The 72,089-nt window shown below is 44.3% G+C and overlaps 5 protein-coding genes and 1 pseudogene across 5 annotated transcripts; 1 reads left to right on the forward strand and 5 right to left on the reverse strand.

The window, feature by feature from the left end:
- The first annotated feature begins 3,878 nt into the window (after nt 1-3,878).
- LOC129113308 (uncharacterized) lies at nt 3,879-14,089 on the forward strand. The gene is made up of 9 exons (XM_054625528.1): nt 3,879-4,045; nt 4,928-5,225; nt 5,398-5,460; nt 8,836-8,883; nt 9,254-9,282; nt 11,979-12,047; nt 12,607-12,666; nt 13,378-13,485; nt 13,690-14,089. Exons 2-9 carry the CDS (start codon nt 4,928-4,930, stop codon nt 13,939-13,941), a joined length of 927 nt encoding a protein of 308 aa, XP_054481503.1. The 5' UTR covers nt 3,879-4,045; the 3' UTR covers nt 13,942-14,089.
- A 1,554-nt stretch (nt 14,090-15,643) lies between these two features.
- Nucleotides 15,644-38,840, reverse strand: LOC129113309 (nuclear pore complex protein Nup98-Nup96-like). The gene is given in 37 exon segments (XM_054625529.1): nt 15,644-17,163; nt 17,166-17,240; nt 18,159-18,270; nt 18,889-19,043; nt 19,694-19,934; nt 20,644-20,869; nt 21,345-21,487; nt 21,601-21,741; nt 22,085-22,242; nt 22,323-22,613; nt 23,859-24,121; nt 24,897-25,078; nt 25,820-25,965; nt 26,004-26,066; nt 26,353-26,485; nt 26,576-26,803; nt 28,110-28,271; nt 28,382-28,559; nt 28,683-28,821; nt 28,926-29,039; nt 29,440-29,539; nt 29,851-30,034; nt 30,677-30,793; nt 31,062-31,249; nt 31,747-31,880; nt 32,108-32,251; nt 32,595-32,687; nt 32,791-32,923; nt 33,490-33,627; nt 34,000-34,169; nt 34,277-34,460; nt 35,081-35,188; nt 35,436-35,587; nt 35,907-36,092; nt 36,181-36,276; nt 37,139-37,248; nt 38,677-38,840. Coding segments are annotated over 36 exon segments (5,478 nt in total). The 5' UTR covers nt 37,218-37,248; nt 38,677-38,840; the 3' UTR covers nt 15,644-17,041.
- Nucleotides 38,841-45,027: 6,187 nt separating this feature from the next.
- Nucleotides 45,028-45,999, reverse strand: LOC129113812 (odorant receptor 131-2-like). The gene has a single exon (XM_054626289.1). The coding sequence runs from the start codon at nt 45,997-45,999 to the stop codon at nt 45,028-45,030; it is 972 nt and encodes a 323-aa protein (XP_054482264.1).
- Nucleotides 46,000-53,062: 7,063 nt separating this feature from the next.
- LOC129113813 (odorant receptor 131-2-like) lies at nt 53,063-54,034 on the reverse strand. The gene has a single exon (XM_054626291.1). It carries the CDS (start codon nt 54,032-54,034, stop codon nt 53,063-53,065), a length of 972 nt encoding a protein of 323 aa, XP_054482266.1.
- A 4,864-nt stretch (nt 54,035-58,898) lies between these two features.
- On the reverse strand, nt 58,899-59,875 carry LOC129113814 (odorant receptor 131-2-like; annotated as a pseudogene).
- Nucleotides 59,876-67,451: 7,576 nt separating this feature from the next.
- On the reverse strand, nt 67,452-68,426 carry LOC129113815 (odorant receptor 131-2-like). Its single transcript, XM_054626292.1, has one exon. The coding sequence runs from the start codon at nt 68,424-68,426 to the stop codon at nt 67,452-67,454; it is 975 nt and encodes a 324-aa protein (XP_054482267.1).
- Nucleotides 68,427-72,089: the final 3,663 nt, after the last annotated feature.

A 72,089-nucleotide genomic window follows, 5' to 3' on the forward strand; every position in this document is an offset into this window, starting at 1 on the left:
TGCAGTAGTCCAGGCGGGAGATGAGCAGAGCCTGTAGAGCACCTGTGCCGTCTCCTCAGGGAGGAAGGGGCGAATCCTCCTGATGTTGTAGAGGAGGAATCTGCAGGAGCGTGTGACCGATGCAATGTTTGCTGAGAGCGACAGTTGGTCGTCCAGGGTCACACCCAGATTCCTCACAGTCCGAGTTGGCGTCACCACGGCATCATCAATGGTGATGGACAGGTCTCGGTGCGGGCAGCCCTTCCCCGGGAGGAACAGTAGCTCGGTTTTGTCCAGGTTGAGCTTCAGGTGGTGTGTCGCCATCCACTTCGAGATGTATATCCTTGAGATGTGTAAGCCACTCCCCCTAGCAGTTAAGAGGACAATTGACCTATTGAAACTAAAGCACACCTCTCAAAGCAGTTCCTGATTACAGGAATGGCAGAACAACAGAATCAGCATCAAACACTAAGACTTTTAAGCAGGCTTGGTACAGTTAAGAGCAATTTAAGAAAGCAAAAACAATATACTTAGTCTATCCTAGCAGAATCAAGTAGTTCAGTATCCCTCCAGAAGTCAAATACACAGTCAAATACTGTAATATCAAAAGATTCCTTCAGTTTGATGACTAAAGAATAGTGATACAGATCTGTGGAGATTAAAACTAAAAGCAATGAGCTTTAAAACAAAATTACTGCTGAAAAAAATGTCAGCAGTAATTATTTCTTTTGGTGATTTCAATATTTTGTTTTGTGTTTTGATTTTGTTTTCTTGTGTTTCTATGTTATATTTGTTGTTGTGATGAAGTACATGTGATGTAATTGATTATATACTTTGTATGCAAATGCTTTGTGTTGTCTTATTAGTGCATTTATATGTTAATCACTTTAATGTTGCAGCTGGTAAATGTGGGGCTTACTTTTTTACATTTTTTTTTACTTATCTGTTTGTCAGCTTGTAAATTTCACTGGGGATCAATAAAGCTGTTTTAAATCTATAATGCATGCTAATTTATTTGTTGATTGTATTTTGGAGTTGAAGTATAAAGGAGGAGATAATATAAATACAGGGTAGTTCAGTAGTGAAGTACATATTCTTAGTTTCTTTTCACCACTAATAAAAGCTTCAGGAGAGATTATTTGACTGATGAGACGGATAATGTTCAGCACAGTGATGGAATTCATTTCACAGTTGACCAGCTGATATTTCAGAGAGTAGTTTGATGAAATGATACTCCTGAATTAGCTTCTAATTACAGTAATAATACTACAATAACATCAAATATATATGTTACACTGAACTCTGCTTTTAGTCTTGTAGCGTATATTCAACTACTTTAAAAATAAAATATTGCACTTGTAAAACTTTGGGGCACCACCTCCTTACGGAGGAGAATAAAAATAGATTCAATAATTTGGAAACAAATGATTCAGTCTCAATATCTCATCTATTGTTCCCACTTTGAAATAATATAACAGACAACGACTTGGTGATAAAAAGGTAATTTCTTTCTAATACGAATAAATGAATTGATAACAAGATTCATAATTAAACAAGAATACAAATGATGAATGAATTAATTTCAAATAACACAGGCAAATGATTTAGATAGTGAAGGGAAAATGTGATTTCCTTTATAATCCTAACACTAAATCTAAATTATAATTATTCAGAGCTTTTATCCGACATAAACTCTTGATCACATTAGAAGATGTCAGTTTCCTACTTTGTGCCGCGGTGTTTGGGCCGGATATTGACCTGAATAATATGATAACTGAAGCTACTCGTTCATATACTTAAACTGGTCTCGTTCGGCTTATCGATAATAATTAAAGTTGATGTCTCACGAGGTCAACAGACGTACACTAAAACAAAATAAGGCTTGCTTAAAATGATTAACTATAAGATGCTCAAAAGTAGTTGAGAAGAAAGAGCACAAGACAATAACTACGATTCTCAAATAAAATAACGGGAGCGTGTATGGAGCTCCGTAAAACGACAAAGAAAGATTCACCAGTTTTATCCACACAGGATAAATGTCAACTGGCGTGGTGCGGTCGTGATTTACGACACTCCTCCGCAACGATTCCAAGTTTCTTCGTCTCTTAATGTTGGCGTGCTCTTGCTATCTAATCTAACATCTTAAACAAATAAATCACACACTTTCCCCCACTATCAGATTAATAAACCATATCAACTTGTATGGATACAAACATGGAATTTGCGTGACTTACTAGCGTGTAAACATTTCATAACTACCGCTAATATTTACTGTTTCTCTACTTGTTGCACACAACATTCTAATACTTCAGAAAAATATGTCTTATCACCAATGGTCACTGGATGGCACTGTGGTCACATGGTGCGTTAGGTCTTTAAAGGCATGGGGGGCAGACACACTCACCACTTTCAAGAGCAGGCTTAAGACCTTCCTTTTTGATAGCGCTTATAGTTAGGGCTGGTTCAGGTTATAGTTAGGCTGGTTCAGGTTGGCCTTGGTCCAGCCCCTAGATATGCTGCTATATGCCTAGACAGCCGGGGGACTACCTAGGATACGCTGAGCTCCTCTCTCCTCTTCTCTCCCTCCTTCTTTATGTATTAATCTCCTATTTATGCACATTACTGATTTTGCTTCTTCCCCGGAGTTCTTGTGCTTTCTCGCCTCGCAGGTTCCCAGGAATCGGGGTTATATTTGGACTGTCATCGTGCCACCTACTGAGGCCCTGCTGACACCCACTACTACTACCACTATCATTATTAGTCACATTACTATTATTATTGCCTGTACTATTACGCTTATTGACTTGCTTGTACCCTGGAGTCTTTGTGCTTTCTCGCTTCGCAGGCTTCTATAAATCGTGGCTGTACCTGGACCGTGGATGTGCATCCTGCTACGGCCCTGCTGACACCGACTGCTACCACCATTATTATTATTACTAGTCACATTACTATTACTATTACCTGTACCATTAAGCATTTTAGCTTTACTTCCACCCTGAAGCCCTTTTGCTTTCTCGTTCTGCAGGTTTCCATGAATCGTTGTGGTACCTGGACCGACTGACACCCACTGCTACTTCCATTATTATTATTAGTCACATTACTATCCCTATTTTCATGGCTATAATTCTACTGTAATAATTGCTGCTGTTATTATAAGTAGTCTTATTATATGAATCATTTATGTCATATACATTGAATGTGTTGTATCTCTGTTATGCTGTTCATTCTGTACACATGACATCTATTGCATTCTGTCCATCCTGGAGAAGGATCCCTCCTCTGTCGTTCTCCCAGAGGTTTCTTCCTTTTTTCTCCCTGTTAAAGGGGTTTTTAGGGGAGTTTTTCCTGTGCCGATGTGAGGGAAGGACAGAGGATGTCTCATGTGCACAGATTGTAAAGCCCTCTGAGGCAAATTTGTAATTTGTGATTCTGGGCTATACAAAATAAACTGAATTGAATTGAATTGAACATACATACATACATACATACATATACATACACATACATACATACATACATACATACATACATACATACATACATACATACATACATACATACATACATACATACATACATACATACATACATACATACATACATACATACATATATATATATGTGTCCGAGGCTAAACTTCTGACTCTGCATCAGCTCGCTCACCAAAAGAAAATGTGCAGTAAATTAACTCTTTATTCACACAAAGTGAAACTGAAACAGTGAGTCGTGTTCTCGCCTGTGGACTAAACCATTGTTCTCTAAAGGGTGTGTGTGTGTGTGTGTGTGTGTGTGTGTGTGTGTGTGTGTGTGGGTGGGGGGGTTACTGTGAAATTGAAACTGGATGTTGAGGATTAACAGTGAAAATTGGGTAAAAATAAAACCTTTTGATGAAAAGAATCCACATATATTGTCAGATTATTCTGGATGAGGAGGAAGGTAAACTGTGGTTGAAACTCACTTGAGGTTGGTTTCTCCCACTAACAGGTTCAGACTGTCTCTTCCCGCTCTCTTCCTTCAAACTGTTAGCTCAGAGAAACACTGTTAACGGGATAAAGAAAAGGAGAAAGTGAGTATGAATCAGAGGCTCTGCTGCTAAACTTCTTCTGATAAATGAATCTCCTGTGAGATTCCTTAATGACATTCATTGACTAAACTAAATGCTCTGGTGTTTGGATCAAAGGGAAAGGTAACAGATCGAACCTTTAACTGTCCTGTGAAGAGCTTTACTGTACTGCTTTATATACACTTAACAAACTACACAACCTGTTGTTTTACTTGCTTTGTTGAGGAATAGACATTTCATGTTTAAACAGGAGAGTTCTTCTAAATGTTTGTTCCTACTCGTCTCCAGCCGTATGTTGTGTGTTTCTATCTTCCTTTAAATCTCTCTTGTTCTGTTATGAATTCCTTGTATTTGTTCACAAAAAGATGATTTTGATCCGAACAAAGCTTCAGAAATTGGTTTATTTTCAATTGCCTTAAATAATGTGAAGATGTTAAATAGTTGAACAAATATATATATATTGCATCAGTTCACCCATTAACACAAAGTATAATACATTATTGCACATTAATTAAATGTGCACGAATAGATGCACATATACTTGAGCCAATCAGGAGAGAGGATTCTAAACCTAATCAGCAGGAAACACACTTTTATTATCTGTACGTGTGGAAATGTTTTGTTTCATCACGGATGAAGAACAAAGACATTTTAACATTAGACTCTTTGGTGTTTATTGTTCATAAAAGGTGTGTGTTGAGGAAATAAAATCAGTAGTATTACTTATCAAAACTACATTTGTATCTGCAGATAAGAACCAGAAGAACATGAGATTAGAAACAGAAGCTCTCTGTGATATCTAGAATGGTGATCTGTATTTATCTGGTGAAGCCGTCGGTGTGATGGCGTCTCCTTTTGTTTTGTTTATTCCTCCGTGTGTTACAGATGTCGTTGGGGGATTTAGAGAGAAAGTGGAAAACAGCCCTGACCTCCATCCTGGAGGATCTGACCGAGCGAGAACTCAGAAAATTACTGTTCAAGCTGGACAAAATCCCTCGAGGTCAGAGGACGGAGAAGCATCGAGAGGAAATCCCTGAACTGATCATCCAGTACTACGGGACGGAGGGGTCCATCTCCGTCATCGATGCAGAAATGAAGGTTCTACCGAGGAACGACGCCAGAGTCCAGGAGCCGCTGCGCCCGTTTGTGGAGAAACTGAAGAAACGGCAAGAAAAAGTAAAGGGTGAGTTCAGACCACCACGGTATTCATGATGAAAAACAGGAAGTATATGTTCTGTTTACAAAGCAATCAGAACAAACATAAACACGAACACAGAATTGATTTCTAGAGACACAGAGCAGCAAACCTCCATGTGTCTTCATGTTGTTCTAACTTTTTAAAATCTCTTTTTCAGAGACGGTGAAAAAAAAGACATCGGACTCAGGATCAGTGGACAAGAAGACAAAACCTGCAACTGGTAGATCAACACACACACATATATATATATATATATATATATATATATACATATATAAATACATACATATATGATATATATACATATATACATACATATATATGAATATATACATATATACACACATATATAAAACATATATATATATATATACACATATATATACAAATATACAAATATATACACATATACATACATACATATATACATACATACATACATATATAAATACATATATATATAAATACATATTCAATTCAATTCAGTTTATTTTGTATAGCCCAGAATCACAAATTTGCCTCAGAGGGCTTTAAATCTGTACAGACATCCTCTGTCCTTAGACATCCTCCTCTGTCCTTAGACCCTCACATCCTCTGTCCTTAGACCCTCACATCCTCTGTCCTTAGACCCTCACATCCTCTGTCCTTACACCCTCACATCCTCTGTCCTTAGACCCTTCCTCTGTCCTTAGACCCTCACATCCTCTGTCCTTAGACCCTCACATCCTCTGTCCTTAGACCCTCACATCCTCTGTCCTTAGACCCTCACATCCTCTGTCCTTAGACCCTCACATCCTCTGTCCTTAGACCCTCACATCCTCTGTCCTTAGACCCTCACATCCTCTGTCCTTAGACCCTCACATCCTCTGTCCTTAGATCCTCTGTCACATCCTCTGTCATCCTCTGTCCTTACACCCTCACATCCTCTGTCCTTAGACCCTCACATCCTCTGTCCTTATCCTCTGTCCTTAGACCCTCACATCCTCTGTCCTTAGACCCTCCATCCTCTGTCCTTAGACCCTCATCCTGTCCTTACACCCTCACATCCTCTGTCCTTAGACCCTCACATCCTCTGTCCTTACACCCTCACATCCTCTGTCCTTAGACCCTCACATCCTCTGTCCTTAGACCCTCACATCCTCTGTCCTTACACCCTCACATCCTCTGTCCTTAGACCCTCACATCCTCTGTCCTTACACCCTCACATCCTCTGTCCTTACACCCTCTGTCCTTACACCCTCACCTCCTCTGTCCTTAGACCCTCACATCCTCTGTCCTTACACCCTCACATCCTCTGTCCTTACACCCTTACACCCTCACATCCTCTGTCCTTAGACCCTCTGGGAGAACGACAGAGGAGGGATCCTTCTCCCAGGATGGACAGAATGCAATAGATGTCATGTGTACAGAATGAGCAGCATAACAGAGATACAACACATTCAATGTATATGACATAAATGATTCATATAATAAGACTACTTGTAATAACAGCAGCAATTATTACAGTAGAATTATAATTATGAAATAGGGATAGTAATGTGATTAATAATAATAATGGTAGTAGCAGTGGGTGCCAGCAGGGCCGTAGCAGGATGCACATCCACGGTCCAGGTACAGCCACGATTTATAGAAGCCTGCGAAGCGAGAAAGCACAAAGACTCCAGGGTAGAAGCAAGTCAATAAGCGTAATAGTACAGGCAATAATAATAGTAATGTGACTAATAATGATAGTGGTAGTAGTAGTGGGTGTCAGCAGGGCCTCAGTAGGTGGCACGATGACAGTCCAAATATAACCCCGATTCCTGGGAACCTGCGAGGCGAGAAAGCACAAGAACTCCGGGGAAGAAGCAAAATCAGTAATGTGCATAAATAGGAGATTAATACATAAAGATGGAGTGAGAGAAGAGGAGAGAGGAGCTCAGCGTATCCTAGGTAGTCCCCAGGCTGTCTAGGCATATAGCAGCATATCTAGGGGCTGGACCAAGGCCAACCTGAACCAGCCCTAACTATAAGCGCTATCAAAAAGGAAGGTCTTAAGCCTGCTCTTGAAAGTGGTGAGTGTGTCTGCCCCCGGACTGAAACTGGAACCTGGTTCCACAGAAGAGGAGCCTGATAACTGAAGGCTCTGGCTCCCATCCTACTTTTATATACTCTAGGAACCACAAGTAACCCTGCATTGATTGAGCGCAGCTCTCTAGTTGGGTAATATGGAACTATAAGTTCCTAAAGATAAGACGGTGCCTGGCCAGTTAGAGCTTTGTAGGTAAGTAAAAGAATTTTAAATTCTATTCTTGATTTAACAGGGAGCCAGTGCAGAGAAGCTAATACTGGAGTAATATGATCTCTTTTCTTAGTTTTTGTTAGAACACGTGCTGCAGCATTCTGGATCAACTGTAAAGATCTAAGAGACCTATTAGAGCAGCCTGATAATAAGGAGTTACAGTAATCTAGTCTAGAGGTAACAAATGCATGAACTAGTTTTTCTGCATCGCTTTGAGACAGGATTTGCCTGATTTTCGCAATGTTACGTAAATGAAAAAAGGCTGTCCTTGAGATCTGTTTTATATAAGAGTTAAAAGACAGATCCTGATCAAAGATCAAACATATATATATACATATATACATATATAAATACATATACATATATAAATACGTATATAAATACATATATATATATAAATACATATATATAAATATGTATATAAATACATATATATACATATATACGTATATAAATACATATACATATACGTATATAAATACATATATATACATATATACATATATATATATACATATATATATATACATATATAAAGTCATACATATACATATATATATATACATACATATAACATATATACATATATAAAACATATATAAAAGTACATGTATGAATATATATATGTATGAATATACATAAACATATATATATATACATATGTTACACACTGAATGATGACAATTTCCATTCAGTTGCCAGATGAGTTTTTAATTCTGTGAATACAAACAAACTGACAGTCTCGAGTGAACATCTTTCACTGCCGCTATCCTGACTGTCCTTTCTTACGGCTTCACTAACTTGCTTCTCTTAAGAACTACGTCACTGCCATACAAAAGCCGCTACTGCTCCCTATTGGCGAAAGTGATTTTCGCCCTCTGATTACTTAAAGTGAAAGCAGGTTAGTTTAGAAGTAACACTAAGCGTTTTAAATTATAATAACAAGAAAATAATGGAGTGGGGGGACAAGTTAATAACACACACTAATACATTAACAATCCTGCAAATAATTGTAGCCATTCAAATGTCCAGGGTGCCACACCTACATACATACATATAAATATATACATACATACATACAAACATATACATACATACAGACAAATACATATATACTTATAAATATATACATATATACATACATAAATACAGACATCTACATATATACTTATAAATATATACATACATACATACATACATACATACATACATACATACATACATACATACATACATACATACATACATACATACATACATATACTGTATATATTTGGTTGTATATATTCGGTTTGTGTATGTTTTACTTTTCAGGGACGATGAACAAACCTGCATCCACCAAGGAGCGAAAAGCTGCAGCCGGTAGGTCGACACACTGAACCACCGAGGGAATCAAACACTTCTGATGGTGGAGACACTTTTTAAATATATAGAGAGCTGCAGGAATGAGTCACAAAGTCCAGACGAGTCAGCATTCTTTCACTTCCTGTTTCCTGGTCAGTGTCTGAAAGCAGAAACTTTAGCTTTTAGTTCTGATAGAAAATAAGTCAGTAAATGCCCCTCTAGTGAAACTTAAAAAGAGTCTAAATGAGACGTGAAGTCACGTGACTAAATGTCCTCACTAGAATGCTAGTCCTTTAGCTTGGTGGAAGAGACGTGAGGTCATGTGACTAAAGAGATGTTTATGTTTTACCTGAAACCATCAAACGTGTTTGTTTGTTTTCTTTTAAAGGTCAAGTGAAGAGCTGCCAACCTGACAAGGTGAGAAACACAAAGGGTTAATGATAAATACTCACTCTGATACATTGCTGCTCATATTTATCTTATTAGTTATGTTGAATAGGAATACTTTTATTTACACATTTTATTCCTCTTGTATGCAGCGAAAAAGGTGAACAACATGTTGCGTTTTTATTACAAACATCCATCCATCCATTTCCTTCCGCTTATCCGGGGCTGGGTCGCGGGGGCAGCAAGCTAAGGAGGGTCCTCCAGACGTCCTTCTCCCCAGCAACACTTTCCAGCTCCTCCTGGGGAACCCCGAGGCGTTCCCAGGCCAGACGAGATATATAATCTCTCCAGCGTGTTCTGGGTCGACCCCGGGGCCTCTTACCAGTTGGACGTGCCTGGAAAACCTCTAAAGGTTGCCCCAGGAGGCATCCTGATCAAATGCCCGAGCCACCTCAGCTGGCCCCTTTCCACGCGAAGGAGCAGCGGCTCTACTCCGAGCTCCCTCCGGATGTCTGAGCTCCTCAAACTATCTCTAAGGCTGAGCCCAGCCACCCATGAAGGAAGCTCATTTCGGCCGCTTGTATTTGCGATCTCATTCTTTCGGTCACTACCCAAAGCTCATGACCATAGGTGAGGGTTGGAACGTAGATGGACTGGTAAATCGAGAGCTTTGCCTTACGGCTCAGCTCCTTCTTCACCACAACGGTCCGGTACAACGCCCGCATCACTGCTGACGCTGCACCGAACCGTCTGTCCATCTCCCGCTCCATTTTACCCTCACTCGTGAATAAGATCCCGAGATACTTGAACTCCCCCGCTTGGGGCAGTGACTCACTCCCAACCCAGAGGGTGCAATCCACCGTTTTCCAGCAGAGAACCATGGTCTCAGACTTGGAGGTACTGACTCTCATCCCGACCGCTTCACACTCGGCTGTGAACCGCCCCAGTGCGTGCTGAAGGTCACGTTCTGAAGAAGCCAACAGAACCACATCATCTGCAAAAAGCAGGGATGTGATTCTGAGGTCCCCAAACCGGAAACTCTCCTCCCCCCGGCTGCGCCTTGAAATCCTGTCCATGAAAATCACAAACAGGATTGGTGACAATGGGCAGCCCTGGCGGAGGCCAACACGCACTGGGAACAAGCTCGACTTTGTGCCGAGTATCCGGACACAGCTCTCACTTTGGTCATACAAGGACCGAATGGCTCGTAGTAACGAGCCAGGTACCCCATATTCCTGTCCACAAGTCCACAAAACACATGTAGACTGGATGAGCAAACTCCCATGCACCCTCCAACAGACCTGCAAGGGTAAAGAGTTGGTCCGCTGTTCCATGTCCAGGACGGAATCCGCATTGCTCCTCCTGAATCTGAGGTTCGACAATCGGACGGAGCCTCCTTTCCAGCACCCTGGAGTAAACTTTCCCGGGGAGGCTGAGCAGTGTGATACCCCTATAATTGGAGCACACTCTCCGGTCCCCCTTTTTGAAAATGCGAACCACCACCCCGGTCTGCCACACCACAGGCACTGTACCCGACTTCCATGCGACAGTGAAGAGACGTGTCAACCTAGACAGCCCAACAATTTTGTACCCAAATGACACAACTACAAAGTCGATCATAGACCTTTGGCCTAGGGTGTTCTGGTACCAAGTACACTTATGAACCTCCCTATGCTCAAACATGGTGTTTGTTATGGACAGTCCATGACTAGCACAGAAGTCCAACAACAAAGCACCACTCGGGTTCAGATCGGGCAGGCCGTTCCTCCCAATCACACCCATCCGGGTTTCTCAATCGTTACCCACATGAGCGTTGAAGTCTCCCAGAAGAACTATGGAGTCCCCAGTCGGCGCCCTTTCCAGAACACCACCCAAGGACTCCAAGAAGGCCGCGTACTCCGAACTGCCGTTTGGTGCATAGGCACAAACGACAGTCAGAGACTTTCCTCCTGCGATTCCCAGTCACAGGGAGGCGACCCTCTCGTTCTCCGGGGAGAACTCCAGAACAGCGGCGCTCAGCCGGGGGCTTGTGAGTATCCCCACACCCGCCCGGCACCTCTCACCCTGGGCAACTCAGGAAAAGGAAAAAGTCCAGCCCCTCTCCAGGAGTTTGGTTCCAGAACCGGCGCTATGCGTGGAGGTGAGCCCAACTATATCTAGTTGGTAGCGCTCCACCTCCCGCACCAGCTCCGGTTCCTTCCCCGCCAGAGAGGTGACATTCCACGTCCCTAGAGCTAGTCTGTGATGCCGGGGGTCAGCACGCCCAGGTTCCCGCCCCAGCCTGCCGCCCAGCTCACATTGCACCCGACCCCGATGCCTATCCCTGCGGGTGGTGGGCCCACAGGGTGGCGGCAAAATGTAGCTTTTTCGGGCCGGCCACCAGACGCTCGCCGGCGAGCTCCCCTCCCGGGTCTGGCTCCAGGAGGGTGCCCCGGTTTCCCTAGTCCGGGCGAGGTGCCACAACCTTGCATCGTCCAATTCATTGGGGTTTTGTGAATCGCTCTTAGTCTGACCCCTCCCCCGAGACCACTTTGCCTTGGGAGACCCTACCAGGAGCTATTGCCCCCAACAGCACAGCTCTCAGGATCACTGGGGCACACAAACCCCTCCACCACGATAAGGTGGCGATTCATTGGATATGAATATGAGTAATTCAGTGTCTTTAAAAACATATTCTGTCATTAAAGTTATTAAATAAATGTGTTTTAATCTTGTGTTTTGTTCAGATGGATCCTGTTGGAGACGTGGAGACCAAACAGAAGACAGAATCCACCAAAACTACCAAAACCACAAAGGTAGCAGTCGGATCGTCTCTGTTCTAACGAGGCTAAACACCTGTTTAGGCGTCTCATTTCCTACATCAGGATTTCCGTTAACAAACATCATTGTCTTCATCAATAATTGTGAAAGAAACAAACATTTTTTCAGTTAGAATTAAATATTTTGCCACTTTAAATAGTGAAGAAAAAAACTACCTGTACACATTGAAGAATCAAAATAAACGAATATCTCATACGTACCTTCCTAAATATGTAGGTTCTGTTGTCGCCTACGTCCGTCCTCATAATCATGTACGTCCTCTCACTGTCACATACATCTCTTCATCATCGCCTACGTCCGTCCTCATAATAATCATGTACCTCCTCTCGCTGTCGCCTACGTCACTTCATCGCCTCATGATAAACAAATAAATATTATTATTATAGATTCCTAACAAACGGGATACAAACAATTTTCTGAGTTTTTATCTGCTTATCTGTATATGAATATGAGTAATTCAGTGTCTTTAAAAACATATTCTGTCATTAAAGTTATTGAATAAATGACAGTGTTTTAATCTTGTGTTTTGTTCAGATGGATCCTGTTGGAGACGTGAAGACCAAACAGAAGACAGAATCCACCAAAACCACAAAGGTAGCAGTCGGATCGTCTCTGTTCTAACGAGGCTAAACACCTGTTTAGGCGTCTCATTTCCTACAGCAGGATTTCCGTTAACAAACATCATTGTCTTCATCAATAATTGTGAAAGAAACAAAAGATTTTTCAGTTAGAATTAAATATTTTGCCACTTTAAATAGTGAAGAAAAAACGTCCTCTCACTGTCACCTACGTCTCTTCATCATCGCCTACATCCGTCCTCATCCTCGGCTACATCCATCTTCATCACCACCCTTCATCAGTCCTCATAATCATGTACGTCCTCTCGCTGTCTCTTCATCGCCTACATCTCTTCATCATAACCTTCGTCCGTCCTCATAATCATGTACGTCCTCATAGTCATGTACGTCCTTTCACTGTCGCCTACATCTCTTCATCATAACCTTCATCCGTCCTCATAATCATGTACGTCCTCTCACTGTCGCCTACGTCACTTCATCGCCTACATCCATCTTCATCGCCACCTACGTCTGGTCATAATCAACTTTGTCAGGTCATAATTGTCTACTTAATCACCTACGTTTTAATTTTCTTACAGTTATGACGGCAGCCTGTCAGAACTAGATCTGGACCCTGGTTCAGTTTGATTCAGACCTCCTGATCTTGTCTGAACCGAGCGTTCGTCTGTTTGGCGTTGGGAGAAGAAGAATTCTCTCTAACACTGTTTTATTCTTGTGGTTTGTTCAGACGGATCCTGTTGGAACCAAAAAGCCCAAACAGAAGACCGAGCAGAAAGAACCTCTGAATATTTCTTCTCTGTCTCTGAAATCAGCGGAATCGCCTGAAACTTCCAAGGTAGCTGTAGGGACGTCTCTGTTCCACCAAACACATGTTCCAGATGCGTTTGTTTATTTATTTATTCAAATAAACCATAAAAAAAAAAAAAAAAATGATAAAGACACAGACACTCTGAGATGTTACTCTGGTCTTAAATCAGCTGTTTGTCCTCCTTAAATGCCCTCACTACTACGTCAGTCATTATTATCTGTCTTTATTCAGGTTCAAAGTGAAGCCGTCCAGACCGGGAGGATCAAAATAATGGGAATCAAATCGTCCAATACGAGGAACACTCACCTGGAGGTGGAGTTCAACGGCGGGCCGCAGACGTTTTATGTGACAAATCGACTTCTTGCGGACGTGTTCGGCTTCAAAGCGGAGGACGACTTCACAGGAAGATTCTCTCGTGAGACGCCGCTCACAGCAGACGTCCAAATAAAAGGAAATAAAATTACGGAAATTAAGAAGCTGTAGCAAAAATGTACACATATTTGTGTACAGTGGAACGCCGTTGACGGGTGTGGTTGGTGTGTGTAGTTAGGGTGGTGGGGTCTTTATGAGTTACAGGTACTTTTGAATTTACATTTAAGGAAGTACAGTCTTTTTATTTCTTTCATCGCTCCGTCTCAAACTTAGCCTACCTTTGTTTTTAATATGAATAAACAATAACAATTGTCTTGATTGGGGATGTTAAGTCACATGACGTAGTTCCTTCACTCCTACGTCGGCACTCCATGACTGAATGACATTTGAACGATGCCTCCAGTCTGAAGGTTTTTATGTTGTAAATGTTTTGCCTTTTACTGTATTTTCTGTTTGCTTTGCTGATCTCAGGCGCTTCGATCGTTATCCGCTGACATTCGCTCTAAATCTGTATGAAAAATTTTAACGTTTACAAAACCAAGCCAGTCGCCGTGGTTACTTCCTGTCTGAACAGCTCAGTCGGAAGATTTATTTAGTCGGAGTGTTAAATTAACACATCAACCAACGACTTAACCGTTGACATCCCATGTGCACAGATTGTAAAGCCCTCTGAGGCAAATTTGTAATTTGTGATTCTGGGCTATACAAAATAAACTGAATTGAATTGAATTGAATCCCTCGTCCTTAATGATTTCAAGTGACTTTGATCTATTTTTATATACATTGAAGAAAATATCATGAATGAAGCAGCCGGTTCAGTTTAAAGAGGTTCAGTGCTTCAGAGTTTAGTGAAGACATTTAAAACTGGAATCAGACTTATGTAAATATACTCGTTTGTTTGTTTATCCAATAAACAATTTTCTTATACTAATAATTTGTCTTTATTGACTATATTTTTATGTGCAAACACTAATAAACGTCAGAAGTCGTTTTACTGCTGTGAACTCTGAGGAGAAGATTCTGAGACCATCAGGTAAAGTTAACTGAAAGTAAAATGAAAATATTCTGGGGTTGAACATGTGTTGCCATGGAGTCAGAGAGTTGGCCAACATTTATTTACATTTAGTCAAAGTGACTCCATCAACATTTTATCCTGAGAAGCAAAAAGAAAACACGAGAACAAACTGTTTATTTCTACTCGACTTTATTAAAAAATATCATCAACAAAATCATCAGGAAACACACACACAGAGTATCCATCCATGTAAACTACACACACGCACAGTTTCTGTTTGTAACAGGAGAAGAAGCAGACATCATATAGAGCGTCCAGTTTGTTGAGAAACTGATTTTACTTTGAAGAAAAAGAAAAAAGAAAAACATTCTTGGCGAGCGGACATTTAATCTACAACAAAAAGAAAAACGATCGATCAATCAATCAATCGATAAGTGGAGAGTTTCATTCCAAAACACTTTGCATCCAATTTTATTAATAATCAAAGGTGGAGAATAAAAACGACCTGATATTCCCTGTTTGATTTTCCAAAAATATACAATATTTATATAATTACATGCAGTGAAATCTCTGACTGGCAGCTCGTTTTTGGGACGAAACTCTTCACTTCTGACGATCAAACTGAACTGAAGTGCTGATAAAAGAAAAAAATACTTGTTTGTTTGTTGTTCACACACACACACACACACACACACACACACACACACACACACACACACACACACACACACACACACACACACACACACACACACACACACACACACACACACACACACACACACACACACTGATTTACATTCAAACAAAACAGAAATCTACAAAAATAGACCATCAGACATTTTGCATGTTGAGCTTTCCTCAGAATCAAACCCACGTCGTTCACGTGGAACCCGTCTGAACGCCGCCGCCGCTCGCATTCAGATAATCGTCTTTATTCACATATCGACAGATGAACAGATGCTACTGTCACACTATGCTAAGCTAACGGCTGCTTTTTTGTTCACGCATATCATAAAACCAAATCTTTCGAAGAAAAAAAAAAATAATCCTCTTTTGTCGGAGCTAAATCGATAACGCGTCACTTTCTTTGGGGTCAAAGGTCAAACGAGGTCACATTTACACGCTCACATGCATAGTGAAGTGCCGTTACAAAGACGCCACTCCAACAAAATAACTCTGTTAAAGAGGGAAAGAAGTCGGTTTCTGGGGAGAACTTTAAAATAATAAACAACAGAACGTGTGAACGAGTTTACAGCTGAAAGAGAGAACGGATCGTTTTACAGTTGGAACGTTTTAGCTACTTTTTAATTAGATTTTTTTCCCTTTCTGCCGATTGGTTTCCATTCATTTCTGCATAGTATTAAAATCTTTAGCAGACTCTGGAAACTATCGGTACTAGAACATTACAGACGCTTCAATGTTTGTATTGTCTTATTGTTTGGAGACAGAACTCCCTGATGAAAAAGGTTTTCTTCACGTGATGCAGTTTAAACACAGATAGATCTGAAAGTCTGCAGGAAATGATTTCACAACTTCAGTTAAACTTTGACATAAATGAACAGACTTGATAATAAAGATTGATTACAATGCAGCAGGTTTCAAGAGTCTGTGGAGCGACTTTCACACTCAACAGGAATAAACGGAAACCAGTGGAACAGAAGAACTCCCAGTTAGCACCAGAAGATCTTTGTTGTATTCTACGAGGTAAAAGAATCCAGAGGCAGGTGTGAAAAAACAAAGTAGATTTGGTGAAACAAAAACATAATTTTGGTTCCTGTGACCCGGTTGGTTAACGTGGTTTTAAACGGTTAACAGTGACTGAATGAGGAGGAACTTCCGGTCAAGTGCTGTTGTTTCTTATTTTTTAACTCTCCCCTGAAGCGACGCACACACACACACACACACACACACACACACACACAGACAGACGAAGAGGAATGACGTATCGCAGCTTTGTGCCTGTTTTCAAAACAGACGGCGTCCAGAACCGACGAGAACAAACTCCGGAACCGAGTCGTGGAGCGGTTCCCTCCTCGGAAACAAACGACTCAAACTCGTTTCCCGTTTGTGTTTCAGCTCCTTTTATCTTTTTTTTTTTTAATCCTTTTTTTCAGAATTCCATGATGTCTGAGCAGCGGACAGTTCAACACCTTCTTTAAACTTCAATCGGCCCTCCGCTGCTGTTCTGCGCTCTCATTGGCTGACGGTGAGTTGCCGCAGGTACGACTGCGTGAGGCCTCGCAGCTCCTCCAGCGTGTAGTCCTCCGGCATCGGCAGGCGGCTGATGTGCGGCGCCAGCTGGCTGAGCGGCACGCCGAGGAGTCGGAGGCGGCGTCGCCCTGCTGCAGGCTCAGCACCACCCGCAGGATGTTGGCCACGCGCTTCGCCATCTCTGCATGGGGGGAGGGAGAAGGAGGAAGGGGGCGGGGCTTGGTGAGCGAGGGGTTTTCAGCGAACAACAACAGCTGAACGATCTGAGAACGGCAGGAAGTCCAAACTTCCTGTGACTCAATTCTGTCTGAAGAAAATATCTCCGGCTTCAAAAAACACTTCCAGACCTTCTGAGAGCATCGACTCCCCTCAGCCTCCCTCATCGCTTCAGCTATGCTCCTCTAGTCTCTGATCTCTGGTAATGTCACACTGTAAACAACCAACCTGTGCTTAAACCAACAGGAGAGCTAGTAACGTTAGCAGCACCGCTAACGGCCAACAGGAGGAGAGCTAGTAACATCATTCATTAAATCATTAAAGCTAAAATGTAGTGTTGGTGATAAACTAGAATAAATCTAATGAATAGATCTGTTTAAATACATAAAAAAATACAATATTTTATTTCATAATCATTTCAATTGAATGTTTTTAATGTTAAAAAAAAAACCCACTATAAATTACTATAACAAAGTAAAAGTATTATATTTAGTATTTTTGATGGTTTACAGAGTGAAAGGATTTTTAAGGGACGGTGACAAAATGAAAATATTCTGGGGTTGAACATGTGTTGCCATGGAGTCAGAGAGTTGGCCAACATTTATTTACATTTAGTCAAAGTGACTCCATCAGCAGGAAACTATGGCTTTCATTCTGAAGGACAGTTAAAGCTGATGAAGATGATGATGATCGTCAGAGATAATTACATCCTCCTGAAGTGGGAGTCACATATTGTTTCCTGTCTCTCTGTTCATATTTCTATAACACGTTTCCCTTTAAGTGACTGAAGTTCTCTCTATCTCCTTCTTTCTCTCTCTCTCTGTCACCTGACGCTCACCTTCATCTAACGCCAGCCAATCAGAGGCCAGGTGTGTTCTCTTACCTGATTGGGCGAGGCGGTCTCTGGCGGAGCTGCAGGGCAGCAGCTCGATTCTGCTGCACAGAGACGTCACGTCGCCGTAGAGACGCTCCAACTCGTAACCGGCGTTTTCCATCTGGAACACAAAACTACTTTCAGGTACTTGTACTTTAGTACTTTGACTTTAAGCAACCTCGATTTTCACTGTAATATATATGATGAATAATATAATAAATAAAAGTCCTGCACCTCTTTGGAAACAAAACAATCATGGCTGCTTTTTCTGACAGAAAGAAGACTCTTGAAACAATGTTGGATATATCGATTCCATTGTTTTCCAATTTTTGTTAATTAAATTATCAAAGAAATTTAACATCAGTTTTTTTTCTTATTTCTTATTTATAATATTCAATTCAATTCAGTTTATTTTGTAGAGCCCAGAATCACAAATTTGCCTCAGAGGGCTTTACATCCTCTGTCCCGGAACCCTTTATATATGTTTAGCATACTGAGCAGCGTTTGAATTATCTGTTCAATAATATTAATTAAAGCCTGATTAGTACCCACAGCAACACTTCCTGCCTACTTTCACAATAAAAGCCATCTTCTTTATTGATGACACCAGGTACAGGAAGTGACATCGACACTGAAGCACATTGGCTCCTTGTCTTCTTCTTCAGTCTCGTCTCATATTGGACATTAAAAAAACCCTTTCAAAATAAAGTTGATTGCTTGAATCTGAGCGTTTCTGTACCTGCTGGATGTCCTGCAGAGTCTTGATGACGCGGATGTAGTCCAGGTAAACCCTCCCCGCCGTGTCCCAGTCCTGGATGGTGGCGCTGTGTTCAGGGACCGCCAGCCCCTCCAGGAACTCCAGCAGGTAGTCGTGGTTGTCGTTGATGATGCAGTCTACGGGAGGACGGGAGGGACAAGTTTAGAGTCTTGACTTTTAAATTCATTGCTCCCGCCAAAAGATCATTACTGACCCTCTATACAGCTCCAAGACTTTTTGTTTTTATTGTAACGCTGATAACAGTCTGACAGGAAATGAGAAATAAGTACAAATATTGCTATTATGATAATAATATTAATAATGTTTATTTTTCCAAATCATGCATTTGTAGCTGATTTGGACCATTAAAAAATATTATTATTATATAAGCTATAAATTATATAATAATGTAATGTAATGTAATATAATAAATAATGATTAATAATAAATATATTTCTTCCCTAATTCTTTAAATTCTATGTACCATTTAAAAAAATAAATCTGTATAATCTGTCTTTGTTGGACAATTAAAGTTTTATAATTGAAAAAAATGATTTTATTTTTTTATGCAATTGCTGCAAATTGCACCACAATAAGACTTTAAAAATGTAAAATAATAACTTAAAATAAATTTGGCATAAATCCAAATGAAAAACAAACAGAAGCACTTTGTATTTTGACTATTCGTCTGTTTTCTCTTCACTTTGTGTCACTAGAAGTGTTTTATTCTGAACTCATTGAAGGACCTGTCTGTGTGTTTTTCTTAAAGTGACAGTAGCTCACACACCTGAGGCCAGGTGTTGGATGAGCAGCCGGTGACACTGGCTCCAGAACCCGGCCCGGTAAAGGTGCAGCGCCTCCTGCTGGTGGTCGGCGTCGCGGCGTGCTCTGGTGGCCTTGGCCTCGTGGATCCACTGCTCTGGGATCAGCAGCCTCTCCGTCAGGAAGCGCTCCCTCCGCTGAGACTCGTCAGTCTCCTGCAGGCGGCAGTGCAGGGTCAACATCTCCTCACCGCTCGCTCCCGCTGACTGAAGACACACAGAGAGAGGAAACATCAAACACCACAGAAGAAGAAGAAGAAGAAGCAGAAGAAGCAGAAGAAGAAGAAGAAGCAGAGATTTGTCTTTGTCACTACGACTGAAGCTGCTGCAGGAAGAAGCTCAAATAAAAACAGAATTAATCTGACATTAAAGAATAAAGCAACACTTTTCCTTTCAGTCTTCACATATGCTGAGTCAGCAAGTCTTTTATGCAAATTACAATTTACCAAATGTAACAAGGACAAAAGATATTAACTGTATATTAAATGATATATGTGATAGAGATATGCAACGTGACTGTGTGCCCTATTCATGGAAAGTCAATTAAACTGTTGATGGATAAATAAACCAGACAAAAGAGACCTGTCAATCAGTGTGTAGCCCCGCCCTAAAGCATCCCCTGCTTTATGGTCTGTTTGACTCTAAATGGAGCATCATTTACTAAATGAACATCATGCTGTATTGAAGAAGACTTGAAACTAGAGATTGAGACCATAAACTCATGTTTACAATGTTTACTGAGGGAATAAATCAAGAGAGAAGTAGAGTCATTTTCTCATAGACTTCTATACAACCAGAGGAGTCGCCCCCTGGTGGACAGGAGAGAGAATGCAGCTTTAAGAAATTGCCTCCTTTTGTTACATTTTACGTTCCTGGAGTAAAACACAGTGACTATGATAATGATAATAATCTGGACGTACGTGTCGTTGGGGATGTGCAGCAGGATGAAGACGGCCATGTGCCAGAGGCCGGCGCTCTCCAGCTGGGCGGCGTAGCTGGCGTGGAGGAGTCCCTGCCGCGAGGCGCTCAGGTGGCTGTAGTGCAGCGCCTGCAGGACGCCCCACAGGTGCCAGCTGAGCCGGTAGTCCAGACGGTCCCAGGTGAGGGTCAGAGGGTCCAGCAGCTGCTGCAGGCTGTAGTGTCTGAACAGAGACAGGGAAGGAGCGTTAAAGACGTCTGCTTCCTCTACAGCTCTCTAAACTCAGAGGCCTGCTCTGTCCAAACATATGTTGAGCGTCTCTGGAGGAGAAAATGATCCTCATGAGCCTTTTTTTAATACATGTAGAGTCACTTTTGCTTAAATCCGGCACTTCTTAAGTTTATAGTGGTAGAAATGAAATCTAACAAACTACTTCACCCAGATACGTATTTTCACTGCGGTCACAAATGGAGGAAGCACATATTAACGGAACGGCTTAGCAGCAATCTAACAGCACCATAACATTTATACAACCACAATTACACTTATTCTATTTTATAGGGTGAAGTCAAAGACATCAATAGATCAAGATTCACATGTAAAATAATCACATTTTAATTAATTTATTAATCAACATTAAATAAATAAAACAATTTTGTTTAATAAGCGGTTTTCTAAAATCGATGTGGCTGGGTTACCTGTCACTGTAGAGTTTGAGCAGGTGGAAGCAGAGGTCGTGCAGCGATCGTTTAGACTCCTCCTCCTCCTCCATGTCCGGATGCTCCGCCTCCATGTACGGAGGGAGGGGGGCGCAGGCGTATTTACCCCCCTCACATGAGCCCTGCAGGACGGAAACAACCACAACGATGAGTCTGAGAGGGAGGGGAGAGAGAGAAGGAAAGCGGGAGAAGGAGAGAGAGAGAGAGAGAGAGAGAGAGACAGACAGCAGCTTACCTGGAAGGCGGCTTCGTATCTGGCGAGGGCGTCGGCCACGGAGGCGGTGGGCGGCAGCATGAACCAGAGGTGGACGGCTACGCAGCGCTTCCAGTCCAGCTCGGAGCAAACGTTCACCACGGATTCAGACGACTGCCACACCTGCAGGGTTCAGACAGGAAACGCATCACGATACAGGAAACGCATCACGATACAGGCTCTTCAGCGATGAAGCTTCACGCTATAGCATATGTTCACACACACGCTGTCTGCCCATGCCAGATGTGAACAGATTTGTTTGACAAATGTCTCTTTTGAAATTATTCCAAGAAGCTTTTTTACCAAATTCACATCAAAAACAAACTAATCCTTCACATCTGTGAAGCCAGTAAACACCAGCAGCAGTAGTTTTAGAGAAGGAGAGAGAGAGGAGGAGAGAGAGAGAGAGAGAAGGAGAGAGAGACAGAGGAGAGCGAGCGAGAGACAATAACTGACGTGTCCGTACCGGTTTCCCTGCGAGCAGTGTGTAGATGCGTAGCCTCTCCTCCGGCAGGTAGCTGTCGGTCTGCATGCGGTTCCAGTCGGCGAGCTGGAGGGCCAGCAGGTCCCGACAGTACTGAGAGCCGGTGGCCTGAGACAGCAGCAGGGACAGACGGTGGTCTCCTGAGGACAGACGGCTGCGTTAGCAGGAATGATAGTTTTCTCTGTGTTGAGATTCCGCAGCGTTCTTCAAACCTCCTCACCTTCCTTCTGCGCCAGCCGACACGCCTCACTGATGCGGTTTCCCGTCAGGTAGCTGAAGATGGCGTCCGTGTGGCGACCCTTCGCCGCCAGCGCCACCTCCTCCTCCACCCGGCAGGCGGCTCCGCGGGACAGCCAGGCCGAGAAGGTCCGCCTCCTCTCCAGCTGCTGCTCATACTCGTCGGGCGTCTCGGCATCGGGCATCTCGGCGTCGGACTCCAGATCGGCGGGGCCCAGCCGGCCCCACAGGGCCTCGCACAACGTCCAGACCTCGGCCCAGTAACCCAGGAGAGCTGGAGTGGAGAGACGGAGATAAAGAATGTCAGAATCTCAAGAACCAGAATAAATACCTGCTGGATCCTGTTTGTGTCGGTGTGAGGTGTCAATTATTTAAAAAACTAGCTGCCAACAAACTCCCTCATTGATTATTTGGGTCTATTTTATGAGCAACGTCTTTAAAGTGGTGGCAGTAAACCAGTAAACCAGCCAATGAGGCGTCTTGTGTAGATCACATGATGAACAACAGGAAGTGACGGCGACTCCTTTTTAAAAATGGTGGATACAGAGATTAAAGATACAGCTGATGAAGCTATGCTAAAGCTAACGTTTAATAACAGCTAAGAAGATAACTTACTTAAGGAATAGTAGTAATACTAAGATCTAGATTTAAGTAAAAGTACAAAGTATTAACATCAAGTATACTTAAAAGTACTCATTATGCAGAATAACATTATACTATTGATGCATTATTGGGTTTGTTGTTGCAGCTGATAAAGGTGGAGCTAATTTTAATGATTTTATATAATCTATAATATATAATTTATTAGTTTAATATACAATTATATTATATTTTGTTATCAATAATCTGAATGTAACTTTTGGTATTTAATAAATGTATTGCAGTAAAAATATATATTTCACTCAGATGTAGTGGTGTTGAAATATAAAGTACTACTCAAGTAAAGTATAAGTACTTCAAATTTGTAGTTGTTAAGTAACGTAAAGTACTTTTTTATTATTGTACAAAAATACATTTTGTTTTTGGAATTAAAGCTTTTTTTCATTTTAATAATTCATGTTTAATAATCAATTAAGTAATCGACGGATTAATAGATTATCAAAGTAGTCATGTATCATGTTTAAGGTTTTCAGAATAAAGTGCGTCTGTAAACTGAACTCAGAGGCTTCATCCATAACTCAGAGAGCAGAATTTAACTTCGAGAGGATGAATTCAAACGTTAAAGAGAATTGCTTCGCTTTTTACAAATATGTCCATCATATAATCTACAGAATAATGAATAATACCTTCAGAAAATTTAGAATAAACGTGATTTTATGACTCATATAAACTGTTTGAATTCATATTTCAGTTATGTTGATAAATGTGTTTTAAAGATTGACTCCAAGTCTCTTATCGTTCCTTCACATGAGGTCATTTCACTGATGTAGTCTCCAACGTCTTAAATCCTCCCTCAGATGTTGAATATGCGTCCTCTCTCTCTCTCCTCTCTCCCCCCCTCCCCCTCTCTCTCACTTACGGTCTGCGTCTCCATGCTTGTCGCTCAGCTCGCTGATCCACTCGGCGTACTCGTGCAGCGCCGCCACGCCGTGCCGGGGTCGAACCAGCGGGCAGGCGGAGGCGTCGCTGGTGTCCACAGTGCTGTGCTTCAGACAGATCTCTAGGGGGCGCTGCAGCACCGACTGGCTCTCCTCCTCCTCGTCTTCCTCCTCGCTGGTCTTCCCTGGAGGCTCCAGAACAACCAGCTGCTCCAGCACCACCTTATAGGGGCTCTCTACCAGACTGAAGGGGAGGAGATACCAGAGCACAGCAGGTTTACTGTAGGGGTCTACGAGTTATTATGAGTTATGAGACTTCACTACACCGTCACTGTTTGATGACATATTTGTTAAACTTGTTTTTCTTATACTGCAATATCCCGATATGGGACAAATAAAGGATAATCTTATTTTATCTCTTATCTTCACATTTCAGAAAAATATGGCGGAATAATAACAGTGTTCACAACTAGATTATAGTGTCTGATACACTTTGTAGTTATTGTTTGTGTTTAATGCATTCACCTAGCAGCCGGAAGGAACCGAAGGCTACGTTTCCATGACGATTTATCTGCTAACAGCATGTTAGCCGGCGGGCTATGTGAACAAAGCACTGCTCTGAATGTCGTATATTGCTTCTTTAAGTTTTTCAGTTACTTTAAGAACTTTTCATGTTAGATTTGAACCACTTTGATGTTGCGCTGCACGATGTAGGTAGAAAGGATATGGCATTAATATATTTTTCTGCAATTTACAATGAGATATGAGGGAAAAAAGCAGGAATATTGATTCTAAATGTTGTACATTTTAACACAGATTTCAGGTCAAATGACATCCGATCAATAACAAACAATTAGACAAACTTTTTTCCACCGAATATTTCAAAATACTATGAAAGATGAAGTTAAACAAACTAGAAAATATTTGTATTTTTTATGTTGAACTGTGTGTGTGTGTGTGTGTGTGTGTTTTGTGTGTTGTGTGTGTGTGTGTGTGTGTGTTTTTGTGCTTCTTCTTACGGTTTGCTCCTGGCTGGTTTTGGCAGGAAGCTGAAGTCTGTTTTGGTGAGTTCATGGCGGTCGAGCCGTTTGGCCGGCGGCGAGCTCAGCCGGTCGCCGCAGTGCGCCAGCGTCCAGCCGGGACCCCAACCCACCCGGAAGGATCGACCCTTAAACAGCCCGGCGTCCATCAACAGACTCCCCTGTGAAGCAGCAACGACACAAACCATCAGTTTGAGGAAACAAGTCTCAATCTCAAAGTTTATCAGAGCCAGAAGCTGTAAAAAACGTCTTTATCGTCAGATTTTCATCTTTCCAAGGATCCTTGAACACATCATGTGTCACAAACGCTTCGCTCTACGATACCTCATATTAGTAGAGAGATCGGATGAAACTACGAGTAGAAATGTTTGTGTATAAACCACATGAAACAAACAATCACAAGCGGCTGTATTTACTCCTGTTTGACGTTATTTTGAGAATGAATGGAGCAGCTACAATGTTAGCATAGCATCAATAGATCCAAACTCCATTCAGAAAACAAGCGTTTTCAAAGTTGTTTGCTTGCCGTCTTGTAGAGAGAACGTACAAAACATGAATTCAGACTTTTTACAAATTAGCATAATTATGTTGTTATTTCAGCATCTTTTTTGTCCGTTTATTGTGATTAAATCAAAGCAGCATTGTTTACTCTGGGTTCATACAGCCGTCGTAAACTAGCCGACGTGAGGCTGCTAGATACAGTGAACACTCGCGTTTCGTTTCTAGGATATCTGGTTCCTCCACAACATGTACAAAGCAGGAGTAGTGTTTATTTCAGCCGTGATTGATGAAACGTTGTCGACATGGATGAGAACTCCTCTCCGGCAGTGTTTCTGTTGCAGACGACATCTCTCCTCATCAATAAATAAATAATAAATAATAAATAATAAAAACAAACCAACCTTCCCTTGAGTGACGGACTCTTTGAGGGTCACCGGGCCGCCCAGCCGCCGGACGCCGACCGTCCTGACCGAAGGCTCCGGGGTCCGGGCGGGCAGCAGGAAGGACGAGGGTCCCGACCCGGCCCAGTGTGACGAGCGGGGGGGTTCTTTAGCCGCCGGAGACCCCGGGTCAGTGGAGGAGGACGAGGAGAGTCCGACATCTGAGAGAAGAGGCCCGAGGTGAAACGAGCCTGAAGGAGACCGCCGACTAAAGAGAGAACGAGATCATCATCATCATCATCATAATCATGGTGCTGCTCTATATTTAATATCTTCATCATCATGGTGCTGCTCTGTGTATAATATCTTCATCATCATCATCATGGTGCTGCTCTATATTTAATATCTTCATCATCATGGTGCTGCTCTGTGTATAATATCTTCATCATCTCTTCATCACGCCTTGAAGCAAGGCACTAAACCCGAACTGCCCCTGAATAAATAGAGGTCACCAAAATAAAAACAGGAAGTGGACGGCGGTCAGAGTTTCGTACCGGAGGGTCGGCTCTGGGTTCCCGGCACGACGAGGCGAGGAGACGAGACGTCGGCGGACACCTTCGTGGCTCTGTGATCCTGAAACATGTCGCTCTCCTCCTCATCCTCAGCGAACAGAGACGCCTTCATGATCTGCACGACAAAACACGCCCATGTTCAACGGAGGGTTTTTAATTCAGCCTGATGTACTTCCTGTTTGCGGTGGTGGCCACGCGGCTCTACCTGCAGGGTGTGCGGGTTGATCCCCAGCGAGGACGCCATGTGGCCGGACGCGGAGACGCCGTCGTGCTCTGCGGGGATCAGACCTCCGAGCTTCTCCCCCGTCGGCAGGTCGCTGTCGTCATCCATCTCTCCTCCCAGCATGCTCTCTGTTGGGAAGCTCTGGGTGATGTCGGCCATGTCGCTGTCCAGCTCGGCCATGCCCCCCGGGATCTCCACGGCAACAGTAGACTGAAAACACACAAACACACGATAAGAGTCATGTGGAGATCAAGACCACAGAAAAACACTATTTAGGTGTTTATGTTTTAATTTAGTTTTACTTAGATATTACATTTTTTGTTCATAATTAGATTTATCCTTTTATTGACTGGTTCTTTATTTAGTTTTTAACTTTGTAATGTAATTTTTTGCATTGTTAAGTGCACTATAGATAAATGAATTATTATTGTTATTATTAGAGTTAAAGGAAATACTTTTGTTCACATTTATAGAAATAACATTTAAAACATTTATGACTATAAATTATAATTATAGTCATAATAATATTCTGATGAAAAAATGTATTTTCTTTTATCAAAATACACAGACATCATAAATGTAAGATTAATTAAGTGAAAAAGAAAAATTCTAATAAAAGAAAAACATCTCAGGACAGTCAGATCCAATTTACTGCACAATAAACATTTGATTTAATTGCTGCAGATCATTTTACCACAAACTTTACACACCAAAGATTAAACATCTTCATTAACTTTATTAAATGCATTAAATTTAAATGAGTACATTCATGTCACACATCTTAAGCAGGTAAGAGTAAGTTTAAGTATTTATCCTCTTATATAGAACATGAGATTAACTTTAAGGTTAGTAGCTCACAAGAACCTCATTATAACATAGTTAAAATAATAACAATAACAACATAAGTAAATATTCTGTATATGAAGTCCTGAAGAACACAAACTGATCAGAGAAGATTTTTTGAAAATACTAAGTATTATTTATACGTGTGTGTGTGTGTTTTTTCTTTACCGGCGTTAAAACTGAAGCAGCATAATAAACCCAACAGATCAAAGTTAATATAAACGGCTCCCTCTGTTGTGAAAACTACACCAGCAGTGTTAGTAGTTAAAGAAAGTCACCCTTTAATAAATACATTTAAAAAAAAGCATCAAGATGAAGCTCATTTAGGAGCATACACTGAGTGTTGTGCTTTTATCAGAATAACGGGCTTTAAAGTTTAGAATTCTGAAAGGCACAAAACTTTAATGGAAATATTTCACTAAAGATACTTTATGTAGGATTATAAAACATCAACCAACCACGGACCTGCTACGGCTTCGTAGGATTGGCAAAGTGTGTTGACGATAACATTTAGAAAATTGTTTGTGTGTCAGAAAGAAGCCCACGCCATCCGTTCACCGACTCAAATAAAATATAGAACCTGCTGTCAAGTTTAAAAAACGCTCCTTTAATCATCTCAGGTGTGTCAGTGAGGATGATGAGGATGAGTGTGGATGGGCGCAGGCTGCTCTACCTGAGCCTGTGGCGCCACCTGCTGCTGGGAGGGGGGGAGCTGCTGCGGCCGGGTGGCAGGAAGTGACATCATCATCGTCTTCAGCTTCTTTGGGTCCGTTTTGAGCGGCACGTCCTCCTCCTCGTCAGAGTCCTGGAGGCCATATTTGGAGAAATGGGCCACCTGAGAGAGAGAGAGACAGGGGGAGGAGTCAGTTACAACTGAGAGACACAGGGGGAGGAGTCAGTTACAAAACGTCTCCTCGTGTCGGTCAGAGAGTGATATCAACTGACCTCGAACACCCAGGATCCGGTCTCAGCTCGGTACTCCAGGAAGCGGGCTCCCTGTTTGCGGGAGGCCTTCTCCAGCCGACCCTCGTAGTTCATCTCCGTCAGACGCTCGGGGCTCCGGATCTGAGTGCAGGCCGTCTTGTCGTTTGGCCAAACGCCGTCCAGAGTCACCTCGGCTCGCCTGCGACCACACGGAGCAGAAAACGAGGACCGGATCAGGACAGGAAGTGGAATAGACGACATATAACTTCATCTTTAGATAAAAACCTTGTTTCCTGCGGACAGATCAAAACCCGTCTCTCACCTGTTAAGCCCCTCCCCCTCTGGAGGCTTGTTCTTGTCGTCCGGGTACACGATGACCTCTTTGCGTCTGAAGTGCACGATCTCGTCGAGGTTCAGCGCCGTCACGTTCACCTCGCCGGGGAAGAAGATGGAGCCGTAGCCTGTGAGGACCAATCAGAGCAGAGCGGTGAGACGTTGAAAGCTGTTTTTTTTTTTTTTTGGAGCGTTTATATCTTTAAACTTAGTTCTTGTAAGCGGTCGGTACCTTTCCTGCCAACGGTGAAGTTTTCCACCACACACTCTCCGTTTTCGTCCACCATCTCAGCCAGATCGTCCATGGAGGGGATGGTGTAATAACCAACACGGTTCAGAACGATGCCTGAAAGAAAGAAAACAGAGAATGTGATGCATTTATTCTTTTCCATTAGTGCCGGTGTCCACGTAGCGTCTTTTTCAATTTGTTCCCAATGAGGAGAGAGCGGATGCAGCCGCCTCGGGTCATTTTTCTGAGCTCTTCTTGCTGAAAATATGAACTCTTCGGAAAATAATTGTTGATTTGGGCCTGTCTGTCTCTCCTGACCCTCATGTCAGTCAGACACCATAATAATAAAGACTGAAAGGCCCTTTTGAAGCAGCAGATTTGCCGGGTAAACAATCGCTGGTGAATGTTTTGATTTTATTGATGCAAGATGCTGAAAAAGACGCTGTGTGGACACAGATCTTAACTCGGGGTCATTTAAAGGTCATGACAGGATTGAACAGTGCGTTTTGTATCCGACCTGCCGGGTGAGGAGACTGCTGCATCTCCTGCTGCTCCTCCTCTCTGTCCTCCTGCAGAGACTCGTCCCCGAGAGACGCAGACACGTCCTCGCTGCTCAGCTGACGGGAAAAACAAAAACAGTTCAGCATCACAGTTCTAATCTGACAGAAAACAAACTGAATCGTTCAGTTTTGTTGCTCAAATCTCAGTCTGGATTTTAACTCTTTAATAATAAGGACAGTCGGACGTTCTGGACTCTTGACGTCAGCATCGACATCTACAGTTTCTATGACGATGATGATATAAACTCATCTGTGTTTGTATCAACAGAATATCTGAACATCTGGAGTCGTAGATGTCGATGCTCCCGTTCTCGTCTCATTAAACAAAAAGGTCCAGATCAGAGGAAAACAGAGCTGTGTCCGCTGACCTCCAGTCCGCCGTTCCGGGCCACTTTGTGCATGTTGAGGTCGCTGATGGTGTCCTGCAGGCTGGTCTGGACACGGCCCTGAGGGATCGGCTTGGCGATGGGGTTGACGTAGAACTGGGTGACCTCGGGGTCGTCGTCCACCGGGCTGCTGGCACCCGGCATCTCCTCCTCCTCCTCCATGAGGCTGGAGAGAGAAGCACATGGCAGGACTCCGTTAACGGGATGTCAACATTAACAGATGATCAAAACACAACAAACACATCTGACAGTAAACAAGAAGACCTGAAATAATCCACCATGGTTCTTAAGAGACTAGAATTACCATCCAAGTCTTTCCAAAATGTCGTCACTTCATCATTTTATACGTTTGTGTGTATTTTGTCATAATTAGTATTGAGTTTTGGCCAAGAAAATGTTTTCTGAGGTCACATTGACCTTTGACCCCAAAATCGAATCAGTTCATCCTCAAGTCAACATGGACGTTTGTGACGGATTTAAAGAAAGTCACTGAACGACACTTTAATCTTTTACTGCATGAAGAGTTTTCTTCCAACTGTCAAGAGTTTGATTGACAGGTGGTTCATCCAATCACCTGCCAGGTATTATTTTAAAGTGCAGTCAAACAGTTTCCAAAGACTGAATGAGTAACAAACAATCTGGTGGTCAGGTTATGACGAATAAACGTAGCAGAGGCATAGAAATCCACAAGAAATTCTGTTTAATGAAGTTTCTAATGAGAGAACGGAAGTGTGAGAGATACACAAGGAAGTTATTGTGTGTGTGTGTGTGTGTGTGTGTGTGTGTGTGTGTGTGTGTGTGCTCATACCTGTGTCCGTTCTGAGGATACTCTGGAGGTGAAGCGAGGTCGTCCGTCTCTTTGCTGATTGGACTGTTGTACTGGCTGCTGTTCAGGTTCTTCAGCACGAGTTTCTTTATGCTCTTCCTGTGAACGAAAAACATTTACACAACATTTGTTAGATTTTATTCTATTTAAAAACAATAAATGGCAAATTAAATATATATATATTTATTATTTGCTGAATTATAATTATTTCTATTATTTTTATCATCAGCCTTGTTTATTCAAGTCTTAAGTCTGTTTTAATTTAAGTAAAAAAATAAAATAAAGAAAAACATGGCTGAACATGTTGGATGATGTCACAGAGCCTCTTCACGCTCAAACACCGTTGCCGTGGCGATGAGGTGGGTACCTGGGTACGAAGGCTCCGTTGGTGAGCGAGGGCTCGTCGTCGTCGAGGCCGTCGAAGAGCTGCGACTTGGAGGCCCCCGATGACGACAGCGCTTTGGGGCGGACCCTGGTCGCCGGGCGAGGGGTCAGCTTGTAGTGGGTGGGCGTGGTCAGAGCCTTCTGGGCCGTCGGATTGGTTGGTTTCAGACGCTGTCAGAACACAGAGGGTTGTGATTGGATACTCAAAAAAAAACTCCTAGCAACAAATGATCCAAACACCGTTCAGAAAACAAGCCTTTTAAATCGTCTGGCAGAGAGAACGAACAAAACATGAATTCAGACTTTTTACAAATCATCATCATGTAGTTATTTCGGCATCTTTTTATTCGTTTATTACACTGAAATCACAGCTAAATCATTTATTTGGGGGTCATACAGCCGTAGTGAACCAGCCGTTGGCGGCTTGTTAGATACAGTGAATACTCCTGCAGATGATGTTAGGAACCCAGACAAGACGGCGTTTAGTTTACTTTGATGTCTGGGATTTCCAAAACATGAACAAAGCAGCAATAGTGGTGATTTCAAACATGATTGATGAAACATTGTCTACATGGAGGATAACCCCATGAAAGCCTCAGACGTTTTGTGTTTTCTCTGGTATTTATTCAGCTTTCTGTCGGGTTAGGGTGAAAATAGCCTGTTCTCACCTCCTCCTTCTTCTTGGGGTCTGACAGCGGGTTTCTGAACAGCGGCGAGTCTCCGTACGGCGAGTACGCCAGGACGCTGAGCTGCTGCTGGAGCATGGCCTGCTGGGAGGCCGTCCCACTCGGATCTGTGAGCGCTGCAGGAGACAAATGGAGAGACAGAGAGAGAGAGAGAGGTCAGATGAAGCACGAGCACGGATACAGTCAAAATGAAACAAAGAGAGACGATGATGTTGGTTTGATGGGAGGACACGGACGGTTTGAAGCAGAGAGAGAGAGAGAGAGAGAGAGAGAGAGAGAGAGAGAGAGACAGAGACAGAGACAGAGAGAGAGAGAGAGAGACAGACAGACAGACGCTGCTCACCGACTGGCTGCTGTGGAGCTCCAAAGCCCAGGGTGCTGGCTCCGGTGTTGAATGCCGTCGCTCCAAAGGTTCCCATCGTTCCCAGTGTGGCGCCCAGTTTGCTTTGGTTGTTCCCAAACAGAGACGTCTGTCCTGCGCCCACTGCTGAACACACACAACTCCTTATTCATATACTGTTGTGTGTGTGTGTGTGTGTGTGAAAAACTGAGCACACGTTAAGAGTGAAGCTCCAACCCAAAGATGTTCAGTGTACGATCATAAAGGAGCAAGAACTCTCCTTTAGATCGGACTACTGGAACTACTGGAACCAGTGGAACCAGTAGTTCCACTGGTTCCAGTGAGTTTTTTTAACAATAATCAAAGTATATTAGTAGAACAATATGTGTACAGCCATCAAGTATTCTTGTCTCGTTATAATTTCTCATATATATTCCACATGCTGGTTTTCATAATCTGATCCCTCCCAGTCTCGTGGATCCTCCAGTACCTGCTCCGAAGCTGGTCCCCAGTGCCGTCCCCAGTCCTCCGGTGGCCGGCTTGTTCCCAAACAGACTCCCGGCAGCAGGGTTAGCCCCAAAACCTGCAACAAGCGAGAAGAAAAAAACAAACAATCAATAATCAAAGTTATTAACAGACATCAGATTTACGACACCGTCTCCACCTTTAAACCCCGGCGGACTCACCGAAGGTGGAGGTGTTGGTTCCGGTCCCCAGCGTGAGGGCCGGCTTGTTGCCGAACAGCCCGGTGCCGGTGCCGAAGGACGGGGCGCTGGTGGTGGTGGTGCCGAACCCGGCCGTCTTATTACCGAACAAACTCTGCTGCGATGGACGAAGAACAGACGGACATGAAGACGACAAAACACTCTGATGTGTTTTTATCTCAAGACGGAAACGATTTAGAAATGATTTCATAAAACACGCCTGAAAACAAACATCACATGACTCCTCTCGTACACTGAGCATGCACATGGAGATGTAAACAGGAAGTTGGTTGCTTAGTTACAGTATTATCATACTCTTTTTCAATTATACAATTGCTAACAGCTGCTAGCAACATGAATGTATTTTCAATATATAATTCCTTTGATGAAACATTTTGTGGGGTAATTAGTAGTTTCAATGAAGTTTTATAATCTTCTTAGAGTGTTAGGAAGTTAAACAGCTCATAATTCATCTCTAATTTCTATTTTATATTAATGTGAAAACATCCTTAATAACTGTGTATTACATTTTCTCAACAAATACTGAATTTTACAAGATAACATTTGAACACATCATTTAAAATCGGTCTACATTTAGTAACTTTTGATATCTGGCGAGTCAAACCTCTCAGCTACTTAATGTCAGTAATCTCCGGTTACTTTACTAAATTCTTCGTGTACCTGTGTGCCGACATTTCCAAATCCGGCGTTGGCTTGTCCGAACAGTCCGGTGGCGGTCCCGAAGCCGGCGGCGGTGCTGGGCTGAGCCGCGCCGAACAAGCCGCCGGCCTGCGGCGCCGCCGCGTTCCCGAACAAACCCTGAACCACAGGAAGGACGACACAAAACGCCCGTTAGTGCGTTGCAGTGAGACGACCTGCTGCTTTAAAAAATAAGATTTAAAGAGCTCATTCTACTCGTTTTCTTCTTCTGTGGTGTCAAACTGAGGTTGTTTTTTTATTGTTTCTGAGTGCGACTTTGAATGTTGTTTAACCGTCTGAACCACAAAACCCACCGGCGGGATGGAAAAGCACATTTTCAATAAATAATCGCCAAAACTAAACCGTGTATCAGAGCCAGAAGCTGTTAAAACTCATAATCATCAGATCATCATCTTACTGACGTTGTCTCTGTGGGTTTATGATGTTAAATAATGAGGTATTGCTCCTGAACTCAAGACAGAGGGTTCTCACCATGCTGCTGGTGTTGGCCTGTCCCATGGTGTTGGTGTTGCCGAAGGAGAAGCCGGTGCTCGGCGCGGTGGTGGTCTGACCGAACGGCTTGAAGAGGCTGCTGGCTTGTTGGGGGGCCTGCTGACCAAAGAGACCGGCGCCGGCCGCCGCACCGAACCCGCTGGCAGCCGCTGCAGAGAAACAAAGACGGAGCTGATGCTTCACAAACATCAACAACACCGAGGAGACCAAGAACTCAAACTCTGAACAAGCAGCGTCTGACATCGGCGCCACTCACGTGCTGCTCCGAAGGTGCTCTTGTTCTGTCCGAAGGAGAAGTTGGTGTTGGGGGCCGCGGCACCGAACAGGCCGGTGGCGGCGCTGGACGTTGCCACGGTGGCGCCGAACAAGCCGCCTGTCGGTGCGGCCATCGGGTTGGTCGGACCCTTCCTGCCCGCCTGGTAGTCCTCGAACCTCAACTCCTGCAGGGAGACAAGAGAGATTTAATCCAGTTTCAACAAACGTCTTTTCTCGGCTGCTCAAACAATAATCTTCAACTTTGGAAAACTATTGTTTTCCTGCAAGCCTCTGCTTTTCATTTCTTATCCTCTAAATCCTGGTGTTGCTCTCCTCCGGCTAGCTGAGGCTTTCTGAATGTTGCTCAGATGAAATTCCACATTGACAAGATTGATGTATTCATTCAGTGCAGCAACATCCAGCTCTTTAAAGTGAAGTCAAAGCTTCATGTCTTAAAGCTGCATTCTCTCTCCTGTCCACCAGGGGGCGACTCCTCTGGTTGTATAGAAGTCTATGAGAAAATGACTCTACTTCTCTCTTGATTTATTCCCTCAGTAAACATTGTAAACATGAGTTTATGGTCTCAATCTCTAGTTTCAAGTCTTCTTCAATACAGCATGATGTTCATTTAGTAAATGATGCTCCATTTAGAGTCAAACAGACCATAAAGCAGGGGATGCTTTAGGGCGGGGCTACACACTGATTGACAGGTCCACACCAGAGGCCGTGGTGTCCTAATGTTTCCAAACCTTCACGGCTTCGACTGTGCCGACAGATGAATCTCTAAAAAGCAACAGGGACTGACCTCTAGGGATTTGTTCTCGTACTCCTTCATGGCGGTGATGCACTGGTGCTTGGTGTTGATGCTGGTGGTCACACCGGCCTTCACCATGGTGTCACTTCCTGTTGGAGGCTGAAGGGGGAAGAAAAGTGACAGTTTGTAAAATGTACAAACAAAAGAGGGTTTTTGATTCAGTTTCACAATTAACATGTTTCTGAGTGAAACATTTTTTTTGTTAATTTAAAGTTTAACACATCTCAATTCTGTGTACTGTGTACAGTATTTTTAACCTAGAATGGCTCCAGATAGTTCAGTGGTGACCAACATTTGAAGGATGTATTCGTACAAATTTGAATAAACTTTATACAAACCGACTCACATTGAATTTTACAGTCGTTCCCGGCTGCTGCTGTGCGGCGGTGAACCCCGCACCTCCAAACAGGGAGGCGACACCTCCACCTCCACCGAACGGGTTGGAGGCGGTGTTGGTCGACCCAAACAGCCCGCCACTGCTGGTGCTCGTCCCAAAGCCTGGAGGACACGATGGGAGGGAGACTTCTTCAAAGCGTTCAGACGTTTCATAAGATAAACAAATCAAAACGACAATGGGGCTGAGCAGTTTGCAAACACAACTGGAGCACTGGATTTGGGTTATTTTACATTTTTGATTTGTTAGTAGGAACTTTTTAGGGAGAAAAAAACGACAGATTTCAAGCACGAACAAGATGAATCTTCACATCTGATTGTAGCTCTAATGATGAACCAAACAAGTGTTGAGGTCCCTCCTGGACGAGACCATAAAGAGGTGAGAGCTGTAAACCATAAACTGTGGCGTATGGCGGGTTCTCACTTCCAAACGAGGTGGGTTTGTTGGCTCCGAAAGCATTGCTCTGCTGGGAGAAGAGTCCGCCGGTGGTTCCAGTCCCGGTGCTGCCAAACAAGCTGGTCGTAGTGCCGGTCGTTGCCCCGAAGCCAAAGCCGGTGTTGGTGGAGGAAGCCGGCGGCTGGCTGAAAGTACTGGACCCAAAAAGACCGCCTGCAGGACAGAGACCAGGACACGTTGGTGTTGGGTTCTATGTTTGTGTGAATGGAAACGAGAGCGAATAAAACAACAGCTGACAAACCAGGTTTATTCTGTGTGGGACCAAACAGTCCTCCGGTGGGGGCCGCGGCCCCGAACGCAGACGTCCCGAAGCCTCCCGTCGCCCCAAAACCCGTGTCTGCAGATCATTGAGGAGAAAGGAAGAGATGTCACAGACTGATGCTTCAAATCACCACATGAGACTTCAGTCACCAGGAACACTGAAACACTCACAGACAAGAGGTTTAGTCTGTTCACTTCATCAATAACCTGATGATTGTGAAATGTAACGTGAAGTTACTGGCGGGATCATTTGTGCTTATTTGGGTCAATGGTGCTCGACGCCCCGGAGAGAAAGAGGCTTCATCCATGTAGACATGTTTCATCAATGTCTGAATTAACACTACTGCTGCTTTGCTCATGTTGTGGAAGAACCAGACATCCCGGGAAACTTAAGGCCGTCTTGTCTGAGTTCATAACATCATCCAAAAGCTGTATTCACTGTAACTCAGCAGTCACATGTCGACTGGATTAATACAGCCGTATGAACCCCAAAATAAACTTTGGATTTTATTTCTTGCAATAAACGGATAAAAAAAAGATGCTGAAAAACATCAGAACGATGAAGATTTGTAATAAGTCTGACTTCATGTTTTGTTAGGTCTCTTCACAAGACGACAAGCAAACAACTTTTAAAATGCTTGTTTTCTGAATGAGTTTGGATCTATTGATGCTAAGCTATGCTAACATCGTAGCTGCTCCATCAACACTCAAACTAACGTCATCTAGGCGTAAATACGGAAGTGTGGTTGTCGTTTGCACCATGTGGTTTATACATAGTTTCTTCCGTTCTCTGGACTGATATTCTAAAAGTTTCCTGGAGGGATTTTTTTTAATCATATAATATTTAGATAAGTAATCCAGAGAACGTCGCTGGTCTCTGCCTGGTGCTGTTGTAGGATCGAATCCCAGAGTTTTAACAAATAAATGAAACAACTCACTCTGTTGTCCAAAGGTCGACGCGGTGCCAAACCCCCCCGTCCCTCCTCCGAAGGGAGTGCCGAATGACTTGTTGAACATCTTGCCCTGCTAGCAGGACCGCATAGGTCTTCTGTATGGAGACAAACACAAACATTCATCCATCAACTGTTTGAGTCGCTGCATTCCCATAGCAACCGCTTATGTTCTGCAGTAATATTCTAAAACTGTGAGAGAATATTGGTGGGAAAATGAGACGATTTATATTTTGGATTACATCACATTAAATCAGATTATAAAACACTTGTTTAGTTATAAAGACAGAATCTAAATCCTTTAGAATATATATACGTTTGGGGTTCCTTCAGACATTAAACATTCTGAACCTCAAAACAGAAAGAATCTCTTGAAGAAACAAACGGTATCTTCAGAAAAGTCCAGATAGATTTCAGTTTGATGCATTATTGTGCATGTTGCAAATTCTATCAGATCATCATGTGGTTTGAGTCTCGCTGTCCTGTGAGAACAACGTATCTCCAAAAAGAAAACCAGCCTGTTTACAGCTCTGTGACGATGCATTTTCCAGCTGATCCAAAAGGGTTGTTAAGAGTTTTTACCTCAGAGGTACATGTACACCTGTAGGTGTACTACAGTAATAGTACACCTCTACAGAATAGTGTACTACAGTAATAGTACACGTACCTCTGATGTGTACTACAGTAATAGTACCTCTGAGGTGTACTACAGTAATAGTACTCTCAGGTGTACTACAGTAATAGTACCTCAGGTGTACTACAGTAATAGTATGTATACCTGAGGTGTACTACAGTAATAGTACTACAGTAATAGTACCTCTCAGGTGTACTACAGTATAGTACCTCTGAGGTGTACTACAGTAATAGTACCTCTGAGGTGTACTACAGTAATAGTACCTCTGAGGTGTACTACAGTGATAGTACTCTCAGGTGTACTACAGTAATAGTACTCTCAGGTGTACTACAGTGATAGTACTCTCAGGTGTACTACAGTGATAGTACTCTCAGGTGTACTACAGTAATAGTACTGTACTACAGTGATAGTACTCTGTACTACAGTAATAGTACTCTCAGGTGTACTACAGTGATAGTACTCTCAGGTGTACTACAGTGATAGTACTCTCAGGTGTACTACAGTGATAGTACTCTCAGGTGTACTACAGTGATAGTACTCTCAGGTGTACTACAGTAAAAGGTTATCTGGCTCCACGTGCAGCAACCCTGGGCTGTGACGTCATCACGCAGCGTACGTAGCGTCGGCTAACACTGACATAGCATTAGCATTAGCATCAGGTCGGCTAACAACAGGCTAGCTCGGCACATTAAACCGCCTCCAGCAGCCCAACGTGTCTTTAATCAACACACCTATTGCGCATGCGCAGTGGGCAGCCAGAAGAGACGCGCGGCAAGCTAACTTCTAGCCAGCTAGCTAGCTAGACGTTAGCTAGCCGTTAGCATGCTAGCTGAACGTTAGCAAAACAAAAGGCAGACGCGCGGAGAACACGCGTCCCTTCACGAGCTTTCACCTTAAACTACGCTGTGCGGACGTGTCGAGCAGAAGAAGAAGAAGAAGAAGAAGAACCAGCGGCAGAGTCCACTACGGCGGCCGAGGAGGAGCGTTTAGCGGAACGTCGGCATAGCCGGGCAGCGTCCAGCGAGGAGGGAAAAGACTGTCGAGCCGCCAGCGTCACTGCGCACTTTCAAACGTCTGACGTCATGACGTCGACGTTTCGTCTTCTCCTGGTTTTACGGCGGTTGGCATGAAGCGCGCTGGTGCGTTACCGCCACCTGCTGCTCTGGAGGCGGAAATACACTTTTATTTATTACAGTATTAAACACACTGATATTAAAGAATACATTTAAATACAATTACACTTTTATTTATTACAATATTAAACACACTGATAAGTCCTTCAATAATTATAAAGAATACATTTAAATACAATTACACTTTTATTTATTACAATATTAAACACACTGATAAGTCCTTCAATAATTATAAAGAATACATTTAAATACAATTACACTTTTATTTATTCTAGGGGACTTTTATTACATAATGCCACATTTATTTATTTTTGGAGATGTTGATTTTATAATAACACATTTATTTATTTATTTATTTCAGGAGACTTTTATTTCATAATGCCACATTTATACATTTTAGGAGACGTTCATTTTATTATATTACATAACATTACATTACTTTTTATAATATTTTATAATAACATTTATTTATTTATTTGAGGAGACTTTTATTGAGACGTTCATTTTATAATAACACATTCATTTATTTATTTGAGGAGACTTTTATTACATAATGCCACATTTATTTATTTTAGGAGACGTTCATTTTATAATAATATATTCATTTATTTATTTATTTACATAATTGAGGGAGTTTTATTTCATAATGCCACATTTATACATTTTAGGAGACATTCATTTTATAATAACATATTCATTTATTTATTTGGGGGAACTTTTATTTGATATTGCTACATTTATTTATTTATTCTAGGGGACTTTTATTTTATAATAATATATTCATTTATTTATTTATTTGAGGAGACTTTACATAATGCCACTTTCTTTTATTTATTCCAGGGAGTTTTTATTTCATAATGCCACATTTATACATTTTAGGATACGTTCATTTTATAATAACACATTCATTTATTTATTTGGGGGTACTTTTATTTGATATTGCTACATTTATTTATTTATTCTAGGGGACTTTAATTTCATGATACCACATTGTTTTATTTATTAAAGGGAGTTTTTATTTTTTAACACATTTATTTATTTATTTATTTATTTGAGGAGACTTTTATTTCATAATGCCACATTTATACATTTTAGGAGATAACATATTCATTTATTTATTCTAGGGGACTTTTATTACATAATGCCACTTTTTTATATTTATTCCAGGGAGTTTTTATTTCATAATACCACATTTATACATTTTATGAGACGTTCATTTTATAATAACACAATTATTTATTTATTTGAGGGGACTTTTATTTCATAATGCCACATTTATTTATTTTAGGAGACGTTCATTTTATAATAATATATTCATTTATTTATTTGAGGAGACTTTTATTACATAATGCCACTTTTTTTTATTTATTCCAGGGAGTTTTTATTTCATAATGCCACATTTATACATTTTAGGATACGTTCATTTTATAATAACACATTCATTTATTTATTTGGGGGTTCTTTTATTTGATATTGCTACATTTATTTATTTATTCTAGGGGACTTTAATTTCATGATACCACATTGTTTTATTTATTAAAGGGAGTTTTTATTTCATAATACCACATTGTTTTATTTTAGGAGACGTTCATTTTATGATAACACATTTATTTATTTATTTATTTGAGGAGACTTTTATTTCATAATGCCACATTTATACATTTTAGGAGATAACATATTCATTTATTTATTCTAGGGGACTTTTATTACATAATGCCACTTTTTTATATTTATTCCAGGGAGTTTTTATTTCATAATACCACATTTATACATTTTATGAGACGTTCATTTTATAATAACACAATTATTTATTTATTTGAGGGGACTTTTATTTCATAATGCCACATTTATACATTTTAGGAGATGTTAATTTTATAATAACACATTTATTTATTTATTTGGGGGTTCTTTTATTTGATATTGCTACATTCACTTATTTATTCTAGGGGACTTTTATTACATGATGCCACTCGGTGTGAACCACATTTATACATTTTATGAGACGTTCATTTTATAATAACGCCCCAGTGCGTGCTGAAGGTCACGTTCTGAAGAAGCCAACAGAACCACATCATCTGCAAAAAGCAGGGATGTGATTCTGAGGTCCCCAAACCGGAAACTCTCCTCCCCCCGGCTGCACCTTGAAATCCTGTCCATGAAAATCACAAACAGGATTGGTGACAATGGGCAGCCCTGGCGGAGGCCAACACGCACTGGGAACAAGCTCGACTTTGTGCCGAGTATCCGGACACAGCTGTCACTTTGGTCATACAAGGACCGAATGGCTCGTAGTAACGAACCAGGTACCCCATATTCCCGCAGTAACCCCCAGAGGACTCCCCGAGGGACACGGTCGAAGGCCTTCTCCAAGTCCACAAAACACATGTAGACTGGATGAGCAAACTCCCATGCACCCACCAACAGGCCTGAAAGGGTAAAGAGTTGGTCCGCTGTTCCACGTCCAGGACGGAATCCGCATTGCTCCTCTTGAATCCGAGATTCGACAATCGGACGGAGCCTCCTTTCCAGCACCCTGGAGTAAACTTTCCCGGGGAGGCTGAGCAGTGTGATGCCCCTATAATTGGAGCACGCTCTCCGGTCCCCCTTTTTGAAAATGGGAACCACCACCCCGGTCTGCCACTCCACAGGCACTGTACCCGACTTCCACGCGACAGTGAAGAGACGTGTCAACCAAGACAGCCCAACAATGTCCAGAGCCTTTAGCATCTCCGGTCGAATCTCATCCACTCCTGGCGCTTTGCCGCTGAAGAGCTTTTTAACTACCTCAACGACCTCCGCCAGGCATATGGACGAGTCTTCCCCTGAGTCTTCAGACTCTGCCTCTTCCACAGAGGACATGTTGGTCGGGTTCAGGAGTTCCTCAAAGTGTTCTTTCCACCGCTCGACAATATCCCCAGTCCGGGTCTGCAGTTCTCCCCCCCTGCTGAGCACAGCCTGAGAAAAGCCCTGTTTCTCCTTTCTGAGTCCTCTCACGGTTTGCCAGAACTTCCTTGAGGCCATTCGAAAGTCCTTCTCCATGGCCTCGCCGAACTCCTCCCACACCCAGGTTTTTGCCTCAGCAACTGCCGTAGCTGCAGCCCTTCTGGCCAACCGGTACCTGCCTGCTGATTCAGGAGACCCCTGGGCCAGCCAAGCCCGAAAGGCCTCCTTCTTCAGCTTGACAGCCTCCTTCACCACTGGTGTCCACCAGCGGGTTCTCGGATTGCTGCCACGACAGGCACCGATCGCCTTCCGACCACAACTTCTACCAGCAGCTTCCACAATGGAGGATTTGAACATGGCCCACTCGGATTTCATGTCCCCAGCCTCCCCCGGGATGCACGAGAAATTATTCCGGAGGTGGGAGTTGAAGACCTTGCGGACAGGATCCTCAGCCAGACGTTCCCAGTTCACCCTCACTACACGTTTGGGTTTACCGGGTCTGTCCGGCAGCCTCCCCCACCACCTGATCCAACTCACCACCAGGTGGTGATCAGTTGACAGCTCTGCTCCTCTCTTCACCCGAGTGTCCAAGACATACGGCCGCAGGTCTGATGACACAACTACAAAGTCGATCATAGACTTTTGGCCTAGGGTGTTCTGGTACCAAGTACACTTATGAACCTCCCTATGCTCAAACATGGTGTTTGTTATGGACAGTCCATGACTAGCACAGAAGTCCAACAACAAAGCACCACTCGGGTTCAGATCGGGCAGGCCGTTCCTCCCAATCACACCCATCCGGGTTTCTCAATCGTTACCCACATGAGCGTTGAAGTCTCCCAGAAGAACTATGGAGTCCCCAGTCAGCGCCCTTTCCAGAACACCACCCAAGGACTCCAAGAAGGCCGCATACTCCGAACTGCCATTTGGTGTATAGGCACTAATGACAGTCAGAGACTTCCCCCCTGTGATTCGCAGTCGCAGAGAGGCGACCCTCTCGTTCTCCGGGGAGAACTCCAAAACAGCGGCACTCAGCCGGGGGCTCGTGAGTATCCCCACACCCGCCCGGCGCCTCTCACCCTGGGCAACTCCGGAAAAGGATAAAGTCCAGCCCCTCTCCAGGAGTTTGGTTCCAGAGCCAGTGCTATGCGTGGAGGTGAGCCCAACTATATCTAGTTGCTACCGCTCCACCTCCCGCACTAACTCCAGTTCCTTCCCTGCCAGAGAGGTGACATTCCATGTATCTAGAGCTAGTCTGTGATGCCGGGGGTCAGCTCGCCCAGGTTCCCGCCCCAGCCTGCCACTCACACTGCACCCGACCCCAATGCCTATCCCTGCGGGTGGTGGGCCCACAGGGTGGCGGCACGATGTAGCTTTTTCGGGCAGGGCCACCAGACGCTCGCCAGTGAGCTCCCCTCCCAGGTCTGGCTCCAGGAGGGTGCCCCGGTTTCCCTTTTCCGGGCGAGGTGCCACAACCTTGCATCGTCCGATTCATTGAGGTTTTGTGAAAACAAATACAGACCAAAATGTACATGGTGGTCAACAAAAAACTAATGAAAGTATGCAAAACGGGCGTTTCAAAAGTTACAGACGGGGTTACAGGGTTCATTATGACTTGTTTAAGACTCAAAACTCAAAGTTAAGGACTTGGAACTCAATTTGGGACTTGAATCGGGACACACTTGTCTTGATTTGGGACTTGTATCGCGACATAACCTTCTTGATTTAGGACTTGAATTGGAACTTGTCAGTCTTGACATTGGACTTTACTCGGGCCGTCGGTCTTGACTTGGGACTTGACTCTGGACTTGCCTGCCTTTACTTGGGACTTGATTGTGACTTGCAAAACAATGATTTTGTCCCAACTCTGTTTATAAGGTGTTTCATGTACACAGAAAACACAGTACCATATAATACAACAAGAAATGTAGGGATTTGACAAATATTGAGAAATAAATAAACATGAAATATTACCAACATTTGATCACCAGCTGTCAGTGGGCGTAAAAACTAAAATGTATGTGGGGCCAGATCACGTTGGGCTTCAGCAGAACTTAACAGAATTTTAAAGGAACAGTCTGTGTCGTTAAAGATAAGATAAGATAAGATAATCCTTTATTAGTCCCGCAGTGGGGAAAGGGGAATTTCTTAACAGGAATGTATTAATAGTCATAACTATGTTTTCATTAGTGTAATGAACAGCACAACAGTAAAAGACATAATAAAAAATGTGAAAGTATGAAATATTAACAATGAAATATGATAAAAAAAAAACTAACAAAGAGTAAGTTAAAACAAGTATGTAATTAAACATTATTGAATATAGAATAGGAATATAGATATAAAATAATAATGACAACGTATGTATTTTTAACAACTAAAACATATCCACAAATCTTTAATCTGCGGGGTTCATAACTGGGCTTTTAACAAAATTAACTTTGTCTGCAGGCTACAGCACAACAAAGTATTAAATAACAACCATGATCACATGTACTGTTTCAGTGCAGATAAAAGGCTACTTAGAATGAAAAACGTGACAATAATTACATTTGATGCAAATCTATTTCCATTTATTGACTGTAATTATGTCTTGCTGAAAAAAGAAAAACATGAGTTTCTATTGAACTACGTTATAGTTTGTAAACATATTTATTCAAAAATGCCTTTCTAGCACAGTTCATGTTAATAATATATATATAATAATTAATGAGTTACATCTTTTTTTTAGCAGAAAAAAAACATGGAATTTCTCTTCTGCTTTCTTCTTTATTGTTTAATTCAATTGCAGTAACCTTGAAACACATGATAATAGAATCCCACCCCATACAACTGTTTTGTGGATTTAAAGTGAAAGAATTCAGCAGTGTTAATATTTTATCATATGTATGTGTGGAACTCCCTCTATAACATACACAAGGAGGGCGCAGGGGTATTCGGTTGGTTGCAATTTACTACATCACACATTTTAAGACAAAACTGATTATAAAAAATGAAATGACATCAATCACTTTTACACGTTTCTGCAAGTGGATTTCAAGAAATATTGACAAAACTACTGTTATTCTCAACATTAAACATCGTAATAAATTTTAAGCAACATGTATTTTGAATTAGTCTCTTGTAAAGAGAGGTTAAAAAACATATAGAGAGGTTAACAAAGTGTCTTAGGGTGACACTTCAGCCTTTGCTGTGATGACTGAGAGTTTCAGTCGACAACATAAGTGGTACAGGAGGGCGTATCGGATGGTCTGGTCTCTGAGTCCATAGATGAGAGAACTCAGACACTTGGGGAGAATAATTAAAAATACATAAAAAACATTCAGGATGCGCACAAATTCTATCCTTGTAAAAGTTTTTGAGAAGGTTACAAGGAGCAAGTTGTGCAAAGTTGAGGAGAGACTGAGGCCCAGCTGCACCAGATGCAGCAGCAGCGTGTTACGAGCCTTTTGGGCTGAAGCTTTGTCTGTGGAGGCCGACCTGGCTGCTATCATCACAGCAATATAGGTGGAAGTGATTGCAACACCAGCTGATCCAAACAGAAAATAAGTGTAGCCTTTATCATAAAGAACAGACATTGGCCCAAGAAAAATTACAAGTGCACCACAAAAGTCTTTCATCTGCAGGCTCTCCAGGTCTTCAAATGGAAAATCCAACAGTAGAATAACTCGTGTGAGGATATTAAGTGAACTGAAAGCCCAAACCACAAAGATAGCCACCGCTGTGTTTCTCATGGTGATGATGGTAGTGTGCCTCAGTGGGAAGCACACAGCCACATACCTCTCCAGAGACATCACCACCAGCGTGAGAGGGGAGATGTCGTTTGTTAGATTGGCGACATTGACGAGAAATCCACATACAGGATATGTCAGCCTTATTCTACAAATAGACAGTAGGTACAGTATCTGGCTCAGTGCCATCTGCATAGTGTCCGCACAAAGAAGGTTAAACAGAAGAATGAAACGGGATGTCTCACGAAACACTAATTTGCTCCTCAAGGTGAACAACATGAACCCATTAATGAAGAGAAACACACAGCATGGTAATGTTGTCAGAGTGGACAGCATCAATCTTTCCAGTAACCCCTGATACTGCAGTCCAGCAGTGATGTTGGTCTGAGGTTGAGATGCAAACGACATTTCAGAGAAGCATTTAAGACACGAGAAAATTCAAATCATTGTCTTACAAAAGCAGAATAAATCTCTTCCTGTTTCTGTTGTGAGAATGATGAAAATCCAACATCATTTAACACAGATGCCCGTTGAGTAACACCATCCAAGTCTGTGCTTGTTTCCATGTAAGCAGAGTCGGTCTGCAGGGTTTGCTTGCCCTCAAACGATGTATATCAGCTTTGCCCTGCCCCAAACCATGTGACACCTTCATGACGCATTGGGGTTGACAGCTTGATGATAGGTAATGGAATCTCTCTCCTATTATTACATATAAGAGGTCATGTCTTACTCAGTTTAAACATATGTAAGCAAGTAAGTCAACTTTACTTCTATAGTACAAGCAGAATTGTGCATTTGAGTCACAAATTTGAGGACTTCAGACGTGACTGTATCAACTCACATTAACGCTATTCCCCCCCCATCAAGTCAACACCTATTCAGATCTAAAGTATTTTGTTTGAATCAATCTGACAGCATCAAATCAAGTTGCAGAAGAGAACCATGAAGAGCTAACATTACAAAGATAATTTAATTCATGTAGAAAATGTGCATCCATCCATCCATCCATCCATCCATCCATCCATCCATCCATCCATTCCATCCGCTTATCCGGGGCCGGGTCGCGGGGCAGCAAGCTAAAGAGGGTCCTCCAGACGTACTGGGGCGTTCCCAGGCCAGACGAGATATATAATGCCTCCAGCGTGTTCTGGGTCGACCCCGGGGCCTCTTACCAGTTGGACGTGCCTGGAAAACCTCTAAAGGGAGGCGTCCAGGGGGCATCCTGATCAGATGTTGAACCACCTTTCCACGCGAAGGAGCAGCAGCTCTACTCCGAGCTCCCTCCGGATGTCTGAGCTCCTCACCCTATCTCTAAGGCTGAGCCCAGCCACCCGACGAAGGAAGCTCATTTCGGCCGCTTGTATTCACGATCTCATTCTTTCGGTCAGTACCTAAAGCTCATGACCATAGGTGAGGGTTGGAACGTAGATGGACCAGTAAATCGAGAGCTTTGCCTTACGGCTCAGCTCCTTCTTCACCACAACGGTCCGGTACAACGACCGCATCACTGCTGGCGCTGCACCGAACCGCCTGTCCATCTCCCGCTCCATTTTACCCTCACTCGTGAATATGATCCCAAGATACTTGAACTCCCTCGCTTGGGGCAGTGACTCACTCCCAACCCAGAGGGTGCAATCCACCGTTTTCCAGCAGAGAACCATGGTCTCAGACTTGGAGGTACTCACTCTCATCCCGACCGCTTCACACTCGGCTGTGAACCGCCCCAGTGCGTGCTGAAGGTCCCGTTCTGAAGAAGCCAACAGAACCACATCATCTGCAAAAAGCAGGGATGTGATTCTGAGGTCCCCAAACCGGAAACTCTCCTCCCCCTGGCTGCACCTTGAAATCCTGTCCATGAAAATCACAAACAGGATTGGTGACAATGGGCAGACCTGGCCGAGGCCAACACACACTGGGAACAAGCTCGACTTTGTGCCGAGTATCCGGACACAGCTCTCACTTTGGTCATACAAGGACCGAATGGCTCGTAGTAACGAGCCAGGTACCCCATATTCCCGCAGTACCCCCCACAGGACTCCCCGAGGGACACGGTCGAAGGCCTTCTCCAAGTCCACAAAACAAATGTAGACTGGATGAGCAAACTCCCATGCACCCTCCAACAGGCCTGAAAGGGTAAAGAGTTGGTCTGCTGTTCCACGGCCAGGACGGAATCCGCATTGCTCCTCTTGAATCCGAGATTCGACAATCGGATGGAGCCTCCCTTCCAGCACCCTGGAGTAAACTTTCCCGGGGAGGCTGAACAGTGTGATGCCCCTATAATTGGAGCACACTCTCCGGTCCCCCTTTTTGAAAATGGGAACCACCACCCCGGTCTGCCACTCCACAGGCACTGTACCCGTCTTCCACGCGACAGTGAAGAGACGTGTCAACCAAGACAGCCCAACAATGTCCAGAGCCTTTAGCATCTCCGGTCGAATCTCATCCAATCCTGGCGCTTTGCCGCTGAAGAGCTTTTTAACTACCTCAACGACCTCCGCCAGGCATATGGACGAGTCTTCCCCTGAGTCTTCAGACTCTGCCTCTTCCACAGAGGACATGTTGGTCGGGTTCAGGAGTTCCTCAAAGTGTTCTTTCCACCGCTCGACAATATCCCCAGTCCGGGTCTGCAGTTCTCCCCCCCTGCTGAGCACAGCCTGAGAAAAGCCCTGTTTCTCCTTTCTGAGTCCTCTCACGGTTTGCCAGAACTTCCTTGAGGCCATTCGAAAGTCCTTCTCCATGGCCTCGCCGAACTCCTCCCACACCCGGGTTTTGCCTCATCAACTGCCGCAGCTGCAGCCCGTCTGGCCAACCGGTACCTGCCTGCTGATTCAGGAGACCCTCGGCCAGCCAAGCCCGAAAGGCCTCCTTCTTCAGCTTGACAGCCTCCTTCACCACTGGTGTCCACCAGCGGGTTCTCGGATTGCTGCCACGACAGGCACCGATCGCCTTCCGACCACAACTTCTACCAGCAGCTTCCATAATGGAGGATCTGAACATGGCCCACTCGGATTCCATGTCCCCAGCCTCCCCCGGGATGCACGAGAAATTATTCCGGAGGTGGGAGTTGAAGACCTTGCGGACAGGATCCTCAGCCAGACGTTCCCAGGTCACCCTCACTACACGTTTGGGTTTTCCGGGTCTGTCCGGCAGCCTCCCCCGCCACCTGATCCAACTCACCACCAGGTGGTGATCAGTTGACAGCTCTGCTCCTCTCTTCACCCGAGTGTCCAAGACATACGGCCGCAGGTCTGATGACACAACTACAAAGTCGATCATAGACTTTTGGCCTAGGGTGTTCTGGTACCAAGTACACTTATGAACCTCCCTATGCTCAAACATGGTGTTTGTTATGGACAGTCCATGACTAGCACAGAAGTCCAACAACAAAGCACCACTCGGGTTCAGATCGGGCAGGCCGTTCCTCCCAATCACACCCATCCGGGTTTCTCAATCGTTACCCACATGAGCGTTGAAGTCTCCCAGAAGAACTATGGAGTCCCCAGTCGGCGCCCTTTCCAGAACACCACCCAAGGACTCCAAGAAGGCCGCATACTCCGAACTGCCGTTTGGTGTATAGGCACTAATGACAGTCAGAGACTTTCCCCCTGTGATTCGCAGTCGCAGGGAGGAAACCCTCTCGTTCTCCGGGGAGAACTCCTCGTAGTAACGAGCCAGGTACCCCATATTCCCGCAGTACCCCCCACAGGACTCCCCGAGGGACACGGTCGAAGGCCTTCTCCAAGTCCACAAAACAAATGTAGACTGGATGAGCAAACTCCCATGCACCCTCCAACAGGCCTGAAAGGGTAAAGAGTTGGTCTGCTGTTCCACGGCCAGGACGGAATCCGCATTGCTCCTCTTGAATCCGAGATTCGACAATCGGATGGAGCCTCCCTTCCAGCACCCTGGAGTAAACTTTCCCGGGGAGGCTGAACAGTGTGATGCCCCTATAATTGGAGCACACTCTCCGGTCCCCCTTTTTGAAAATGGGAACCACCACCCCGGTCTGCCACTCCACAGGCACTGTACCCGTCTTCCACGCGACAGTGAAGAGACGTGTCAACCAAGACAGCCCAACAATGTCCAGAGCCTTTAGCATCTCCGGTCGAATCTCATCCAATCCTGGCGCTTTGCCGCTGAAGAGCTTTTTAACTACCTCAACGACCTCCGCCAGGCATATGGACGAGTCTTCCCCTGAGTCTTCAGACTCTGCCTCTTCCACAGAGGACATGTTGGTCGGGTTCAGGAGTTCCTCAAAGTGTTCTTTCCACCGCTCGACAATATCCCCAGTCCGGGTCTGCAGTTCTCCCCCCCTGCTGAGCACAACCTGAGAAAAGCCCTGTTTCTCCTTTCTGAGTCCTCTCACGGTTTGCCAGAACTTCCTTGAGGCCATTCGAAAGTCCTTCTCCATGGCCTCGCCGAACTCCTCCCACACCCGGGTTTTTGCCTCATCAACTGCCGCAGCTGCAGCCCGTCTGGCCAACCGGTACCTGCCTGCTGATTCAGGAGACCCCTCGGCCAGCCAAGCCCGAAAGGCCTCCTTCTTCAGCTTGACAGCCTCCTTCACCACTGGTGTCCACCAGCGGGTTCTCGGATTGCTGCCACGACAGGCACCGATCGCCTTCCGACCACAACTTCTACCAGCAGCTTCCATAATGGAGGATCTGAACATGGCCCACTCGGATTCCATGTCCCCAGCCTCCCCGGGATGCACGAGAAATTATTCCGGAGGTGGGAGTTGAAGACCTTGCGGACAGGATCCTCAGCCAGACGTTCCCAGGTCACCCTCACTACACGTTTGGGTTTTCCGGGTCTGTCCGGCAGCCTCCCCCGCCACCTGATCCAACTCACCACCAGGTGGTGATCAGTTGACAGCTCTGCTCCTCTCTTCACCCGAGTGTCCAAGACATACGGCCGCAGGTCTGATGACACAACTACAAAGTCGATCATAGACTTTTGGCCTAGGGTGTTCTGGTACCAAGTACACTTATGAACCTCCCTATGCTCAAACATGGTGTTTGTTATGGACAGTCCATGACTAGCACAGAAGTCCAACAACAAAGCACCACTCGGGTTCAGATCGGGCAGGCCGTTCCTCCCAATCACACCCATCCGGGTTTCTCAATCGTTACCCACATGAGCGTTGAAGTCTCCCAGAAGAACTATGGAGTCCCCAGTCGCGCCCTTTCCAGAACACCACCCAAGGACTCCAAGAAGGCCGCATACTCCGAACTGCCGTTTGGTGTATAGGCACTAATGACAGTCAGAGACTTTCCCCCTGTGATTCGTAGTCGCAGGGAGGAAACCCTCTCGTTCTCCGGGGAGAACTCCAAAACAGCGGCACTCAGCCGGGGCTCGTGAGTATCCCCACACCCGCCCGGCGCCTCTCACCCTGGGCAACTCCGGAAAAGGATAAAGTCCAGCCCCTCTCCAGGAGTTTGGTTCCAGAGCCAGTGCTATGCGTGGAGGTGAGCCCAACTATATCTAGTTGCTACCGCTCCACCTCCCGCACTAACTCCAGTTCCTTCCCTGCCAGAGAGGTGACATTCCACGTCCCTAGAGCTAGTCTGTGATGCCGGGGGTCAGCTCGCCCAGGTTCCCGCCCCAGCCTGCCACTCACACTGCACCCGACCCCAATGCCTATCCCTGCGGGTGGTGGGCCCACAGGGTGGCGGCACGATGTAGCTTTTTCGGGCAGGGCCACCAGACGCTCGCCAGCAAGCTCACCTCCCAGGTCTGGCTCCAGGAGGGTGCCCCGGTTTCCCTTTTCCGGGCGAGGTGCCACAACCTTGCATCGTCCGATTCATTGAGGTTTTGTGAAAACAAATACAGACCAAAATGTACATGTAGTCAACAAAAAACTAATGAAAGTATGCAAAATGGGCGGGTCAAAAGTTACAGACGGGGTTACAGGGTTCATTATGACTTGTTTAAGACTCAAAACTCAAAGTTAAGGACTTGGAACTCAATTTGGGACTTGAATCGGGACACGCTTGTCTTGATTTGGGACTTGTATCGCGACATAACTTTCTTGATTTGGGACTTGAATCGGAACTTGTCAGTCTTGACATTAGACTTTACTCGGGCCGTCAGTCTTGACTTGGGACTTGACTCTGGACTTGCCTGCCTTTACTTGGGACTTGATTGTGACTTGCAAAACAATGATTTTGTCCCAACTCTGTTTATAAGGTGTCTCATGTACACAGAAAACACAGTACCATATAATACAACAAGAAATGTAGGGATTTGACAAATATTGAGAAATAAATAAACATGACATATTACCAACATTTGATCACCAGATGTCAGTGGGTGTAAAAACTAAAATGTATGTGGGGCCAAATCACGTTGGGCTTCAGCAGAACTTGACAGAATTTTTAAGGAACAGTCTGTGTCGTTAAAGATAAGATAAGATAAGATAATCCTTTATTAGTCCCGCAGCGGGGAAAGGGGAATTTCTAGGCAGGAATGTAATTTAATAGTCATAACTATGTTTTCATTCATGTAATGAACAGCACAGTAAAAGACATGATAAAAAATGTGAAAGTATGAAATATTAACAATGAAATATGATAAAAAAAAATTAACAAAGAGTAAGTCAAAACAAGTATGTAATTAAACATTATTGAATATAGAATAGGAATATAGATATAAAATAATAATGAGAATGTATGTATTTTTAACAACTAAAACATATCCACAAATCTTTAATCTGCAGGGTTCATAACTGGACTTTTAACAAAATTAACTTTGTCTGCAGGCTACAGCACAACAAAGTATTAAATAACAACCATGATCACATGTACTGTTTCAGTGCAGATAAAAGGCTACTTAGATGAAAAACGTGACAATAATTACATTTGATGCAAATCTATTTCCATTTATTGACTGTAATTATGTCTTGCTGAAAAAAGAAAAACATGAGTTTCTATTGAACTACGTTATAGTTTGTAAACATATTTATTCAAAAACGCCTTTCTAGCACAGTTCATGTTAATAATATATATAATAATTAATGAGTTACATCTTTTTTTTTAGCAGAAAAAAAACATGGAATTTCTCTTCTGCTTTCTTCTTTATTGTTTAATTCAATTGCAGTAACCTTGAAACACATGATAATAGAATCCCACCCCATACAACTGTTTTGTGGATTTAAAGTGAAAGAATTCAGCAGTGTTAATATTTTATCATATGTATGTGTGGAACTCCCTCTATAACATACACAAGGAGGGCGCAGGGGTATTCGGTTGGTTGCAATTTACTACATCACACATTTTAAGACAAAACTGATTATAAAAAATGAAATGACATCAATCACTTTTACACGTTTCTGCAAGTGGATTTCAAGAAATATTGACAAAACTACTGTTATTCTCAACAATGAATGAAATGAATTTTAAGCAACATGTACTTTGAATTAGTCTCTTGTAAAGAGAGGTTAAAAAACATATAGAGAGGTTAACAAAGTGTCTTAGGGTGACACTTCAGCCTTTGCTGTGATGACTGAGAGTTTCAGTCGACAACATAAGTGGTACAGGAGGGCGTATCGGATGGTCTGGTCTCTGAGTCCATAGATGAGAGAACTCAGACACTTGGGGAGAATAATAAAAAATACATAAAAAACATACAGGATGCGCACAAATTCTATCCTTGTCAAAAATTTTGAGAAGGTTACAAGGAGCAAGTTGTGCAAAGTTGAGGAGAGACTGAGGCCCAGCTGCACCAGATGCAGCAGCAGCGTGTTACGAGCCTTTTGGGCTGAAGCTTTGTCTGTGGAGGCCGACCTGGCTGCTATCATCACAGCAATATAGGTGGAAGTGATTGCAACACTAGCTGATCCAAACAGAAAATAAGTGTAGCCTTTATCATAAAGAACAGACATTGGCCCAAGAAAAATTACAAGTGCAACACAAATGTCTTTCATCTGCAGGCTCTCCAGGTCTTCAAATGGAAAATCCAACAGTAGAATAACTCGTGTGAGGATATTAAGTGAACTGAAAGCCCAAACCACAAAGATAGCCACCGCTGTGTTTCTCATGGTGATGATGGTAGTGTGCCTCAGTGGGAAGCACACAGCCACATACCTCTCCAGAGACATCACCACCAGCGTGAGAGGGGAGATATCGTTTGTTAGAGTGGTGACATTGACGAGAAATCCACATACAGGATATGTCAGCCTTATTCTACAAATAGACAGTAGGTACAGTATCTGGCTCAGTGCCATCTGCATAGTGTCCGCACAAAGAAGGTTAAACAGAAGAATGAAACGGGATGTCTCACGAAACACTAATTTGCTCCTCAAGGTGAACAACATGAACCCATTAATGAAGAGAAACACACAGCATGGTAATGTTGTCAGAGTGGACAGCATCAATCTTTCCAGTAACCCCTGATACTGCAGTCCAGCAGTGATGTTGGTCTGAGGTTGAGATGCAAACGACATTTCAGAGAAGCATTTAAGACACGAGAAAATTCAAATCATTGTCTTACAAAAGCAGAATAAATCTCTTCCTGTTTCTGTTGTGAGAATGATGAAAATCCAACATCATTTAACACAGATGCCCGTTGAGTAACACCATCCAAGTCTGTGCTTGTTTCCTGCTTGTAAGCAGAGTCGGTCTGCAGGGTTTGCTTGCCCTCAAACGATGTATATCAGCTTTGCCCTGCCCCAAACCATGTGACACCTTCATGCGTCATTGGGGTTAACAGCTTGATGATAGGTAATGGAATCTCTCTCCTATTATTACATATAAGAGGTCATGTCTTACTCAGTTTAAACATATGTAAGCAAGTAAGTCAACTTTACTTCTTTAGTACAAGCAGAATTGTGTATTTGAGTCACAAATTTGAAGATTCAGACGTGACTGTATCAACTCACATTAACGCTATTCCCCCCCATCAAGTCAACACCTATTCAGATCTTATATCTTGTTTGAATCAATCTGACAGCATCTAATCAAGTTGCAGAAGAGAACCATGAAGAGCTAACATTACAAAGATAATTTAATTCATGTAGAAAATGTGCATCCATCCATCCATCCATCCATCCATCCATCCATCCATCCATCCATTCCATCCGCTTATCCGGGGCCGGGTCGCGGGGCAGCAAGCTAAAGAGGGTCCTCCAGACGTACTGGGGCGTTCCCAGGCCAGACGAGATATATAATACCTCCAGCGTGTTCTGGGTCGACCCCGGGGCCTCTTACCAGTTGGACGTGCCTGGAAAACCTCTAAAGGGAGGCGTCCAGGAGGCATCCTGATCAGATGTTGAACCACCTCAGCTGGCCCCTTTCCACGCGAAGGAGCAGCGGCTCTACTCCGAGCTCCCTCCGGATGTCTGAGCTCCTCAAACTATCTCTAAGGCTGAGCCCAGCCACCCTACGAAGGATCTCATTTCGGCCGCTTGTATTCGCGATCTCATTCTTTCGGTCACTACCCAAAGCTCATGACCATAGGTGAGGGTTGTAACGTAGATGGACCGGTAAATCGAGAGCTTTGCCTTACGGCTCAGCTCCTTCTTCACCACAACGGTCCGGTACAATGCTGGTGCTGCACCGAACCGCCTGTCCATCTCCCGCTCCATTTTACCCTCACTCGTGAATAAGATCCCGAGATACTTGAACTCCCTCGCTTGGGGCAGTGACTCACTCCCAACCCAGAGGGTGCAATCCACCGTTTTCCAGCAGAGAACCATGGTCTCAGACTTGGAGGTACTGACTCTCATCCCGGCCGCTTCACCCTCGGCTGTGAACCGCCCCAGTGCGTGCTGAAGGTCCCGTTCTGAAGAAGCCAACAGAACCACATCATCTGCAAAAAGCAGGGATGTGATTCTGAGGTCCCCAAACCGGAAACTCTCCTCCCCGGCTGCGCCTTGAAATCCTGTATAGTTGGTCTAGGATCGATGCGTGGAGGTGAGCCCAACTATATCTAGTTGCTACCGCTCCACCTCCCGCACTAACTCCGGTTCCTTCCCCGCCAGAGAGGTGACATTCCACGTTCCTAGAGCTAGTCTGTGATGCCGGGGGTCAGCTCGCCCAGGTTCCCGCCCCAGCCTGCCGCTCACACTGCACCCGACCCCAATGCCTATCCCTGCGGGTGGTGGGCCCACAGGGTGGCGGCACGATGTAGCTTTTCTGGGCTGGGCCCAGCCGGGCCCCATGTGGCAAGGCCCGGCCACCAGACGCTCACCGGCGAACTCCCTCCCAGGTCTGGCTCCAGGAGGGTGCCCCAGTTTCCCTTTTCCGGGCGAGGTGCCACAACCTTGCATCGTCCGATTCATTGAGGTTTTGTGAAAACAAATACAGACCAAAATGTCCATGTAGTCAACAAAAAACTAATGAAAGTATGCAAAACGGGCGGGTCAAAAGTTACAGACGGGGTTACAGGGTTCATTATGACTTGTTTAAGACTCAAAACTCAAAGTTAAGGACTTGGAACTCAATTTGGGACTTGAATCGGGACACGCTTGTCTTGATTTGGGACTTGTATCGCGACATAACTTTCTTGATTTGGGACTTGTATCGCGACATAACTTTCTTGATTTAGGACTTGAATCGGAACTTGTCAGTCTTGACATTAGACTTTACTCGGGCCGTCGGTCTTGACTTGGGACTTGACTCTGGACTTGCATGCCTTTACTTGGGACTTGATTGTGACTTGCAAAACAATGATTTTGTCCCAGCTCTGTTTATGAGGTGTTTCATGTACACAGAAAACACAGTACCATACAGCGGGTAAAATAAGTATTGAACACGTCATCATTTTTCTCAGTCAATATATTTCTAAAGGTGCTATTGACATGAAATTTTAACCAGATGTCGGTAACAACCCAAGTAATCCATACATACAAAGAAAACCAAACAAATAAGTTCAGAAATGAAGTAAAAGCAAATAGCTCTCTCAAGACCTTCACAACCTTATTGTTGCAAAACATACTGATGGCATTGGTTACAGAAGGATTTCTAAACTTCTGAATGTTCCAGTGAGCACTGTTGGGGCCATAATCCGGAAGTGGAAAGAACATCATCCACCATAAACCGGCCACGACCAGGTGCTCCTCGCAAGATTTCTGACAGAGGAGTGAAAAGAATTATCAGAAGAGTTGTCCAAGAGCCAAGGACCACTTGTGGAGAGCTTCAGAAAGACCTGGAATCAGCAGGTACAATTGTTTCAAAGAAAACAATAAGTAATGCATCAACCGCCATGGCCTGTATGCACGCTCACCACGCAAGACTCCATTGCTGAAGAAAAAGCATGTTGAAGCTCGTTTAAAGTTTGCTGCACAACATTTAGACAAGCCTGTGAAATACTGGGAGAATATAGTCTGGTCAGATGAGACCAACATGGAACTCTTTGGATGCCATAATACACACCATGTTTGGAGGTCAAATGGCACTGCACATCACTCCAAAAACACCAAACCAACAGTGAAGTTTGGAGGTGGGAACATCATGGTGTGGGGCTGTTTTTCAGCATACGGCACTGGCAAACTTCATATGATTGAAGGAAGGATGAATGGAAATATGTACTGAGACATTCTTGATAAAAATCTGCTGCCATCTAGCAGGATGATGAAGATGAAACGAGGGTGGACATTTCAGCAAGACAATGATCCCAAACACACAGCCAAGGAAACTCTCACTTGGTTTCAGAGAAAGAAAATAAAGCTGCTAGAATGGCCCAGCCAATCACCTGACTTGAATCCAATAGAAAATCTATGGAAAGAACTAAAGATCAGAGTTCATAGAAGAGGCCCACGGAACCTTCAAGATTTGAAGACTGTTTGTGTGGAAGAATGGGCCAAAATCACACCTGAGCAATGCATGCCACTAGTTTCTCCATACAGGAGGCGTCTTGAAGCTGTCATTACCAACAAAGGCTTTTTTACGAAGTATTAAATACATTTCAGTAAGCGTGTTCAATACTTTTTCCCTGTGTCATTCCATTTTATTACACATAACTTCATTCCTGAACGTATTTGTTTGGTTTTCTTTGTATGTATGGATTACTTGGGTTGTTACCGACATCTGGTGAATATTTCATGTCAATAGCACCTTTAGAAATATATTTACTGAGAAAAATGGTGACAAGTTCAATACTTATTTTAACCGCTGTATAATACAACAAGAAATGTAGGGATTTGACAAATATTGAGGAAAAAAAAAGATGAAATATTACCAACATTTGATCACCAGCTGTCAGCGGGCGTAAAAACTAAAATGTATGTGGAGCCAGATCACGTTGGGCTTTAGCAGAACTCAACAGAATTTTAAATGAAGTCTGTGGCATTAAAGGGGAATTTCTAGGCAGGATTGTAATTTAATAGTCATAACTATGTTTTCATTAGTGTAATGAACAGCACAACAGTAAAAGACATGATAAAAAATTTGAAAGTATGAAATATTAACAATGAAATATGATAATAAATCGAACAAAGAGAAAGTTAAACAAGTATGTAATTAAAAATGATAGAATCTAGAAGAGGAATATAGATATAAAATAATAATGAGAATGTATGTATTTTTAACAACTAAAACATATCCACAAATCTTTAATCTGCGGGGTTCATAACTGGACTTTTAACAAAATTAACTTTGTCTGCAGGCTACAGCACAACAAAGTATTAAATAACAACCATGATCACATGTACTGTTTCAGTGCAGATAAAAGGCTACTTAGCATGAAAAACGTGACAATAATTACATTTGATGCAAATCTATTTCCATTTATTGACTGTAATTATGTCTTGCTGAAAAAAGAAAAACATTCAATTCAATTCAATTCAGTTTATTTTGTATACATAATTCAAAAACAAATTTCATCAGAGTTCAATTATATATAATAATTAATGAGTTACATCCTTTTCTTTCCCAGAAAAAAAACATGGAATTTCTCTTCTGCTTTCTTCTTTAACAGTTTAAAAAATTGCAGTAACCTTGAAACACATGATAATAGAATCCTTCCCCATACAACTGTTTTGTGGATTTAAAGTGAAAGAATTCAGCAGTGTTAATATTTTATCATATGTATGTGTGGAACTCCCTCTATAACATACACAAGGAGGGCGCAGGGGTATTCGGTTGGTTGCAATTTACTACATCACACATTTTAAGACAAAACTGATTATAAAAAATGAAATGACATCAATCACTTTTACACATGTTTCTGCAAGTGGATTTCAAGAAATATTGACAAAACTACTGTTATTCTCAACATTAAACATCGTAATAAATTTTAAGCAACATGTATTTTGAAAAGTCTCTTGTAAAGAGAGGTTAAAAAACATATAGAGAGGTTAACAAAGTGTCTTAGGGTGACACTACTTCAGCCTTTGCTGTGATGACTGAGAGTTTCAGTCGACAACATAAGTGGTACAGGAGGGCGTATCGGATGGTCTGGTCTCTGAGTCCATAGATGAGAGAACTCAGACACTTGGGGAGAATAATTAAAAATACATAAAAAACATTCTGGACGCGCACAAATTCTATCCTTGTAAAAATTTTTGAGATGGTTACAAGGAGCAAGTTGTGCAAAGTTGAGGAGAGACTGAGGCCCAGCTGCACCAGATGCAGCAGCAGCGTGTTACGAGCCTTTTGGGCTGAAGCTTTGTCTGTGGAGGCCGACCTGGCTGCTATCATCACAGCAATATAGGTGGAAGTGATTACAACACTAGCTGATCCAAACAGAAAATAAGTGTAGCCTTTATCATAAAGAACAGACATTGGCCCAAGAAAAATTACAAGTGCACCACAAAAAAGTCTTTCATCTGCAGGCTCTCCAGGTCTTCAAATGGAAAATCCAACAGTAGAATAACTCGTGTGAGGATATTAAGTGAACTGAAAGCCCAAACCACAAAGATAGCCACCGCTGTGTTTCTCATGGTGATGATGGTAGTGTGCCTCAGTGGGAAGCACACAGCCACATACCTCTCCAGAGACATCACCACCAGAGTGAGAGGGGAGATTTCGTTTGTTAGAGTGAGGACATTGACGAGAAATCCACATACAGGATATGTCAGCCTTATTCTACAAATAGACAGTAGGTACATTATCTGGCTCAGTGCCATCTGCATAGTGTCCGCACAAAGAAGGTTAAACAGAAGAATGAAACGGGATGTCTCACAAAACACTAATTTGCTCCTCAAGGTGAACAACATGAACCCATTAATGAAGAGAAACACACAGCATGGTAATGTTGTCAGAGTGGACAGCATCAATCTTTCCAGTAACCCCTGATACTGCAGTCCAGCAGTGATGTTGGTCTGAGGTTGAGATGCAAACGACATTTCAGAGAAGCATTTAAGACACGAGAAAATTCAAATCATTGTCTTACAAAAGCAGAATAAATCTCTTCCTGTTTCTGTTGTGAGAATGATGAAAATCCAACATCATTTAACACAGATGCCCGTTGAGTAACACCATCCAAGTCTGTGCTTGTTTCCATGTAAGCAGAGTCGGTCTGCAGGGTTTGCTTGCCCTCAAACGATGTATATCAGCTTTGCCCTGCCCCAAACCATGTGACACCTTCATGCGTCATTGGGGTTAACAGCTTGATGATAGGTAATGGAATCTCTCTCCTATTATTACATATAAGAGGTCATGTCTTACTCAGTTTAAACATATGTAAGCAAGTAAGTCAACTTTACTTCTATAGTACAAGCAGAATTAGTGCATTTGAGTCACAAATTTGAGGACTTCAGACGTGACTGTATCAACTCACATTAACGCTATTCCCCCCCATCAAGTCAACACCTATTCAGATCTAAAGTATCTTGTTTGAATCAATCTGACAGCATCTAATCAAGCTGCAGAAGAGAACCATGAAGAGCTAACATTACAAAGATAATTTAATTCATGTAGAAAATGTGCATCCATCCATCCATCCATCCATCCATCCATCCATCCATCCATCCATTCCATCCGCTTATCCGGGGCCGGGTCGCGGGGCAGCAAGCTAAAGAGGGTCCTCCAGACGTACTGGGGCGTTCCCAGGCCAGACGAGATATATAATGCCTCCAGCGTGTTCTGGGTCGACCCCGGGGCCTCTTACCAGTTGGACGTGCCTGGAAAACCTCTAAAGGGAGGCGTCCAGGGGGCATCCTGATCAGATGTTGAACCACCTTTCCACGCGAAGGAGCAGCAGCTCTACTCCGAGCTCCCTCCGGATGTCTGAGCTCCTCACCCTATCTCTAAGGCTGAGCCCAGCCACCCGACGAAGGAAGCTCATTTCGGCCGCTTGTATTCACGATCTCATTCTTTCGGTCACTACCTAAAGCTCATGACCATAGGTGAGGGTTGGAACGTAGATGGACCAGTAAATCGAGAGCTTTGCCTTACGGCTCAGCTCCTTCTTCACCACAACGGTCCGGTACAACGACCGCATCACTGCTGGCGCTGCACCGAACCGCCTGTCCATCTCCCGCTCCATTTTACCCTCACTCGTGAATATGATCCCAAGATACTTGAACTCCCTCGCTTGGGGCAGTGACTCACTCCCAACCCAGAGGGTGCAATCCACCGTTTTCCAGCAGAGAACCATGGTCTCAGACTTGGAGGTACTCACTCTCATCCCGACCGCTTCACACTCGGCTGTGAACCGCCCCAGTGCGTGCTGAAGGTCCCGTTCTGAAGAAGCCAACAGAACCACATCATCTGCAAAAAGCAGGGATGTGATTCTGAGGTCCCAAAACCGGAAACTCTCCTCCCCCTGGCTGCACCTTGAAATCCTGTCCATGAAAATCACAAACAGGATTGGTGACAATGGGCAGACCTGGCCGAGGCCAACACACACTGGGAACAAGCTCGACTTTGTGCCGAGTATCCGGACACAGCTCTCACTTTGGTCATACAAGGACCGAATGGCTCGTAGTAACGAGCCAGGTACCCCATATTCCCGCAGTACCCCCCACAGGACTCCCCGAGGGACACGGTCGAAGGCCTTCTCCAAGTCCACAAAACAAATGTAGACTGGATGAGCAAACTCCCATGCACCCTCCAACAGGCCTGAAAGGGTAAAGAGTTGGTCTGCTGTTCCACGGCCAGGACGGAATCCGCATTGCTCCTCTTGAATCCGATATTCGACAATCGGACGGAGCCTCCCTTCCAGCACCCTGGAGTAAACTTTCCCGGGGAGGCTGAGCAGTGTGATGCCCCTATAATTGGAGCACACTCTCCGGTCCCCCTTTTTGAAAATGGGAACCACCACCCCGGTCTGCCACTCCACAGGCACTGTACCCGTCTTCCACGCGACAGTGAAGAGACGTGTCAACCAAGACAGCCCAACAATGTCCAGAGCCTTTAGCATCTCCGGTCGAATCTCATCCAATCCTGGCGCTTTGCCGCTGAAGAGCTTTTTAACTACCTCAACGACCTCCGCCAGGCATATGGACGAGTCTTCCCCTGAGTCTTCAGACTCTGCCTCTTCCACAGAGGACATGTTGGTCGGGTTCAGGAGTTCCTCAAAGTGTTCTTTCCACTGCTCGACAATATCCCCAGTCCGGGTCTGCAGTTCTCCCCCCCTGCTGAGCACAGCCTGAGAAAAGCCCTGTTTCTCCTTTCTGAGTCCTCTCACGGTTTGCCAGAACTTCCTTGAGGCCATTCGAAAGTCCTTCTCCATGGCCTCGCCGAACTCCTCCCACACCCGGGTTTTTGCCTCATCAACTGCCGCAGCTGCAGCCCGTCTGGCCAACCGGTACCTGCCTGCTGATTCAGGAGACCCCTCGGCCAGCCAAGCCCGAAAGGCCTCCTTCTTCAGCTTGACAGCCTCCTTCACCACTGGTGTCCACCAGCGGGTTCTCGGATTGCTGCCACGACAGGCACCGATCGCCTTCCGACCACAACTTCTACCAGCAGCTTCCATAATGGAGGATCTGAACATGGCCCACTCGGATTCCATGTCCCCAGCCTCCCCGGGATGCACGAGAAATTATTCCGGAGGTGGGAGTTGAAGACCTTGCGGACAGGATCCTCAGCCAGACGTTCCCAGGTCACCCTCACTACACGTTTGGGTTTTCCGGGTCTGTCCGGCAGCCTCCCCCGCCACCTGATCCAACTCACCACCAGGTGGTGATCAGTTGACAGCTCTGCTCCTCTCTTCACCCGAGTATCCAAGACATACGGCCGCAGGTCTGATGACACAACTACAAAGTCGATCATAGACCTTTGGCCTAGGGTGTTCTGGTACCAAGTACACTTATGAACCTCCCTATGCTCAAACATGGTGTTTGTTATGGACAGTCCATGACTAGCACAGAAGTCCAACAACAAAGCACCACTCGGGTTCAGATCGGGCAGGCCGTTCCTCCCAATCACACCCATCCGGGTTTCTCAATCGTTACCCACATGAGCGTTGAAGTCTCCCAGAAGAACTATGGAGTCCCCAGTCGGCGCCCTTTCCAGAACACCACCCAAGGACTCCAAGAAGGCCGCATACTCCGAACTGCCGTTTGGTGTATAGGCACTAATGACAGTCAGAGACTTTCCCCCTGTGATTCGCAGTCGCAGGAGGAAACCCTCTCGTTCTCCGGGGAGAACTCCAAAACAGCGGCACTCAGCCGGGGGCTCGTGAGTATCCCCACACCCGCCCGGCGCCTCTCACCCTGGGCAACTCCGGAAAAGGATAAAGTCCAGCCCCTCTCCAGGAGTTTGGTTCCAGAGCCAGTGCTATGCGTGGAGGTGAGCCCAACTATATCTAGTTGCTACCGCTCCACCTCCCGCACTAACTCCAGTTCCTTCCCTGCCAGAGGGTGACATTCCACGTCCCTAGAGCTAGTCTGTGATGCCGGGGGTCAGCTCGCCCAGGTTCCCGCCCCAGCCTGCCACTCACACTGCACCCGACCCCAATGCCTATCCCTGCGGGTGGTGGGCCCACAGGGTGGCGGCACGATGTAGCTTTTTCGGGCAGGGCCACCAGACGCTCGCCAGCGAGCTCCCCTCCCAGGTCTGGCTCCAGGAGGGTGCCCCGGTTTCCCTTTTCCGGGCGAGGTGCCACAACCTTGCATCGTCCGATTCATTGAGGTTTTGTGAAAACAAATACAGACCAAAATGTACATGTAGTCAACAAAAAACTAATGAAAGTATGCAAAACGGGCGGGTCAAAAGTTACAGACGGGGTTACAGGGTTCATTAAGATAAGATAAGATAAGATAATCCTTTATTAGTCCCGCAGCGGGGAAATTTGCAGTATGCAGTAGTTTGCATTATGACTTGTTTAAGACTCAAAACTCAAAGTTAAGGACTTGGAACTCAATTTGGGACTTGAATCGGGACACGCTTGTCTTGATTTGGGACTTGTATCGCGACATAACTTTCTTGATTTGGGACTTGTATCGCGACATAACTTTCTTGATTTAGGACTTGAATCGGAACTTGTCAGTCTTGACATTAGACTTTACTCGGGCCGTCGGTCTTGACTTGGGACTTGACTCTGAAGAGCTTTTTAACTACCTCAACGACCTCCGCCAGGCATATGGACGAGTCTTCCCCTGAGTCTTCAGACTCTGCCTCTTCCACAGAGGACATGTTGGTCGGGTTCAGGAGTTCCTCAAAGTGTTCTTTCCACTGCTCGACAATATCCCCAGTCCGGGTCTGCAGTTCTCCCCCCCTGCTGAGCACAGCCTGAGAAAAGCCCTGTTTCTCCTTCCTGAGTCCTCTCACGGTTTGCCAGAACTTCCTTGAGGCCATTCGAAAGTCCTTCTCCATGGCCTCGCCGAACTCCTCCCACACCCGGGTTTTTGCCTCATCAACTGCCGCAGCTGCAGCCCGTCTGGCCAACCGGTACCTGCCTGCTGATTCAGGAGACCCCTCGGCCAGCCAAGCCCGAAAGGCCTCCTTCTTCAGCTTGACAGCCTCCTTCACCACTGGTGTCCACCAGCGGGTTCTCGGATTGCTGCCACGACAGGCACCGATCGCCTTCCGACCACAACTTCTACCAGCAGCTTCCATAATGGAGGATCTGAACATGGCCCACTCGGATTCCATGTCCCCAGCCTCCCCCGGGATGCACGAGAAATTATTCCGGAGGTGGGAGTTGAAGACCTTGCGGACAGGATCCTCAGCCAGACGTTCCCAGGTCACCCTCACTACACGTTTGGGTTTTCCGGGTCTGTCCGGCAGCCTCCCCCGCCACCTGATCCAACTCACCACCAGGTGGTGATCAGTTGACAGCTCTGCTCCTCTCTTCACCCGAGTATCCAAGACATACGGCCGCAGGTCTGATGACACAACTACAAAGTCGATCATAGACCTTTGGCCTAGGGTGTTCTGGTACCAAGTACACTTATGAACCTCCCTATGCTCAAACATGGTGTTTGTTATGGACAGTCCATGACTAGCACAGAAGTCCAACAACAAAGCACCACTCGGGTTCAGATCGGGCAGGCCGTTCCTCCCAATCACACCCATCCGGGTTTCTCAATCGTTACCCACATGAGCGTTGAAGTCTCCCAGAAGAACTATGGAGTCCCCAGTCGGCGCCCTTTCCAGAACACCACCCAAGGACTCCAAGAAGGCCGCATACTCCGAACTGCCGTTTGGTGTATAGGCACTAATGACAGTCAGAGACTTTCCCCCTGTGATTCGCAGTCGCAGGGAGGAAACCCTCTCGTTCTCCGGGGAGAACTCCAAAACAGCGGCACTCAGCCGGGGGCTCGTGAGTATCCCCACACCCGCCCGGCGCCTCTCACCCTGGGCAACTCCGGAAAAGGATAAAGTCCAGCCCCTCTCCAGGAGTTTGGTTCCAGAGCCAGTGCTATGCGTGGAGGTGAGCCCAACTATATCTAGTTGCTACCGCTCCACCTCCCGCACTAACTCCAGTTCCTTCCCTGCCAGAGAGGTGACATTCCACGTCCCTAGAGCTAGTCTGTGATGCCGGGGGTCAGCTCGCCCAGGTTCCCGCCCCAGCCTGCCACTCACACTGCACCCGACCCCAATGCCTATCCCTGCGGGTGGTGGGCCCACAGGGTGGCGGCACGATGTAGCTTTTTCGGGCAGGGCCACCAGACGCTCGCCAGCAAGCTCCCCTCCCAGGTCTGGCTCCAGGAGGGTGCCCCGGTTTCCCTTTTCCGGGCGAGGTGCCACAACCTTGCATCGTCCGATTCATTGAGGTTTTGTGAAAACAAATACAGACCAAAATGTACATGTAGTCAACAAAAAACTAATGAAAGTATGCAAAACGGGCGGGTCAAAAGTTACAGACGGGGTTACAGGGTTCATTAAGATAAGATAAGATAAGATAATCCTTTATTAGTCCCGCAGCGGGGAAATTTGCAGTATGCAGTAGTTTGCATTATGACTTGTTTAAGACTCAAAACTCAAAGTTAAGGACTTGGAACTCAATTTGGGACTTGAATCGGGACACGCTTGTCTTGATTTGGGACTTATATCGCGACATAACTTTCTTGATTTGGGACTTGTATCGCGACATAACTTTCTTGATTTAGGACTTGAATCGGAACTTGTCAGTCTTGACATTAGACTTTACTCGGGCCGTCGGTCTTGACTTGGGACTTGACTCTGGACTTGCCTGCCTTTACTTGGGACTTGATTGTGACTTGCAAAACAATGATTTTGTCCCAACTCTGTTTATAAGGTGTCTCATGTACACAGAAAACACAGTACCATATAATACAACAAGAAATGTAGGGATTTGACAAATATTGAGAAATAAATAAACATAGACATATTACCAACATTTGATCACCAGATGTCAGTGGGTGTAAAAACTAAAATGTATGTGGGGCCAAATCACGTTGGGCTTCAGCAGAACTTGACAGAATTTTTAAGGAACAGTCTGTGTCGTTAAAGATAAGATAAGATAAGATAATCCTTTATTAGTCCCGCAGCGGGGAAAGGGGAATTTCTAGGCAGGAATGTAATTTAATAGTCATAACTATGTTTTCATTCATGTAATGAACAGCACAGTAAAAGACATGATAAAAAATGTGAAAGTATGAAATATTAACAATGAAATATGATAAAAAAAAAACTAACAAAGAGTAAGTCAAAACAAGTATGTAATTAAACATTATTGAATATAGAATAGGAATATAGATATAAAATAATAATGAGAATGTATGTATTTTTAACAACTAAAACATATCCACAAATCTTTAATCTGCGGGGTTCATAACTGGACTTTTAACAAAATTAACTTTGTCTGCAGGCTACAGCACAACAAAGTATTAAATAACAACCATGATCACATGTACTGTTTCAGTGCAGATAAAAGGCTACTTAGAATGAAAAACGTGACAATAATTACATTTGATGCAAATCTATTTCCATTTATTGACTGTAATTATGTCTTGCTGAAAAAAGAAAAACATGAGTTTCTATTGAACTACGTTATAGTTTGTAAACATATTTATTCAAAAACGCCTTTCTAGCACAGTTCATGTTAATAATATATATATAATAATTAATGAGTTACATCTTTTTTTTAGCAGAAAAAAAAACATGGAATTTCTCTTCTGCTTTCTTCTTTATTGTTTAATTCAATTGCAGTAACCTTGAAACACATGATAATAGAATCCCACCCCATACAACTGTTTTGTGGATTTAAAGTGAAAGAATTCATCAGTGTTAATATTTTATCATATGTATGTGTGGAACCCCCTCTATAACATACACAAGGAGGGCGCAGGGGTATCCGGTTGGTTGCAATTTACTACATCACACATTTTAAGACAAAACTGATTATAAAAAATGAAATGACATCAATCACTTTTACACGTTTCTGCAAGTGGATTTCAAGAAATATTGACAAAACTACTGTTATTCTCAACAATGAATGAAATGAATTTTAAGCAACATGTATTTTGAATTAGTCTCTTGTAAAGAGAGGTTAAAAAACATATAGAGAGGTTAACAAAGTGTCTTAGGGTGACACTTCAGCCTTTGCTGTGATGTCAGTCGACAACATAAGTGGTACAGGAGGGCGTATCGGATGGTCTGGTCTCTGAGTCCATAGATGAGAGAACTCAGACACTTGGGGAGAATAATAAAAAATACATAAAAAACATACAGGATGCGCACAAATTCTATCCTTGTCAAAAATTTTGAGAAGGTTACAAGGAGCAAGTTGTGCAAAGTTGAGGAGAGACTGAGGCCCAGCTGCACCAGATGCAGCAGCAGCGTGTTACGAGCCTTTTGGGCTGAAGCTTTGTCTGTGGAGGCCGACCTGGCTGCTATCATCACAGCAATATAGGTGGAAGTGATTACAACACTAGCTGATCCAAAGAGAAAATAAGTGAAGGCATTATCATAATGTTCAGACATTGGCCCAAGAAAAATTACAAGTGCACCACAAAAGTCTTTCATCTGCAGGCTCTCCAGGTCTTCAAATGGAAAATCCAACATTAGAATAACTCGTGTGAGGATATTAAGTGAACTGAAAAACCAAACCACAAAGATAGCCACCGCTGTGTTTCTCATGGTGATGATGGTAGTGTGCCTCAGTGGGAAGCACACAGCCACATACCTCTCCAGAGACATCACCACCAGCGTGAGAGGGGAGATTTTGTTTGTTAGAGTGAGGACATTGACGAGAAATCCACATACAGGATATGTCAGCCTTATTCTACAAATAGACAGTAGGTACATTATCTGGCTCAGTGCCATCTGCATAGTGTCCGCACAAAGAAGGTTAAACAGAAGAATGAAACGGGATGTCTCACGAAACACTAATTTGCTCCTCAAGGTGAACAACATGAACCCATTAATGAAGAGAAACACACAGCATGGTAATGTTGTCAGAGTGGACAGCATCAATCTTTCCAGTAACCCCTGATACTGCAGTCCAGCAGTGATGTTGGTCTGAGGTTGAGATGCAAACGACATTTCAGAGAAGCATTTAAGACACGAGAAAATTCAAATCATTGTCTTACAAAAGCAGAATAAATCTCTTCCTGTTTCTGTTGTGAGAATGATGAAAATCCAACATCATTTAACACAGATGCCCGTTGAGTAACACCATCCAAGTCTGTGCTTGTTTCCATGTAAGCAGAGTCGGTCTGCAGGGTTTGCTTGCCCTCAAACGATGTATATCAGCTTTGCCCTGCCCCAAACCATGTGACACCTTCATGCGTCATTGGGGTTAACAGCTTGATGATAGGTAATGGAATCTCTCTCCTATTATTACATATAAGAGGTCATGTCTTACTCAGTTTAAACATATGTAAGCAAGTAAGTCAACTTTACTTCTATAGTACAAGCAGAATTAGTGCATTTGAGTGACAAATTTGAGGACTTCAGACGTGACTGTATCAACTCACATTAACGCTATTCCCCCCCATCAAGTCAACACCTATTCAGATCTAAAGTATCTTGTTTGAATCAATCTGACAGCATCTAATCAAGCTGCAGAAGAGAACCATGAAGAGCTAACATTACAAAGATAATTTAATTCATGTAGAAAATGTGCATCCATCCATCCATCCATCCATCCATCCATCCATCCATCCATCCATTCCATCCGCTTATCCGGGGCCGGGTCGCGGGGTCAGCAAGCTAAGGAGGGTCTTCCAGACGTACTGGGGCGTTCCCAGGCCAGACGAGATATATAATGCCTCCAGCGTGTTCTGGGTCGACCCCGGGGCCTCTTACCAGTTGGACGTGCCTGGAAAACCTCTAAAGGGAGGCGTCCAGGAGGCATCCTGATCAGATGCCCGAGCCACCTCAGCTTGCCCCTTTCCACGCGAAGGAGCAGCGGCTCTACTCCGAGCTCCCTCTGGATGTCTGAGCTCCTCAAACTATCTCTAAGGCTGAGCCCAGACACCCGACGAAGGAAGCTCATTTCGGCCGCTTGTATTCGGGATCTCATTCTTTCGGTCACTACCCAAAGCTCATGACCATAGGTGAGGGTTGTAACGTAGATGGACCGGTAAATCGAGAGCTTTGCCTTACGGCTCAGCTCCTTCTTCACCACAACGGTCCGGTACAATGCTGGTGCTGCACCGAACCGCCTGTCCATCTCCCACTCCATTTTACCCTCACTCGTGAATAAGATCCCGAGATACTTGAACTCCCTCGCTTGGGGCAGTGACTCACTCCCAACCCAGAGGGTGCAATCCACCGTTTTCCAGCAGAGAACCATGGTCTCAGACTTGGAAGTACTGACTCTCATCCCGACCGCTTCACCCTCGGCTGTGAACCGCCCCAGTGCGTGCTGAAGGTCCCGTTCTGAAGAAGCCAACAGAACCACATCATCTGCAAAAAGCAGGGATGTGATTCTGAGGTCCCCAAACCGGAAACTCTCCTCCCCCCGGCTGCGCCTTGAAATCCTGTATAGTTGGTCTAGGATCGATGCGTGGAGGTGAGCCCAACTATATCTAGTTGCTACCGCTCCACCTCCCGCACTAACTCCGGTTCCTTCCCCGCCAGAGAGGTGACATTCCACGTTCCTAGAGCTAGTCTGTGATGCCGGGGGTCAGCTCGCCTAGGTTCCCGCCCCAGCCTGCCGCTCACACTGCACCCGACCCCAATGCCTATCCCTGCGGGTGGTGGGCCCACAGGGTGGCGGCACGATGTAGCTTTTCTGGGCTGGGCCCAGCCGGGCCCCATGTGGCAAGGCCCGGCCACCAGACGCTCACCGGCGAACTCCCCTCCCAGGTCTGGCTCCAGGAGGGTGCCCCAGTTTCCCTTTTCCAGGCGAGGTGCCACAACCTTGCATCGTCCGATTCATTGAGGTTTTGTGAAAACAAATACAGACCAAAATGTACATGTGGTCAACAAAAAACTAATAAAAGTATGCAAAACGGGCGGGTCAAAAGTTACAGACGGGGTTACAGGGTTCATTATGACTTGTTTAAGACTCAAAACTCAAAGTTAAGGACTTGGAACTCAATTTGGGACTTGAATCGGGACACGCTTGTCTTGATTTGGGACTTGTATCGCGACATAACTTTCTTGATTTAGGACTTGAATCGGAACTTGTCAGTCTTGACATTGGACTTGACTCTGGACTTGCCTGCCTTTACTGAGACCTGGATCACACCAGAAAACACCACCACACCCGCAGCTCTGTCAGATGTGTACTCCTTCTCTCACACTCCCAGAGCTGCGAGGCGTGGTGGTGGCACTGGCCTGCTAATTTCCCCAAAATGGAAATACTCTCTTGTCTCTGTCCCACAGTTCTCCCCTTCCTCTTTTGAATTTCATGCTGTTACTGTCACTTATCCAGTCAAGCTCACCATTGCTGTTGTGTACCGCCCACCAGGCCCTCTTGGTGAGTTCCTGGAGGAGCTTGACACACTAGTCTCGCACTTCCATGACGATGGCTCCGCACTCATCATGCTCGGCGACTTCAACATCCAGACTGATAAGTTAGAACCTCTGCTTTCCTTCCTCTCCTCCTTTGACCTCTATCGCTCTTCCTCTCCTCCTACTCCTCCTCCTCCTCCTACTCCTCCTCCTCGCTCTTCCTCCTCCTGTCATCCCTGATGAACAATACCTCCCACCCCATGCAGGACGCCCTGGCAGCTCTGTGCAGCTCCTTCAGCCACCGGCTGCTTCACCCCCGGTGTGTGAAGGAGAGGTACCGCAGGTCCTTCCTTCCTGCTGCTGTCAGGTTACACAACCAGCTCTGCTCCCAGCAGACCACATGACAATAAAAACACTGTGCAATAATGGTTAATATAGTTGTTGTTTTTTCTGTCTGTAAATATTATATTTCAGTTATTGTGTTTTTCTACTGTTTTTATTGCTTATTTATAATTTATAATTTATATATATATATATTTTTTTTTTTTTTTATTTCATTTTTATTTTTATCTTGTCTTCTTTACTATGTCTCTTGTGTGCACTTTAACTCTATGCTGCTGTAAGCCTGCAAATTTCCCCGCTGCGGGACTAATAAAGGATTATCTTATCTTATCTTATCTTATCTTATCTTACCCACAAGGCCGGCAACCAGCTGGATCTTATCTTCACTAGACACTGTTCTACTGCTAACCTCTCTGTCACTCCCCTCCAGCTCTCGGACCACTACTTCATGTCCTACTCCCTCTCCCTCTCCTCTCCCCCCTTACTTCCTCCACCTACCCGCATGGTTTCTACCCGTAGTCACCTCCGCTCCCTCTCCACCGCTGATCTTTCCTCTTCCGTTACCTCTGCCCTCCCTGACCCTGAATCCTTCTCTCTCCTATCCCCCGATACTGCTACTGATCTTCTCCTCTCCACCCTTTCCTCCTCTTTGGACAACCTCTGTCCCTTCACCTCCAGGCCTGCACGCCCAACTCCTCCTGCCCCATGGCTGTCGGACTCAGTGCGAACTGATAGACGGAGCCTAAGAGCGGCTGAGCGTAAATGGAGAACAGGCAAACTCCCGGAGGACCTTCTTAACTTCCAATCTCTCCTTTCCACTTTTTCCTCCTCTCTAGCTACTGCTAAAGTGTTTTTTTCCGCTCTAAAATACTAACCTCTGCTTCCAATCCTAAAAAACTCTTTGAAACTTTCTCTTTGCTCCTCCAACCCCCACCCCCTCCTCCTACTTCCTCCCTTCTC

This window comes from Anoplopoma fimbria, chromosome 24 (assembly GCF_027596085.1).
Source record: "Anoplopoma fimbria isolate UVic2021 breed Golden Eagle Sablefish chromosome 24, Afim_UVic_2022, whole genome shotgun sequence".
Taxonomy (NCBI): Eukaryota; Metazoa; Chordata; class Actinopteri; order Perciformes; family Anoplopomatidae; genus Anoplopoma; species Anoplopoma fimbria.

Excerpts from the sequence above, each read along its gene's own strand:
- LOC129113815 (XM_054626292.1), bottom strand. The coding sequence starts at position 68,426 with ATGTCGTTTGCATCTCAACCTCAGACCAACATCACTGCTGGACTGCAG.
- LOC129113308 (XM_054625528.1), top strand. The coding sequence starts at position 4,928 with ATGTCGTTGGGGGATTTAGAGAGAAAGTGGAAAACAGCCCTGACCTCC. Across the intron at positions 5,226-5,397 it reads ACGGCAAGAAAAAGTAAAGG|AGACGGTGAAAAAAAAGACA; the intron begins GTGAGTTCAGAC and ends TCTCTTTTTCAG. Across the intron at positions 12,048-12,606 it reads AAACTACCAAAACCACAAAG|ATGGATCCTGTTGGAGACGT; the intron begins GTAGCAGTCGGA and ends TGTTTTGTTCAG.
- LOC129113812 (XM_054626289.1), bottom strand. The coding sequence starts at position 45,999 with ATGTCGTTTGCATCTCAACCTCAGACCAACATCACTGCTGGACTGCAG.
- LOC129113813 (XM_054626291.1), bottom strand. The coding sequence starts at position 54,034 with ATGTCGTTTGCATCTCAACCTCAGACCAACATCACTGCTGGACTGCAG.